Source organism: Spermophilus citellus (assembly GCF_964194105.1).
Source record: "Spermophilus citellus genome assembly, chromosome: 4".
NCBI lineage: Eukaryota > Metazoa > Chordata > Mammalia > Rodentia > Sciuridae > Spermophilus > Spermophilus citellus.
The window spans coordinates 146,927,268-146,999,356 of record NC_138185.1 but is presented as its reverse complement, the minus strand read 5'-3'; the positions used below and the strand labels follow the sequence as shown (position 1 = coordinate 146,999,356).

The 72,089-nt window shown below is 35.4% G+C and overlaps 3 protein-coding genes across 3 annotated transcripts; 1 reads left to right on the top strand and 2 right to left on the bottom strand.

Annotated features, from left to right (window-relative positions):
• Window positions 1-5,263: 5,263 nt before the first annotated feature.
• LOC308647292 (olfactory receptor 4K14-like) lies at window positions 5,264-6,196 on the bottom strand (the record flags this gene model as incomplete). Its single annotated transcript, XM_081291382.1, has 1 exon — window positions 5,264-6,196. The coding sequence occupies one exon, from the start codon at window positions 6,194-6,196 to the stop codon at window positions 5,264-5,266; it is 933 nt and encodes a 310-aa protein (XP_081147508.1).
• Window positions 6,197-38,251: 32,055 nt separating this feature from the next.
• On the top strand, window positions 38,252-39,181 carry LOC308646218 (olfactory receptor 4Q2; the record flags this gene model as incomplete). The annotated part of the gene is made up of 1 exon (XM_081288881.1): window positions 38,252-39,181. One exon carries the CDS (start codon window positions 38,252-38,254, stop codon window positions 39,179-39,181), a length of 930 nt encoding a protein of 309 aa, XP_081145007.1.
• Window positions 39,182-47,414: 8,233 nt separating this feature from the next.
• LOC308646213 (olfactory receptor 4K14) lies at window positions 47,415-48,347 on the bottom strand (the record flags this gene model as incomplete). Its single annotated transcript, XM_081288877.1, has 1 exon — window positions 47,415-48,347. One exon carries the CDS (start codon window positions 48,345-48,347, stop codon window positions 47,415-47,417), a length of 933 nt encoding a protein of 310 aa, XP_081145003.1.
• Between the last annotated feature and the right edge of the window lie 23,742 nt (window positions 48,348-72,089).

Below are 72,089 nucleotides of genomic sequence, written 5' to 3'. Positions count from 1 at the left end.
CGGTAGCTGGTGCAAGAGACCTCAGTTGTCAGCACTGGTGGGAGCGGTAGCCGGGACTTCCGCGCCGCAGGTCCTGAGCCACGTCTGATTCCCTCGGTCTGGCTGTCGTGCTCATGGGAGAGCTGGGAGGGGCCCTTATGGGAGAGCTGGGAGGGGCCCTTAAGGTTTCCCCGATGTGTGGAGAGGGAAGGCTAGGGAATTACACACCTGTAGCCACAGGTTTCAATGAAGTTATCTCCTCCGCCGCAGTCTGATGACGTCAGATCTCTGCCATGGTGGTATCTCTTGCAAATGGCGACATTTCGTTTCCCTTTGCCGGGCGACCAATGCAACGGGTGGGTCCTTACTGTCTCTCCCAAGCCCTGTTTCAAACCTGTGGCCACTACCTATGAAGGCTCGGTAGGCATTTACCTCCGTAGGATGAGAAGGGCTGACCAGTTGTTTCAGCTGGATGGATTAGTGCTGAGTCACAGCTGTTTGTCTGCGGGAAGCAGGCGAACGGGAGCTTGAATTCAGCCGATCGGGGCTCAGTGTGTGTTCTGAGAGGCCCAGACTGTTCGCCCCAGATCCATGTCAGCTCAGCATTGCCTAGTGATCCTGAGCAAACAGATTTAGTTTGTTTACGACTCCCTATGCCTGCACAGCTGAAGAGGTCAGAGACTTGATCTCTCTGCGCCTGCTGCCATGTTCTCATATGTTTGTTGATCAATTGTATTTCTTCTTCTGAGAGGTGTTTGTTCAATTCCTTAGCCTATTTATTGATTGGGTTGTTTGTTTCTTTGGTGTTAATTTTTTTGAGTTCTCCTGGATATTAGTGTTCTGAGGTGTGAGTGGTAAAGATTTTTTTCCCATTCTGTAGGCTTTCTTTTCACCTTATTGATTGTTTCCTTTGCTGAGAAGAAGCCTTTTAGTTTGAATCCATCCCATTTATTGATTCTTGATTTTACTTCTTGTGCTTTAGGAGTCTTGTTCAGGAAGTCAGGTCTTACTCTGACTTGGGCCTACTTTTTCTTTTATTAGCCACAGAGTCTCTGTTCTAGTGCTAAAGTCTTTGATCCACGTTGAGTTGATTTTTGTGCAGGGCAAGAGACAGATGTTTAATTTTATTTTGCTACATGTGGATTTCTAGTTTTCCCAGCATCATTTGTGAGTAGGCTATCTTTTATCCAATGAAGGTTTGGCACCTTTGTCTAGTATGAGATAACCATGTTTATTTAGGTTTGTTTCTTTGTCTTCTATTTTGTACCATTGGTCTACATGTCTATTTTGTTGCCAATACCTTGCCATTTTTATTACTATAGCTCTGTAGTATAGTTTAAGGTCTGGTATTGTGATGCTTTCTTCTTCACTCTATTTGCTAAGGATTGCTTTGCCTATTCTGGGTCTCTGATTTTTCCAAATGAATTTCATGATTATTTTTTTCTAGTTATATGAAGAATGTCATTGGGATTTTAATTGGAATTGCATTAAATCTGTGTAACAGTTTTGGTAGTATGGCCATTTTGACTATATTAATTTTGCCTATCCAAGAGCAAGGAAGATCTTTCCATCTTCTAAGGTCTTCTTCTATTTCTCTCTTCAGTGTTCTGTAGTTTTCTTTGTAGATATCTTTCACCACTTTTGTTAGATTGATTCCCAGGTATTTTTAGAGTATTATAAATGGGGTAGTTTTCCTAAATTCTCTTGAAGTAGATTAATTGCTTATATATAGAAATTATTATGATTTATGGGAATAGAATTTGAATTCTGCTACTTTGCTGAATTCATTTATTAGTTCTAGAAGTTTTCTGGATCTTCTAAATAGAGAATCATGTTGTAGGCAAATAGCGATAGTTTTCTTTTTCTATTTGTTTTTTTTTTTAAAGAGAGAGTGAGAGGGGGGAGAGAGAGAGAGAGAGAGAGAGAGAGAGAGAGAGAGAGAGAGAGAATTTTTTTAATATTTATTTTTTAGTTCTTGGCGGACACAACATCTTTGTTGGTATGTGGTGCTGAGGATCGAACCCGGGCCGCACGCATACCAGGCGAGCGCGCTACCGCTTGAGCCACATCCCCAGCCCTTCTTTTTCTATTTGTATCCCTTTAATATCTTTCATCTATCTAACTGCTCTGAGTAGAGTTTCAAGGACTCTTTTGAATAGAAGAAGGAAACTACCATTTTACTCTGTCTTCTCTCTCTCTCTCTCTCTCACACACACACACACACACACACACACACACACAGATATCACTACCACCTGAGTCATTCTTAGTGGATGGAGGAGGAAGTTAACTGAAGAGCCAATGGTTGGTGATATATATTTTGCTCTATGAAAGTCTTTCAATTCTTTTCTTCAAAATATCGTCAGAAATCAGAGGAAGAGATAAAATGAAGTTGGAAGCAGGAGCTCACACCTGTAGTGCCAACAACTTGAAGTCTGATGCAGCAGGATCATAAGTTTGAAGCCAGCTTAGGCCACTTATCAAGACCTTATCTCAAAATAAAATTAAAAAAGGGGCTGTAGATGTAGCTCAGAACATGACTGGATTCAATCCCTAGTAACACAGGAAAAAAATAATTTCTTCTATGTATGTTTGAAATTTTACTCCCAAAAGATATCCTGAAATTTGAAAGTCTCATTTAAGAATTTAGTATTTAGGAATGACTTATATTATTAAAATGATTCAGGTAACTAATTTGATTTAAAATTTATTTTAATATTCATGTTGAAGAAAAAATTGATATGTTACAGAGAATTAGGAGACGAATTAGCCAATCTTTCAATGATTGCAGTTAAAGAAAAGAAGGGATATTTCAGATTCCCTGAACTTTTCAGAGATTTCTTACTGACCTGGTCCACTAGCCATAAGCAATGTATTTTATTTAGGTGGTTGAATTTTTAAAATTATTGTATCCTAGTGATGTATTTCTAGAAACACAACCTGGTTCCTTTATAGAGTCTTCTCTCATAAGAAAATCCTTCCAAAAAATTCTTAGTAGCAGTTACTGCTGCAAGTGGTTGAGATCAGCAATTAGCCCATAGTTTTTAATACTAGTGGTGAATAAGAGTCACTTGAGGCAGTTTACAGTAAAAAGTAGATTTCTTGGATTGGTTCCTACAATTTAAACTCAAATGTCAATTACAGAGCCATATTACTTGCATTCTGTTTTTAAGATGGAGCCTCACTAAGTTGCTCAGGCTGGCCTCAAACTTGCAATTCTCCTGGTGCATTCAAATTACTTCATTTAAAAGTGAGAAATGAATTTCACAAACACTTCTTCAGATTGTAATTTCCTTTAATTTGCAATATGTGGCTCCCTATGCAAGTTCTATACAAGAGTTCATAATTTTCAGAAAATACATGATTTCTTGCCCTTGAATTTCACTAATACATTCAACAGCCATGTGTATCACTTACACAACTAATTAACCCCAGGGTGTCTGTATATAGACTGACAGTACAATGATTCATATTCATCCTCAAGGATCTGGCCAAAGCAAGGTAGAGATTGGAGCAGAGATTAAAAAATGGAATGTGAGTCACTGGATAGTTGTAAGAGGTATGAAGTACCTCATGTGATTGGATATTTAGGAACTTTGTGTAAGGGTGTTCTTATGCTAAACACATACACATACTCTTTCTCTCGTGTATGTGTGTGTGTTGTGTGTTTTTTTTTTTGTGTGTATGTTCATGTGCATGTGTATAAATTGATAGGATAGAATTCTAGGAAATTTTGGAAGAATAAAGGAGGAAAGGATATTTTTCCTAACTGTAAGGTCTGGGTAGTTTCTCTAAGTGCTCTTAGATCATATCCTATGTATTCCTACTTTAGCAAATTTTATGACTGTGTACCTTCCTTTTTTACTCATTAAAGTAAAAGCTCCGTGATTCTGGGAATGTATGTTCTTAAATACTCTATTTCTAATACTAGCTCAGTGTCTAAAATCTGAATTATAGTAGGTACTTCAGAAATGCTTATTTATTGCATAAAAGAATGCTTACATAGTATTTGTTTTATTTTAATGATAAAAAAATGGCATAGCCATTACAGAGAACAGCATGGAGATTCCTCAATAAACTAAATAGAAATATTTTATGATCTAGCTATCCCACTTTTAGATATATATCCAAAGGTAATGATTATGCCCACTGTATTGTAGGATTATTCACAATAGTTAAGTCATGCAATCAACCTAGGTGCACATCGTGGGCACGAAATGTGGGCAAGAAAATGTGGCATATATGCACAATAGAATATTATTTAGCCCTAAGGAAGAATGAAATCCTGGTATTTGTAGCAAAATAGATGGGGCTGGAGGACACTACATTAAGGAAAATGAAGCAGACACAGAGAGATAAATACTACATGTTCTCTCTCATATGTGGAAGAAAATAAATATTTTTAAAAGGAGATCTGATTATAGAACATAAGATTATCTTTTCAGAATACAGAGACATTTAAAATAAGATGAATCTGTGGGATTCAAACACAAAATTCCTATTAAATGATGCCCCAAATAATACAATCAACTAAGTAAAGGATGCAATGTATATAAAAAACTACTTTGGGTGGCAATATATTAATTTAACAATCCAGTGAATATTAAATATAACATAGTAGCTTGTGATCATACCATAAAATATTGTGCCATAAAACAAGGATTTTCCCATGTTAAAAATAGCTACTGAAATTGCATAACAGTGGCAAACATCTATTTTTTTTAAATAAAAGATTAAAGTGTACTACACACTCACAAAGAAACAAACACTGTTTAAAATTAAAGAGTCTTGAATTGGAGGGTGTTTTCATCCTCTCCAGTTTCTAAAAATCAAGTGAAAGATTCACAGGGCACTCATTATTTAATTCCAGTTTATCTGCCTTATACAAAATGTCTAATGTATTGGATAACTCCTCTATGGTATGTTGGATTATGATTATAAAATTGAAATTCATTTTATATCAACATTTTAAGCAAAATAAGCTAGAAAGATAAATCTGGTTATAACAAAGACAATTAAACATAGAGTTTGTTCCAAATGTAGATGCAAATATATATATATATATACACACACACATACACATACACATATATATGTACATTTGTACATACATGCATTTGTTTTTATATATAAAATAAAGTCATAGAAATAATTTGTGCTTAAATGAATTGTCTATTACATAAAATATTTAAAATTATAAAAGCAAACACAAGGTCAGAATCTTATCTCAGAATCTTTATCTCCTGAATGAGTGGGACCATGTGGTGCTATGGAAAGCAGGAAGTCAGTGAAAAGTCACTTGTTGATTCCACAGTTTCTTCATAGCTGTTTTCATCTCCTCATTTCTCAATGTGTAGAAGAAGGGGTTCAAGAGTGGAGTGAAAACAGTGTAAAATACAGACAGGAATTTGTCCACAGCAAACTCACTGAAGGGCCACAGGTAAATGAAAATGCAGGGCCCAAAGAAGAGTGTGACCACCATGATATGGGCAGAGCAAGTGGATAGAGCTTTGGAGACGCCTCCTGCAGCACGCTGCCGGACACTGAGGAGGATGGCAGTGTAGGAGATCATGACCAGCAGGAAACAGCTGACAGAAATCAAGCCACTGTCTGAGATCATAAGTATACCCAAGACATAGGTGTCCATGCAGGCAAGTTTGATAACCTGAGGAAGGTCACAGTGGAAACTGTCCACCTCATTGGGGCCACAGAAAGGTAAATTCACAGTGAAGGCAATTTGACTGATGGAATGCAGAAATCCAATGACCCAGGAAATGAACACCAGCTTGATGCAAGTCTGCCGGCTCATCATTGTCATGTAATGCAAGGGTTTGCATATGGCCACGTATCTGTCATAAGCCATGGAAACCAGCAGCACCATCTCAGCCCCTCCAGCAAAGTGGAAGAGAAAGATTTGAAACATACATCCTCCAAAGGAAATTATCTTTCTATCACTAAGGAAATCTCTGATCATCTTGGGGGTGGCAAATGAGGCCAGCCACATGTCCACAAAAGACAGATTCCCCAGCAGGAAGTACATAGGGGAGGACTGCAAGTTAGGGGCAGAAATTACAGTGACCACAATGAGGAGGTTACCCAGAATAATGGCTACATACATCCCAGAGAAAAATACAAAGAAAAAATTTTGTAGATATCGTGAAGAGCAAAGTCCAAGCAACACAAATTCTGACACCACCGAATAATTCTGCATGTCCATTATCACAGGTATCAGATTCTCTTCTGAATCTACATAAGGAAAAGAAAATCATGTCATTTGTATCAAGATGGGTGGACTAGAGCACCTTATATAAAGGGGAGGCATTAAAGTCAGTCAGGCATATAAAGAGAAAATTGCATGATGTTAGTAATATTCAGAATTTATAAAAGTGGAATTTATAGAAACAGAGTAAAATAGTATTTACCAGAGATTGGGCTTGGGTGGGTGGTGATAATTGGGGCAAAGGTGGTCAAAAGATTCAGGGTTTGAGATAAATGAGGAATGTGTACAAAAGGTCTACTACATATCATGGTGGTTATAACTAATAGCAATAATAATGGTTGATTATATATTTCAAAGTTTCTGAGTCAGAATTTAAATGGTCTCACAACAAAATAGTGAGTTAATGCATGTTAAATAGTTTAGTTTATATATTACACAATGTATTCATGTATGAAACTATCATTTTGTGTACAGAAATATGTACAACTCTTTTGAATTAAAAAAGGGAGGAAGGAAGAAAAGAAGGGAAAGAGAAGTAGACAGAGAATATGCAAGTTGAAGTGCCTGTTAGGTGCCAGGGAAATGAAAATGACAACTAGGTCTTATCTCAATATAATTTTAATATATAACACAAAATCTAAAAATTCAGTATGGAACATTATAAACAGTTTCATACCAATATGTATATTTGCCCTTTTCAGATTTCAGAGTTTCTTTAAGAGTAGTTAGACACTTTGGAAGACTTTAACATAGGTGAGAACTTTAGGAACATTTTTTTCTTTTCTTTCTTTCCCCTGTTGTCCTTTTCCCATAGAAAGATGGAAGGAATGATGTGCAAAGTTTGAACAAAAACTGTTAGGAGAATTAAGAATATGCATATTTTCAGAGTAGTGCTATGTTTTACCCATCAACGTAGATATCATTGTCTAATGGGTAATTGTATTTAAACATCATGCCTAAAAGTAAAAATGAAAACTAGTTTAAAGATATCATCATGTAAAACACAGAAAATTATATATACATTATCATGTCTCTTCTTCCTCTTTTTCTCTCTCCAGTTATATAAACAAAAGCAAAACAAAATCATGTAAAGCATTTTGGTGGGTGACTCTATGTATATATCTCCCTAAATATGTCTAATTATCTAATCAATATGCCTCTCTCCTGAATCCATAATAATCAAAATTTAAAAGAGAAAGATTTCTTTAATCTATAAAAGCTTATTCTGGATGTAAAAGCCTATCAAAGTTGAAGTATATTAAGTACAGGATAGGTTTTGGATTTTTAATCAATGTGTGTATGCTTGGTAATTTTATGGGAATGTCATTATGTCATTATGTTATATCTGTTTTACAGAATGACATCATAGTCTCAGAAAATGTCTTTGAGGAAACTTTGATCTAAATGATAGTACAGTTACATAAAAATTCTTATTTTTTTAGTTCCCAAAAATAATATGTAATGAAATTTTAATATAAGATACTAATCTATGCCACCTGGGGGATAGCCTCTAAATTATAGACCCCTTATTCTCCCCTTCTTTTCACCAAAAACCCAGATAGGAGATACTTAGCAGATTTTCATATAACAGAAATGTGACAAGGTTCACTTACTGACTATTTCATAAACAGAAAATATGGGCTGCAATCAAGTTCCAGAGAGCAAGAACCAGAGAATGAGTGGAATGGTGAGGGAGAAAGATAAAAGGGAAAAGAATGTAGGTTGATACTATCAAGGTAACGGTAGTCTATTATTAATATATTTCTTTACAAGTGCTGTTCCCTTTGTGATTATAATTATAATGAAAATTTAGCTTTTGTGATTTAAAAGTAAGGAAAACTTTTAAAAAATATATTGTGGAGTATTTTGCTTTAATGTTTCTGATTAAATGCACCAAAAGAAAATCTGGTTCAGAACAATTATTTTTTATTTTCAATTAAAGTTCAGTTCAAGAAACTGCTTTCTAAAGAGCAATAGATTTGAGGTTTCTCTTGTGTTAAAACTTCTTGTTTTTTTTGTATTTTTTGTATTTTGTATTATTTATTACAGTGTGATTTTTCTACTGTAAAATTCAGTCATTTTAAAAGTAAAGGTTAATGAATTTTAGTGATTTTAATGAGTTGTATAATCGTTTTCTGAATGCTTGCTTTGGAATTTTGACAACTTAGCTTCTCTCAGATTTCTAGCAATGGTCAGGTTGTTGTCTTTCCTTCTTAGTTACTTAACTTACAACCTCACTCATTTAGACCAAATCTATATAACATCAACACAGTATTCCATTTCACTTACCTTAGTGTTTAAGTGATGTAAAGGGAAATAAATCAATTAACTTAAGTGTTAACGATATCAGCCCACAAATCTTTATTGTTGTTCTGATTATTTTCTTTTATAAGCTTTGTTTGGGATTAAAAGTCATTGATGAAATTTATTAATTAATTATTTTTCATAAATTATCTCTCAGAGGATTTTAGAATGGCTTTCAATGAAAGGGATGTTTTTCAGGAAATTTCTCACGCACCAAAACATAAAATTTGTGCAATAATTTCATGGGATGTTTTCATTAATAGACACGAGTTTCTGACAAATTCAAAATGGAATTAAGATAAATCTAGTTCTGAAGTTCCAGATGAAATAGGATAGGATGCATAGGTCTCAGTAATAATTTTTCATAAGAAATAAATTAGACCTTAATTTTCCTCACTAAGAGGAAGATACTGTATAAAAATCTTTTAAAAAGAGCATTGAATTGAATTCTTCTCGAGCAATTTTCTAAAAATTACGGAACTAGTTTTCATATGAGGCTTTTTTTTTGGTATAAAACTGAAGAACATAATCTGAAAAAATAGTTCTGTAAGACTTCTACAGGGAAACAAAGTAAATAACATACGTAAAATACTCTAATAATGTGAAATGAGGTAGTAATAGAATCTTAAAATCTAAATGAATTGGCATTTATTAAATCTGCTTTAATTCTCTCAATTAGGAATCATCTCAACCAGACTTTTAAAAAATAATGAGGACCGAAATTCCTTTTGTTCCCCTTGAACTTTCTTAAATGCATTGCATGAGAACACTTATTTGCAATACTTTTTATTGTAATTTCATGCTATACTCCTTTAGACTAGAATTTTGCATTTGAAGCTAAAACACTGGACACAATGCACATCATCACAAATTAAGAATACTTAGCAAGTTTGGTTATTGTATCCTGACACTAGTATGTTCTAGTATGTGTCACATTCCATGGAGCTTTAATGTTTTTAGCATTCCTTTCCTTATGTGCCCATAAAATATTTAATATATAAATGTAAAATATAATGGAATATAATTTATATGTTTATAAAAATTGAGTGAATTGAAAATTGAAATGATTAAATGGAAGACTCAGGAAATAAATACAAAAGAGTTCCTACTTGCTCTTAAGTTTAAGATGTTATAATATTCAGTAAGGGTAATGGTTGCAAAGTTCTCTAACTAAACTAAAAAACACTGAATCGTGCACTAAAAATGAGTAAACTTTATGATATACAAATTATAACTAAATAATGCTCTTTTAAAAAATGAATGTTAAATGTAAGAAAATAAAGTATTAATTTCCAGTAACTATGACTTAAGAAGTCCTTTATAAAGTTATTAACTTAATGTTAAATTTATAATAAAAAACTGAGGTTAATTTTCTATATAAAACAGTATTTTTAAATTAAAATGCAAGTAAGTAGTGTGGTAAAAATTCAACAATGATAAATTTTTATTTTATTTAACAAGGTATAATGACTCACTCCAATGACATAATAAAAAGATAATAAATGAGTGTTTATTTGAATGATACCTTAGACACGTGTTCACATTTATGTTAAAGTCTCTTTACTAACCTGGAGGCAAGATGGTCAGCGCTGAAACTGAAGATTACCCCATTTATTTCACATCTAGTGTAGATACTTAAACGGAGCTTCTGAAAACACATATATTTTCATTCTAGATTCTGTTTGATTTTAAATTTTCCCTGTGTCCTAAAAATAATTTGGGGAGAGCACCATTTTAAGAAGCTAGAAAAACTCCAGACTTCAGCTTTCTTTGGATTTAAGATATAAATGTTTACATACATATATATTTCTTCCCCCACCAAATTAAGAATACCTTAATGATGGATCATTCATGGTCAATTGTCATAACAGAGGCTGGGGAATAAATCACGTTAGGGTGGGAAATTTGTGGTAATGAATCTCATTCATTTCCCCAGAGGCACAGGAATAAAATTTTAAACTTCTGCCTTATTATATGAACATACTTGCAGTATTTTAGTAATTCAAGAATAATAATACATGTCATTAGTAATTTAATGAACCAAAAAATATGTATTTCCTTTAATCAAATAGATTCTGAAAATTTGCCTGTCCTGCACATTGTTTTATGTAGTTTTGATCAAGTATAACACTGATGAAGGCATTCCTACTAGGAGAATCAGATTTGAATGTGACATAATATTTGTCATCTCTAGAATTATATTGTCAGGTATCATACAATCTCCTGGTTCTGGGCTACTCTGGACATCTGCTACAATTGATAAGCTGCTTACTTATCAATCATTGATGTTAATGCAGGCTTTTCCCACCAATGAATCTTTGTGGATGGCAAATATCCCAGAATGTTCTGCTGAACCATCACCACATTTACAACCATTTGCATCACACTCACTTCCCTATTGCATGAGTAAGCACCACCAAATTCATAAGGGATTTCACCACCAAGATACCCTCTAAGTGAACCAAGAAGTCTCACATTCTACACTGACATTGTCTTTCACTTCAAATGAGTCACAAAGTCTTTCTAAGTTTGGTTAGATGAACTTAAATAAAACATACATATGATGATTATTAAATAAAGATTACAGAAACAGGTTACCAACTTCAGTGTAATTTGTTTCTAAAATGTGGTGATCATGTGAGTACAGATATAAAACATAAAGAATTACAGAGAAGTTTTTAATAGCCATCTGAAGAGAATGCTTGATTTGGAGGTAGGGAAAAACACTAATGTATTGTTAATTTTATGTGTTAACTTAGAGGATGCTTTTGACTGACACATTAAAACTTCACCTTGAGTGAAGTATCCTGCCCTCCATAATGCAGGTGAAGGCCAAGATGAAACAAAAGACCAGTGTTCCCAAGAAGGAGGGGTCCACCATCAGATCACCTTCAGATGTCATCTATGCCATCTGTTGTCCTGGGTTTCCATTGCCCATACTGCCAATTCTGGACTTGCCAGGTTACTTTTCTCTCTTCTTCTCTGTCTCTGTCTGTCTCTCTGTCTCTGTCTCTGTCTCTCTCTATCTCTCTGTGTATGTGTGTGTGCATGTATGTGGGCCTGTGGGTATTTACTGCATCATGTGCCTTAATCATCTGATAGACTGTACAATACCAAGGCCTACAAGCCAAAATAGAAATACATTTTTAAAAATCCAGCCAAAATTCCAGTGCAACTATCTTAGCCCTGATGATAAAGAACTGATATTCTTAATGCACAAAAGCATTTAGGACTGAATAAATAAAATCTGAACAGAAAAACGAGCAAACATAAAAAATGATTTTTAGAAATAAAAGAAATAATAGGGCAACATAAATTGCAAAGTTTACCTCATTAAATATCAAACAAAATTCAACAAGGGATAGTTTATTTCACATGTCAAATTTAGGGTAAATGCATCAAACTTTTGTTTAGGTATGATTAAAAATAATTTAGTAAAAGTCCCAATAAATATTTAAGGAATATCACATATCTATTGAGTGTTTCCTCTCTTCTAGCACTATGCTGTTTATTTTTTTTCAATTAATATTCATAAAAATCTAATAAAATAAGCATACTAAGTCCCCTTTATGTGTTCAAATTTTCCATAGCAAAGTTAAAATTCTAAGCCAGGCATTTGGACTCCAGAATCCATATTCCCAAACTAATGAATGCTTCTTCCTCTTTGTAAGATGGAGCATAAATTGTTAAGACTTTTTTGATAGCTATTTGGAAAAGATATATCTTTTTGCTTGAAAATGCACTTCCTTCTTTCTTTCTTTCTTTCTTTCTTTCTTTCTTTCTTTCTTTCTTTCTTTCTTTCTTTCTTTCTTTCTTTCTTTTTCTTTCTACCAGGGATTGAACTGAGAGGTGCTTAAGCATGGAGCCTTATCCCCAGCCTGTTATTTATTTATTTATATTTTGAAACAGGGACTCCTTAAGTTGTTGTTGAGATTGGCTTTATTTCTTCTTTATTTTTTATTTTTTTGCCTTTGTACATGTACTTTTTTTTGCATTACAATTCTTATTACACATGTATACCACACTATTTTTCATATCTCTGTTTGTATATAAAGTATATTGACACCCAATTTGAGTCTTCATACATGTACTTTGGATAATGATGTCCAACACATCCCACCACCCTTGCTAATCCCCTGCCCCCTCCCTTTCCCTCCTACCCCTCTTTCCTATTTAGAATTCATTGAATCCTCACATACTCCCCCCAACCCCATTATGGGTCAGCCTCCTTATATCAGAGAAAATATTTGGCATTTGTTTTTTGGGGATTGGCTAACTTCATTTATTATTATCTTCTCCAACACCATCCATTTACCTGCAAATGCCATGATTTTATTCTACTTTATTGCTGAGTAATATTCCATTGTGTATATATGCCACATTTTTTTAAATCCATTCATCCACTGAAGGGCATCTAAGTTGGCTCCACAGTTTAGCTATTGTGAACTGTGCTGTTATAAGCATTGATGTAGCCGTGTCCCTGTAGTATGCTCTTTTTAAGTCCTTTGGGTAGAGTCTGAGGAGAGAGATAGCTGGGTCAAATGGTGGTTCCATTCCCAGATTTCCAAGGAATCTCCATACTGTTTTCCATATTGGCTGCACCAATTTGCAGTCCCACCAGCAATGTATAAGTGTACCTTTTTCCCTACATCCTCACCAACACTTATTGTTGTTTGTCTTCATAATAGCTGCCATTCTGACTGGAGTGAGATGAAATCTTAGAGTAGTTTTGATTTGCATTTCTCTGATTGTTAGAGATGATGAGCATTTTTTTCATATGTTTGTTGATTGATTGTATATCCTCTTCTGAGAAGTGTTTGTTCAGGTCTTTGGCCCTTTTGTTGATTGGGTTATTTGTTTTTTGGGTGCTTAGCTTTTTGAGTTCTTTATATACACTAGAGATTAGTGCTCTATTAAACATAGTTCTTGAAACACTGGCCAGAGCAATTAGACAGACAAAAGAAATTAAAGAGAGATGTATAGGAAAAGAAGAACTTAAATTAGCACTATGTACTGACGATATGATTCTATACCTAGAAGACCCCAAAAAAAACTCCACCAGAAAACTTCTAGAACTAGTAAATGAATTCAACAAAGTAGCAGGATATAAAATCAACACTCATAAATCAAAGGCATTTCTGTGTATCAATGACAAAACCTCAGAAAAGGAAATGAAGAAAACCATCCATTTTCAATAGCCTCAAAAAAAAAAAAATACTTGGGAATCAACTTAATGAAAGAGGTGAAAGATCTATGTAATGAAAATTATAGAACCCTAAATAAAGAAATAAAAGAAAACCTTAGAAAATGGAAAGATCTACCTTGCTCTTGGATAGGCAGAATCAATATTATCAAAATGACCATACTATCAAAAGCACTATACAGATTTAATGCAATTCTGATCAAAATTCCAATGGCATTCCTCATAGAAATGAAAAAGCAATCATGAAATTCATCTGGAAAAATAAGAGCCGCAGAATAGCTAAAGCAATCCTTAGCAGGAAGAGTGAAGCAGGTGGCATCACTATACCAGACCTTAAACTACAGTACAGAGCAGTAGTAACAAAAACAGCATGGTATTGGCACTAAAACGGACTGGTAGACCAATGCTACAGAATAGAGCACACAGAGACTAACCCACAAAGTTACAATTATCTTATATTAGACAAAGGTGCCAAAAACATGCACTGGAGAAAAGATATCATCTTCAACAAATAGTGTTGGGAAAATTGGAAATCCACACGCAACAAAATGAAATTAAACCTCTATCTTTCACCATGCTCAAAACTTAACTCAAAATGGATCAAGGACCTAGAAATACAACCAGAGACTCTGCATCTAATAGAAGAAAAAGTATGCCATAATTTTCATCATGTGGGATTAGGCCCCAACTTCCTTAATAAGACTCCTATAGCATAAGAATTAAAACTAGGAATCAACAAATGGGATGAAATCAAATGAAAAAGTTTTTTCTCAGCAAAAGAAACAATCTGCAAGGTGAACAGAGATCCTACATCCTGGGAGCAAATTTTTACCCCTCATATATGAGACTGGCTTTAAACTTTCAATCTTCCTGTCTCAGCCTCCTTAGCCACTGTGATCACATGCAGGAGCCACCACACCAGGCTATCCTTAGATCTGGGTGCCATTATTTCTCTGATAAAGATGTGTATTATGAAGTTACTGAGCAGTACATAAAATTTTTAAGTAATTTAAATTTGCTAGAGTGGTTAAAAATCAATTGGAAGTTCATGGGTGTGAGAGAAGATAATAAGAAATGAAAAATAATGTTATCAAAAATTTTTCAATGTTTGAGGAAGGGTTTGGAGTATTTTCTTAAGAGACATAAAGAAAAAAAGAATAACAACAAGCTATAAATATAGCACAAATCCTTAGAATGCAGCAGTGAATTAAATACACTAGAATCTCTTCCCTCATGTTGCTTACATGATAGTAGAAAAAAAGAAATCCAAATAAATGAGTCTTTTATGATAAATGCTTGGGGCACAACAATCAAGCAGGGCAAAGTGTATTAGGAGTGTAACAAGAATAATTACAGATTGATATTTAATTTTTCTTTTAAACAAATTATTATTTTAATTTTGCAATTTTATGGGTTACATTGTGATAATTCAATAGAGAGATACAATGTATAAAGATCAACTATAGTTAAATTTTCCATCTCTTTAAGCATAAAAAATTAATTAAAATGTAATGTTATATATATGTGTGTGAATATATATACATATATATATATTATATGATCTCATGTGATATTTTGATACACATATACAAAAAATAGGCCTCATCAAGAAGTAAGTTTTGATCAAGCACTCCAAGTAGAAATAGAATCCACTGTGTCTATACTAGGGGAAGGAAAAAAAGAACTGGCACTATGTTCAGGTGAGTGATGCCTGAAATGTTCAAAGATCTTATGTGGCTGAAGGTGGGCAAACAAGTGGACAGAAGTTGGAGATGAAGTCTAATAAGTAATGAGGTGGGCACAGAAAATGCAAGCCCTATAAGAGAATCAGTACTTTGTCTTCTCAGGTGAAATGGGGTGGATTTGGGGAGTTTTGAGTAGAAGAGTACTAACAGTAGATGTGATTTAGAAGAACAGGTTTGAAAGCTTTGCTGGAAAAGGGCAGGGTGGAAGACAGGAAACTAGATTGGTAGCAAGTTGACTAATTCAGGCTGGCTGTTACAACAGCTGGCACTAGAGGGGAACACTGCAGGTGAAATGTAGTGGTCAGACTCTAAAAGTATTTTGATAGTGGAGACAATAGGATTTCCTGATCATTATGGGTGTTATGGTTTGATCGTGAGGTGTCACCCAGAAAAGCTCATGTTATAAAATGAGGAATACTCACAGATAAAATGAATAGATCATAACAGATGTGACTTAATTGGTGGATTAATCTATTTAATGGATTTATAATTTGAATGGATTACAGGGTGGTAACTCAGGTATGGGTGAAGGAAGTGGGTCACTGGGGCTTTGCCCTTGGAAATTATATATTTTGTTTCCGGCTTCTCTCTCTCTCTCTCTCTCTCTCTCTCTCTCTCTCTCCTCTCTCTCTTTCTCTCTCTGTCTCTCCCTCCCTCCTCTCTCTCTCTCTCTCTCTTTGTCCCCCCACTCTCCTCCCCTTGTTGATAAAAAGTGCTTTGGTCACAGTGACAAAAAAAAAACTAACAGAGAATTCTAGATTGTTCATACAACTTTAGGAATTGTTATTGTGCAGCAGATTTTTCTCAGTATCCTGTCTTAGCTCTTCAGCATTTTCTCATCTCTTTGGATTAGTGGGTTTATAAGCAAGGAGAAATAACATATTTCTTTGGTAGCAAAAGTGTAGATTCCATTCAGTAACTTTTACTTGAAAAAAAATCTGTTTGGTAATAACATGCTATTAAAATTTGATTGGTAATATTACCACAATGAAATTTTATATGGAAACCTTAGATGTTAAATCAAAGTCAGACTTAAAGTATATCAAACTGTATTCTAGTCAATTACTTAATTATTTCACACAGTCACACATACAATGAGAACATTTTGTATATTTATGACATATGGAGTAGGAATGCCTCCTGAAATCTAGAATTCTGTTACATTTCTAGGTTTTCACATTGGATGCAAATATGGACAATGTAAATAGATATGATAAATGTTTGTTTAAAGAGATATGCTGACCCCATTTGAATATTTGTACTATTAATTTCTTGCTTTTTCCTATGCTGCCTATAGCCTTCTATGAAATATAAATAGAGATAGATAAATAGTAATAGGAGACTTTCATTTTGGTTTTAACTATTTTCAGTTCTAAGTATAACATAGGCTGAGAGTTTCTGTTGTTATATTTAATCAAATTGTGGAATTTTTCCTCTATTTTTTGTTTAGTTTTTTAAATTTTAAAATTGAAAGGGGTCATTAAAGTTTCAGCTTGTTTGGTGGTATCAGTTTGATGGTTCTAGGTGATTTATTCATTCTGTTAGTGTGATGAATTATGGTGGTAGGTTTTTAAATGTTTAGTCAACTCAGGTATGCTATATTTTATATATTTGGTTTGTTACATTTTTCCTTCTATGTTCAAGTAGTTTTACTATCTTGTTAGATTTTCATTTCCTTGTTAAATTGAATAAACTGAATACCAGATTTATTCTGCACAAATACAACTCTTTGTGAAGTGTGTCTTTTCTCTCTGAGAGATTTTATGTTGTGTCATTCTCAAAAGAGTTTGTGAAATTTCTTTGTGTTAAGGAGACAATTGTAAATTATGATTTTAATTTTTAATAAATACACAATGAATACAATTTTTATTTCCTTCTTTGTTAGTAGTGTGAATTGTGCTTTCAAGTCATTTGCTTTTCTCAGAGATCTTAAATATTTGTAAGACTTGTTAAAGGAGTTAAATATTTATTATATAAAAGGGAATATTTTGAAGGCCTAAAGGAAAGGATTTTAAAGTTTTTACCATGAAGACATGATAAATGTTGAAAGAGATATGCTGACACTGTTTGAAATACTACACAATTTTACATTTATCAAAATGTCCCCCAAGAAATGTACAATTTTTATGCTTCAGTTGAAAAATAAATAAAGAGTGAGAGAAGTTGCTCTGTAATAGAGTGTATGCTCAGCATATATGAGGTCCTAGGGTCTATCCCCAGGCCAAAATAAATAAATAAAATTACATAAACCTAATTTAAATTTAAGAAAATAGCATTCAAGTAGTAACCATGTGAGAAGTTGTTGCACATTGTTAGAAATCAGAAAAATGCAAATCAAGTCTACAATCTGTATTGCTTTGTGTTAAAGAAAACAGCTGCAATTAAAAGTCTAGGCACAGTGGTGCATGCCCATGATCTCAGTGACTCGGGAGGCTAAGGCAAGAGGAATGCAAACTCAAAAGTTAACCTGGGCAACTTAATGAGATCCTTGTTCAAAATAAAATTAAAGGGTGTGTGTGGTGGGGTGGAGCTCATTGGCAGAGTGCATGTGTAGTATGTATGGTCCTTGGTTATATCCCTACAATTGCAAAAGAACAAAACCAAAAAAGGTAAAAAGCAAACAAATGTCCTGAGACTAGAAAAGCCTGCCAAGGATGTGGAGCAACTGGAACTCTTATACATCTTTGGTGGGTGTGTTGGACAGCTTTTCATCATGTTGATAAAAACACCTGACAAAAATATCTTAAAAGAGGAAATGTTTATTTTGTTCTCATGTGTTGGGGCCTGTTAATGAATTATGGGATTGTTTGAGTTATCTCAAGACAGGGGGTTGCTTTTCTGAGAACATTTGGTGAAATTCAATTGATTCAAGACCATTCAGTTTTTACTGACACCCTGCCCTTAAGGGCATCTAGGTTGGTTCCACAGTTTAGCTATTATGAATTGTGCTGCTATAAATATTGATGTGGCTGTGTCCCTGTAGTGTGCTGTTTTTAAGTCCTTTGAGTATAGATTGAGGAGTGGGATAGCTGGGTCAAATGGTGGTTCCATTTCCAGTTTTCTAAGACAGCCCTATGTTCAAACATGGCAGTCCAGAGGTAGAGGAGGTGGGCATAACCTGCTAAGCCCCAAGAAGTTGTATTTTTCATCTTCATCCTGTTTCTCTCAAGATGTTCTTCACACTGAACCCTATGGGGTTCCTGCCCATATAAGTAAAGTGTGTGGGCTTCATTTGTTTGTTAGATCCAGCTTTGACCAGAATTGGTCATCCACTGTGACCCTGCTTTTCACTGATAAATGAGTCTTTGTCTTATTTCCATAATTTCTTTTTTCAGTAAACAAACTTTAATTTTTTAAAAATTTTAATTTGTCATATATGACACAGGAATGCCTTACAATTCATATTACACATATAGAGCACATTTTTTTTTCATATCTCTGGTTATATACAAAGTATCTTCATACTATTCTTATCTTCATACATGTACTTTGGATAATGATGTCCACCTCATTCCACCATTATTTCTAACCCGAAGCCCCCTCTTTCTCCTCCTACCCCTTTGGCCTATCTACAGTTATATCTATTCTCCCATGCTTCCCCTCCCCACCCCACTATAAATCAGCCTCCTTATATCAGATAAAACATTCAGCATTTGGTTTTATGGAATTGGCTCACTTCATGTAGCATTATATTCTCCAACCCCATCCATTTACCTGTAAATGCCATGATTTTATTTTCTTTTATTGCTGAGTAATATTCCATTGTGTATATGTACCACATTTTTTTTAATACATTCATCTACTGAAGGGCATCTAGGTTGAGTCCACTGTTTAGTTATTCTGAATTGTGCTGCTATTAACATTGATGTGGTTGTTTCCCTGTAGTATGCTCTTTTTAAGTCCTTTGGGTATAGACAAGGAGTGGAATAGCTGGTCAAATGGTGGTTCCATTCCCAGTTTTCTAAGGAATCTCAATACTGCTTTCCAGATTAGTTGCTCCAATTTGTAATCCACCAGCAATATATGAGTGTACTTTTCCCCCCACTTCCTTGCCAACATTTATTGTTGTTTGTATGCATAATAGCTGCCAATCTGACTAGATTGAGATGAAATCTTAGAGTAGTTTTGATTTGCATTTCTCTAATGCAGGAGATGATTAACATTTTTTTTCATATATTTGTTGATTGATTGTATATCATCTTCTGAAAAGTGTCTATTCAGGCTTTTGGCCCATTTATTGATTGGGTGATATATATATATATATATATATATATATATATATATATATATATATATATATACACATACATATTTTTGGTGTTTAGCTTTTTGAGTTCTTTATATACCCTAGAGATTAGTGGTCTTTCTGATGTGTGAGGGTTAAAAATTTGCTCCCAAGATATAGACTCTCTATTTACCTCACTGATTGTTTCTTTTGTGGATAAGAAACTTTTTAGTTTGAATCCATCGAACTTATTGATTCTTGATTTTAATTCTTGCTCTATAGGAGTCTTATTAAGAAAATTGGAGCCTAATCTGACATGATGGAGATTAGGGACTATTTTTTTCTCTATTAGACACAGGGTTTCTGGTTTGATTCCTAGGTACTTGATTTACTTTGAGTTGATTTTTGTGCATGGTGAGAGATAGGGTTTAATTTCATTTAAACAAATATTTTTGGAAACTTAAACTGTGATACAGAAATACATTTCAACTGATTTAAGTCCAAAACCAATAAAGAGAGAAATTATGGCACCAAAGTTTCCCCTCTTCTATCACACTAGGACAGATTCTATTCAATACATAGTTTTCATTTCTCTAGGCTTTGTTACACAGAAATTTGTGCAGGTTTTCAACATTAGAAGTCTTAATTTGTTAGGGGAAAGGAAAAAAGCAAAATAAATATCAGACCTCAAGCTAACAAAGATTATCAATCCACTGGGATACTGCTCCAAAACAAAAGCTATCTTGATTATAGGTCCTCACAACACAGCAAGTCAAAACATTAGGTATTGTGCTCATTACAGAATCAAACAGCTCAAATTGATTGAAAGCTTCCTCAATAAAACATTTGATCAACACTGTGCTTGAGATATGAGTCAAAACAGTATTCCAACCACTTGTTTTCAAACCAAGTAGATTTTATGTTTAGAAACAATGAAAAACATTTTCTGTTGATAATTATGGAAGGAACAAAGTATCACTGCATCAATATAGAAATTATAAAGAAAATATTGTGAGTTTAGTAAATCCAAAATTTAGTCAATTTTGCTGTTTTCTCAGTTGCTTAAATTCAAGTATTTACAAAATAGCTAAAAGATCACAACTCTTGAAAGCCTATATTACCGGTCATTTCCCACTGAATATTTTTATAATTTTAATGTTTTTTTAAATCTATTCATACATTCAGCTACATGGTAATACCTGAATAACCTGGGCAGTTTTCATTCTGGTCAGTCATTCAGTGTGTCCTGTGAATGCCATGGCAAAAGGAAGATGATATAGGAACAGATGAAGTCAGAACACGTACATGTGTGACTTAATTAAGTCTGTGAATCACTGATTCTGCTTTGAACCAAAGTTTACAATACACTATTAAAGGAAATTAGTGGAAATGTTTACTAAAAGTAAAAGTTACTGTAAATGATCTGAGCTGACCGGATTTAATGAATCCAGGACAACCTATATGTTAAATTTTCCCACTTATCTACTTTTCTACCACTACTTAGCAAGTTAGTAAAGGCATGGTATTCCATTAGAAGCTAATCTCATTTATAAAAGAACACAGCATTGCATGGGGTATACAGTTCAGTCAGTACACTCTAATCTCAATCTATAACTCTATGCCTCCTCCCTGCTAGTCAATATTGGAGATGCTCAAAATTCTTTTGTGAGAGACATTTAATTTTTGTCACTGATATTTCAAAAGGGCCTATGACAATAAAATGAAGGCCAAGTTAATATGTCTTTAAAAGAAAATTAAGCCCAGAGACTTCCTCATTTCCCCACCTGGGGTATAAGATTAGTATATAAACCCACAGTGTAAGTGTATTGCTTCATTTGTGGGGCTGGAGGGAAGACACCAGGTTGAGGGAAGAAATCAAAGGACTACAAATGCAGAAACAATTATTAAAAGAGTAAACAATTATTAAAAGAGTAATTGGAATAATTTTCTTAAGGATTTGTCTTGTGAAATAAAAATTTAATTACTGTTGCAAAAAACATCTGTATGAAGTAAAAACTGGTTTTAATAACCTTAGTAGAGAATATTCTAGAATATGGAGATAACTGGATGTAAAATGCTGTCAGCAATTTAATAGAACATTCCCAGATGGTGAGGGTGAGGCCAACACCTAATGAGGACAAAAACCTGGTATGTGGGAAATTTTGGATGATACCTGCAGAAATACTACACAGTGAATAAACCAAATTGAATTATTTTTGCAAGTGTTGAAAAGTTTCATCCTTTGCAGTAATACAACTTTTTCACAACTTTTCATGTAGAACTGGTCCATAACTTCTGGGTCAATCTCACCCATCAGAATATCCAGGGTTTAATCTGGCTGACTTGTTACCAGACTCTCTGGGAAATCCAGAGTATAAAAGTACCAACAGCAGAATTTATACGTTCCATACAATATGCTGCTCCATTTGGGAAGATTGCATTAAGAAATTCTATTTCTTCTTGGAAATTCCAGTGTGGGTATCCTTAATGAGAAGGCTTCATGAAAGTTTTACAAGAATAAAAGAATCTTTGAATTGAGTCAAATCCACTGTAATCCCTAGCAAGCTTCAACAGGGGAACCAGTGCTTTCAGCAAGAGGGTGGTACTACATGTCTTCAAAATGAAACCTCTGTTGGAGACAAGCATGTTATTCTCACTGAGTACATAAGCTTCTGGCTTGTCAGTTTTTGTCACACTTAGGATTGAACATTTTACATCCTTCAAAATACATTCCACTCTGATTCTTGGGTTAGTGTGAAGATTCCCAGATCCTTGGTTTGCTGCCAGGAGAAACAAACCTCCAGCAGCTTCTTGATCTCTTTGAAAAATGTGCAGCTTCTGACACCGTTAGAGTGAGAGCAACCAACAACCACAGAAAGTCAACTAAATCAAATCTCTTCTCCTGCTGCTGCTGCTGCTGCTGCTGCTGCTGCTGCTGCTGCTGCTGCCACTGCTGCAGATTATACAGCAGTTACTAAATTTCAGGTTCTAAAATTTAGGTGCCTTTTTTTTGCTATAACTTTATATTAATTTTTTAAAAAAGGATTAATAAAATTTTTCTAGCTTTGTGTGTGTGTGTGTGTGTGTGTGTGTGTGTGTATGCATGTGTGAGCAAAAGTTAAATGTGACTCTGCTGGAAAGAGTCGCAGACACAGTTCCGAAATGGCAGATACACTTCAGTCATTGTAGTACACTACTTTTCTATTACAAAGAGTGGAGCAAGTGCTAACTAATGTTGCCTGCCATACCATGTAAGACTTATTTCTATAATTTCTAATTAATTTTCTCAATCTGGCTCACAGCCTTCATCAGTTAACAGTCCATCCACTGTGCTTGCCATGGTGGACCGTACTAATGGTTTCAGAAGTTTCAGTCCATGGTCCCTTGACTTCATTGATATGGTTTAAGATGAAGCAACATATGGCAGAAGGTTGAAGCAGAGGAAAGTTTCTCAGGACATAGCAGTCAGAAAGCTGAGAGGGAGAGGGGGAAGGGGCCCTGGGGAAGATGAACCCTTCTAGGGCATGCCCCCAAAGATCTGCTTACTCCAGTCATTCTTCATAGGCCTACAGTTACCATCCTGAAAAGTAGTTATTTCAAATTATTAATCCATCAAATGGATCAATCTACTTATTTGATTACTGCTCTCACAACATTTCAGTTATGAACATTCTTGTATTAACACCTCATTTGCAAACCATAATATTCTCCTCTGGCCTCTAAAATCTCTTGTTCATTTCACAATCCCAAATGGATTTAGGCTATTTTCAAGAGTCACTATCATCTTAACAGTTCCAGGACTGCCCCAAAGTCCGAGTCCAAAGTCTTATCTGAGATTTTAGGTAACTCTTGTCTGTGATACCCTATGATGATCAAGAATAAATTACATATACCCCAAATACAATGGTACAGAGTTATTATACCCATTCCAAAATGGAGGAATGAGGCACAGAATGAAGGGGAAACATCACCAGACCTAAATCCATCCAGGCAAACATTTCATGTAGTTCCATTTCTGTCATATTGATCACATGTTGGTGAAATATGATCTTCAAAGAGCTTGGACAGCCCTGCCCATTTGGTCTTGGTGGTTGAATCACAAATGGACTCTCTTTTAGCTTGCTTCTTTCCACTGCCAGCACTTTTTCTTGGCAGACAGTCCAGATTATTGACATCTCTTCATTCCTGAGGTCTCCATCCCACCTTTGTCTTTCCTTCACAGATTTTCATATCACCCTTTCAGTGGTGGACCCTGCTACACTTTGATTGGCCTCACAGGTTTCCTTTGAAATCTTGGTGGAAGCCTCTATGACCGCTCAACTTCAGCATCCTACACACTTGTGGAACCAGTTCCATATGGATGATTCCAAGATCTACCACCAGCTTGAGCAGCAGTTGGAAATCCTGGAATCACAGCTTTGGCAGAGGCCTTTGAATGCCTGGGTGACTTTCTAGTTTCCTTTGTGTGATCAGGATAACTCCACAGTCTTCCAAAAAGGAATTTTTACTTTACCCTTGTGCCTACTGTGCATGGTCTCACCAATTCTTGAGACACCCTCAATGTATCTTTATTATTGTCTACTTAGCATAACTTGAGTGGCAATAATTTCATCAAAACAGTATCTTCCTTGGCCCCAGTTTTACACACACTTTTCAGCCTGAACTGCAAGTTTTTAAAATTCTTTTGCTTTGCTTTATATTTCTTATTCTTACAGTGAATCTGCTTAAATGCCAAAAGCAATTCCCATGCCATTGCCTGAATTCTGTGCTGCCTTGAAATTTCCTCCATCAGATTAATTAGTCTATCACCTTTCAACATGGCATCACACAAAGTCTAAGGACATGGAAAAAGATAGACAACTTCTTTGCCAGAATATGATAAGCATGGCCTCTTGTAAATTCTCAATATAGTCCCCTCTTCCCTTTAAAACCTTATAACCACAATATTTATTTTCCACATTCCTATTGGAATTCTTGTCTTCTGGGTTCCCACCAGAATTACCCATCAAGGTGTTTATAACATTGTAAATATTAACCATTCTGTTTCTACAAACTTTCCCTAACTCTGCCCACAAAAATTTTCCAAAGACTTCTAAATCACTTAATAAGGTTATTTACAGCAATGACCCTCCTCCCAATACTAATTTTTGTGCTAGTCAGTTTTTCATTGTTGTGACCCAAATACCTGACAAGAACGACTTAGAGGAGAAAAAGTTTATTTTCGGTTCATGATTTCAGAGGTTAGTCCATGATCAGCTGATACAATTGCTTTGGACCTGAGGTAAGGCAGAGAATTATAACAAAACAGCATGGTGGAGGGAAGCAGCTCAGGATATAGCAACCAGGAAACAGAGTAGGAGAGTGGAAGGGTCCACAGGAAAGATGAATCCTTGCAGGGCATAACCCTGGTTACCACCCAGAACAGTAGTTCTTTCAAATTATTAATGCATAAATGGATTAATCCACTGATTAGAATATAGTTCTTATGATCTGATAATTTCACCTCTTAATATTTCTACATTAACACAAGAAGTTTTTGGGGGACACCTCTTACCCCATCCACAGTAGTGATAATATAATATAGTGCAAATACATTGGAAATCCTTAGGCAGTTTCATGCCTATCCCATCATCCAGTAATTCAATCCAAGTCATATGTCTAAGAGGAATTAGTGATTATGTCCATAAGAAATGTGCAAAACTATTGATGGCAGCTCTGAAAACACCACAAGTATACAACCAGAGGTGAAAGGATTTAAAAAATGTAGACTAGTACTTAGTGGGATACAATATTACATTGAAAAAAATAAAATTATTATAAGAATGAATCTCACATGTATTTATTGAAAATTTAAAGTACAATCATCACAAAATGGTATGTATTATTTAACTGTATTTCTGGAACAGGCAAAACTAACATGATGATAGAGCAATTTCATCTACCTATCACATTATTTTGTGTTTTCACAAATTCTACTTCTCTCTACCTATGTAAAATTTATGTAAGCTCTATGTGTTGAATTTAGCTGTGTGAACACTGGCGAATATATATATATATATATATATATATATATATATATATATATATATATATATATACACATTTACCATGGCTCATGCCTGTAATTCCAAAGGCTCCAAACACTGAGGCAGGAGGATTATGAATTCAAAGCCAGCCTCAGCAACAGCAAGGCACTAAGCAACTGAGACCCTGTCTCTAAATTAAATTTAAAAAAAGGGTAGGTGATGTGGCTTAGAGATTGAGTGACCCTGACTTCAATCCCTAGTACTAAAAAAGCCAGATCCATTTACCAGTACACATGAGAATTTGATGTTGGCACATCTTGAATAAACACTATTTTGCAGAGGTTTTCATGTATATGTTAGACCTCTTAGAAAGCATTAACATAAAATTATAAAAGGTAGAGATAAACAAGATATCATTGTTCCTGCAATATTCTTTGACAAAGAGTATCCTGAAATCATAATATTTGATAAAACAAGAAATCTTTTGTTTGTCCAAAATTAAAATTTTGGGTGATATGTGTATTGAAGATACATTTATATCTGAGAGGAAAAGAAATTTTAGTTGAGGAACATAAACGGGTTTCAGGTTTTTGACTTGTTAAAAAGTATGAAATTTGTTGATCAATGTAAATATAACCATCTTGATACAATAGTCTAAAAGAAGCCTTTTAAATAATTCTTAAAGAAGAAAAGTTAATTAATTTTGGAATTATCAGAAAAATGCAATAGTTTGATTTTCAAAGAAGAAAAATAAAACAAAGGAAAAACAGATAAGAAAAATATTTTCCTTTACATGAATTGTGGGTTAATGCAAGTTGATATTTATCTTAATTTATAAAGGTCATTTTTTACCTTTTTTTATTTATTGGATGTTCACAACATTACAAAGCTCTTGACAAATCATATTTCATACATTAGAATCAAGTGGGTTATGAACTCCCATTTTTACCCCAAATACAGATTGCAGAATCACATCGGTTACACATCACATTTTTACATACTGCCATATTAGTGACTGTTGTATTCTGCTACCTTTCCTATCCTCTACTATCCCCCCTCCCCTCCCCTCCCATCTTCTCTCTCTACCCCATCTACTGTAATTCATTTCCCTCCATGTTTGTTATCCCATTCCCCTCATAACCTCTTATATATAATTTTGTATAACAATGAGGGTCTCCCTCCATTTCCATGTAATTTCCTTTTTTTTTCTCCCTTTCCCTCCTGCCTCATGTCTCTGTTTAATGTTAAACTTTTCTTCCTGCTCTTCCTCCCTGTTCTGTTCTTAGTTGCTCTCATTATATCAAAGAAGACATTTGGTATTTGTTTTTTAGGGATTGGCTAGCTTCACTAAGCATAATCTGCTCTAGTGCCATCCATTTCCCTGCAAATTCCGTGATTTTGTCATTTTTTAGTGCTGCGTAATACTCCATGGTGTATAAATGCCACATTTTTTTTTATCCATTCATCTATTGAAGGGCATCTGGGTTGATTCCACAGTCTAGCAATTGTGAATTGTGCTGCTATGAACATCGATGTGGCAGTATCCCTGTAGTACGCTCTTTTAAGGTTTTCAGGAAATAGTCCGAGAAGGGCAATAGCTGGGTCAAATGGTGGTTCCATTCCCAGCTTTCCCAGGAATCTCCATACTGCTTTCCAAATTGGCCGCACCAGTTTGCAGTCCCACCAGCAGTGTACAAGAGTACCCTTTTCCCCACATCCTCGCCAGCACTCGTTGTTTGACTTCGTCATGGCTGCCAATCTTACTGGGGTGAGGTGGTATCTTAGGGTGGTTTTGATTTGCATTTCCTTGACTGCTAGAGATGGTGAGCATTTTTTCATGTACTTGTTGATTGATTGTATGTCCTCCTCTGTGAAGTGTTTGTTCATGTCCTTGGCCCATTTGTTGATTGGGTTGTTTGTTTTCTTATTGTCTAATTTTTTGAGTTCTTTGTATACTCTGGATATTAGGGCTCTATCTGAAGTGTGAGGAGTAAAAATTTGTTCCCATGATGTGGGCTCCCTATTTACCTCTCTTATTGTTTCTCTTGCTGAGAAAAAACTTTTCAGTTTAAGAAAGTCCCATTTGTTGATTCTTGTTATTAAGTCTTGTGCTATGGGTGTCCTGTTAAGGAATTTTGAGCCCGTCCCCACAATCTGTAGATCGGAGCCAACTTTTTCTTCTATCAGACGGAGAGTCTCTGATTTGATATTTAGCTCCTTTATCCACTTTGAGTTGACTTTTGTGCATGGCGAGAGGAGGGGATTCAGTTTCATTTTGTTGCATATGGATTTCCAGTTTTCCCAACACCATTTGTTGAAGATGCTATCCTTTCTCCATTGCATGTTTTTAGCTCCTTTATCAAATATAAGATAGTTGTAGCTTTGTGGATTAGTCTCTGTGTCCTCTATTCTGTACCATTGGTCTACCCGCCTGTTCTGGTACCAGTACCATGCTGTTTTTATTACTATTGCTCTGTAATATAGTTTGAAATCTGGTATTGCTATACCACCTGATTCACACTTCCTGCTTAGAATTGTTTTTGCTATTCTGGGTCTTTTATTTTTCCATATGAATTTCATGATTGCTTTACCTATTTCTACAAGAAATGCCATTGGGATTTTGATTGGCATTGCATTGAACCTATAGAGAACTTTTGGTAATATCGCCATTTTGATGATGTTAGTTCTGCCTATCCATGAACAAGGTATATTTTTCCATTTTCTAAGATCCTCTTCTATTTCTTTCTTTAGGGTTCTGTAGTTTTCATTGTATAGTTCTTTCACCTCTTTTGTTAGGTTGATTCCCAAGTATTTTATTTTTTTTGAGGATATTGTGAATGGAGTGTTTTTCCTCATTTCCATTTCAGAAGTTTTGTCGCTGATATACAGAAATGCCTTTGATTTATGTGTGTTGATTTTATGTCCTGCCACTTTGCTGAATTCATTTATTAGTTCTAGTAGTTTCTTTGTAGACCCTTTTGGGTCTTCTAGGTATAGAATCATGTCATCTGCAAATAGTGATAATTTAAGTTCTTCTTTTCCTATTTTTATGCTTTTAATTTCTTTCATCTGTCTAATTGCTCTGGCCAGTGTTTCGAGAACTATATTGAATAGAAGTGGTGATAGGGGGCATCCCTGTCTTGTTCCAGATTTTAGAGGGAATGCCTTCAATTTTTCTCCATTCAGAATGATGCTAGCCTGAGGCTTAGCATAGATAGCTTTTACAATGTCGAGGTAAGTTCCTGTTATCCCTAGTTTTTCTAATGTTTTGAACATAAAGGGATGCTGTACTTTGTCAAATGCTTTTTCTGCATCTATCGAGATGATCATATGGTTCTTATCTTTAAGTCTATTAATGTGGTGAATAACATTTATTGATTTCCGTATATTGAACCATCCTTGCATCCCAGGGATGAATCCTACTTGATCATGGTGCACAATTTTTTTGATGTGCCTTTGTATCCGATTCGCCAGAATTTTATTGAGGATTTTTGCATCTAGGTTCATTAGAGATATTGGTCTGTAGTTTTCTTTCTTTGAGGTGTCTTTGTCTGGTTTCGGAATCAGGGTGATGTTGGCCTCATAGAATGAATTTGGAAGAGCTCCCTCTTTTTCTATTTCCTGAAATAATTTGAAAAGTATTGGTATTAATTCTTCTTTAAATGTTTTGTAGAACTCCGCTGTATACCCATCCGGTCCTGGGCTTTTCTTGGTTGGAAGTCTTTTGATTGCTTCTTCTATTTCATCTATTGATATTGGTCTGTTTAAGTTGTGAGTTTCCTCCTGACTCAGTCTGGGCAAATCATATGACTTAAGGAATTTATCGATGTCTTCACTATCTTCTATTTTATTGGAATATAGGTTTTCAAAATAATTTCTAATTGTCTTCTGTATTTCTGAAGCGTCTGTTGTAATATTGCCTTTTTCATCCCGTATGTTAGTAATTTGAGTTCTCTCTCTTCTTCTCTTCGTTAGTATGGCTAGGGGTCTGTCGATCTTATTTATTTTTCAAAGAACCAACTTTTTGTTTTGTTAATTTTTTCAATAGTTTCTTTTGTTTCAATTTCATTGATTTCTGCTCTGATTTTAATTAAGTCTTGCCTTCTGCTACATTTGCTATTGTTTTGCTCTTCCTTTTCTAGGGCTTTGAGATGAAGTGTGAGCTCATTTATTTGTTGGTTTTTCCTTTTTTTGAGGAATGACCTCCAGGCGATGAATTTCCCTCTCAAAACTGCTTTCATTGTGTCCCATAGATTCCGATATGTTGTGTCTGTATTTTCATTTATCTCTAAGAATTTTTTGATTTCCTCCTTTATGTCTTCTGTAACCCATTGATCATTCAGTAACGTATTGTTCATTGTCCATGTGATGTAGGATTTTTCCTTCCTTCTTTTATCATTGATTTCCAGTTTCATTCCATTATGATCTGATAAAGTGCGTGGTATTATCTCAACCCCTTTATATTTACTGAGGGTTGCCCTATGGCATAATATATGATCTATTTTTGAGAAGGTTCCACGAGCTGCTGAGAAAAAAGTATATCCACTTGATGATGGTTGATATATTCTATATATATGTCAGTGAAGTCTAGGTTATTGATTGTGATATTGAGGTCAATAGTTTCTTTATTCAACTTTTGTTTGGAGGATCTGTCCAATGGTGAGAGAGGTGTGTTAAAGTCACCCATGATTATTGTGTTGTGGTCTATTCGATTCTTGAACTTGAGGAGAGTTTGTTTTATGAACATCGCAGCGCCATTATTTGGTGCATAAATATTGATAATTGTTATGTCTTGTTGGTCAATGTTTCCTTTTAACAGTATATAATGTCCTTCTTTATCCCTTTTGATTAACTTAGTCTTGAAGTCGATTTTATTCGTATCTGAAGCTTAATTTTGCTGGATACAGAATTCTTGGTTGGCATCCATTGTCTTTCAGTGTTTGAAATACGTTGTTCCAGGATCTTCTTGCTTTCAGCGTCTGTGATGAAAAATCCGTTGTCAACCTTATTGGTTTACCCCTAAATGTAATCTGCCTCTTTTCTCTTGTAGCTTTTAATATTATCTCTTTGTTCTGTATATTGGATATCTTCATAACAATGTGTCTTGGCGTTGGTCTACTGTGATTTTGTGTGCTCGGTGTCCTGTACGCATCTACAATTTTTATATCTGTTTCCTTTTTTATTTCTGGGAAGTTTTTTGTAATTATTTCCTTCAGCATGTTACTCATTCCCTTGGCATGAATCTCTGTGCCTTCCTCTATCCCGATGACTCGTAAGTTTGATTTTTTAAAATTATCCCAAATCTCTTGGATGTTTTTCTCGTGATTTTTTACCAGTCTATCTGAGTCGGCTAGACTCTTTTCAAGATGATATATTTTGTCTTCATTATCTGACGTTCTGGCTTCTACTTGCTCCACTCTGTTAGTGATACTCTTGATTGAGTTTTTAATTTGGTTTATCGTTTCCTTCATTTCTAGAATTATTGTTTGATTTTTTTTATAATCTCTATCTCCTGATAAAGATGCTTAACTTCTTCTTTTATCTGTTTATGTAATTCCTTTTCAATGTGCTCTTTAAGGTTCCTTTCCATCTGTCTAAGGTGTTCCTTGAGTTCTTTATATGGCCATTTTTCTGATGACTCCAGGTCCTCCTGAATATTTAGGCTGTCTTTCATTGTTTGTACTCCTTTTCTTCCTTGCTTTTTTATGCTCATGATACTTCTTGTTCTGTTTGACTGCTGAGTTACTGTTTACTCTTATAAATTTATTTGATGCTTGGGAGGAGAGGTATTAGAAGGGAAGGGAAGAAGTGACTAAATAGAGTGAGTGTAGGCAGGTGGAATTCAAGAGAGGGGGAATAAGAAAATTGAAAAGAAATGAAAAGACAAAAGAAAAGAAAGTGAAAAGAAAGAAAGAAAAAACGAAAAAATAAAAATTTTAAAACAAACAAAAAAATTATAATGATAATAGAAAAATGGAAATTGGAGTTTAAAAAAATAATAATAATAGAATAAAAAAATTAAAAAAATTGAAACCATTAATAAGAAAGTTAAAGAACAACAACAACATCAACTACAAAAAGTGAGAATAAAAAAAATACTAATAATAATCATTAAAAAAATAGTAATAATAATAAATGCAGTCATAGAGCTCGACTAACTTCTCTTCCAGTAGGTGGAGCTATGCCCACTGGGCCAGGCTTCTCCTCGTGATAGGCCAATCACTGTGCCTCAGCTCTTCTTCCCAGATTGTGCGAGTCTCCAGTCCTGAGTGTCTAGGTCCTTCTCTTGTGGTTCCTCAATCCAGGCCCCACTCACCTGTGAAGCTTACCACATTACTGGCTACACACCGGGTCTGCTGCTCCTGGGAGCCCTGTTTTCACGGATGCCTGGGCACACCCTTTCCGTTTGCCTCCCTCGGACCCTAAGTTTGTAGGGCTTGGGGCTGAGGACCCCCAGCAAATTTGTTTGCCCTTAGGTAGCAACTCCCCTGGTAGCTGGTGCAAGGGACCTCTGTTGTCAGCCCTGGTGGGAGCGATAGCCGTGGTTCTGCTCCGCTAGTCCCACGTCACTCCTGATTCCCTGGGTCTGGCTATGGTGCTCAGTTGGCTTTTACCTCTGTGAGATCAGGTGGGCCGACTAGTTATTTCAGCAGGATCGTTAGTGCTGAGTCACGAGAAGCAGGAGATCCGGGGCTTAAATGCAGCAAATTCGTGCTCAGTGTGTGTTTTCTGAGGGGCCCAAAGTGTACGCCCTAGCTCCACGTCAGCTCAGCATTGCCTAGTAATCCTGAGCAAATAGGCTTTAGATAATTTACAGCTCCCTATGCCCTCGCAGTTGAAGAGGTCAGAGACTTGATCCCTCTGCGTCTGCCGTCATGTTAGACCTCCTCAATGATATTCATGTTACCCTTACAGTTTCCTGGCATAAGCAAGATCTTGGGGTTATACAAACTGCTGCTTCTGTTTCCAGTCCAGTTTTCTAGAACTGAAATCCTGCTGCCTTCGCCTCCACCTCTGGTCCACGCTCTTTGGCGCCGCGCTTGTCTGCGACCTTAGCAGCGCCGCCGCGGAGGGCCCAAGTGGCTGCCACCACGGAGGGCCAAGCGGCTGGCGCCGCGGAGGGCCCAAGCGGCTGCCGCCGCGCCTGACCCCTCGTAGAGGGATGCTGAATGACCCCAGAGCAGGCTATGCCCCAAGGTGCAGCAGGGAACAGGTGACCGAAGCACTTGAGGCCGTGGTCCAGCCTTCGGAGGACAGGGTTCGGCACGCAGCCCAGTTCCAGCCTCTAGATGCAGCTGCTGTACAATGTAGACAGAGCCATCAAGACAGCAAGCAGAAAGCAAATGGCGGCTCCCGCAGAGTGGATTTTCGGCCCCGAAACCATAGCCCCGCCAACAATCCCAATCCACTAACTCTTCCTGTATAGAAAATATTCAAAAAAAAAAAAAAAAGGGCAGGGCGTAATGAGCTTTCTTTGCCTCAGGTACTTACAATCCACTGCTGATTACCCATTCAGCTTCTCTGCCGGGAGCGAAGTGAAAGAGGAAGCAGATGGGCGCAAAGCACGGTTTTGAGCAGGAAAGCGTCCGGGAGCCAAGCGTCTCTTTTTCAATCTCTTTGTTTTTTCTGCTGCTTGGCCGGGTGGTCCACTACAGATTAATGGTGAAAGGAGCTCTAACAAGCTGGGCGAAGTCTCTATTAAAGCCGTTGTTCTGAGCACCAGGCTCAGCACTTCAGCTACCCCCTTACGCAGCGGCCATCTTCAAAAAAATCATTTTTTACCTTTTTAATATTTAACAAAAACACATTTGTATTGGTAATTGAGGTGATTTTAAATCTCCTGGTATAAGGAGTAAAATGTATGTAACCATAGGTATAGCGAGATGAGAACATTATTCCATTTCATAAATCCCTTTAATAGATGTGTTTTTTTTTCTTAAAAGTTAAAAAATTCTAAGCTATGCATATTTGAGAAATCAACATGTGAAGTGGTCAATTCAGAGCCAATGACAACTAAGAAACTTTAGACATTTTTGACTGGAATTTCAAAGCCATAGACAAAATATTTGGTTGTATAGGCCATTTTCTGATATAATTAACATAGACTATTAAATGAAAGAAACAAGTAATTAGCAGACTTGTTTGCCATGAAAGAGACCAAACAATTAAAAATAAGACATGTCTTTCATATTAGCCATGAACTCTCCTGTCTACAAAATAGTAATACAAGTGTTTCCAAATCCAAAACAGATTAATTGCAGAAATAAAATTACAAAGTTAGTTATGTCCGCAGTCAGAAGGATGTGACTGTTAAGAAGCAATTATTTCTAATATTTCCAATTGTTATCATTTAGATATGAGGTGTCCCCCAGAAAGGTCATGTGTGAGACAATGTTAGAATGTTCAGAGGTGAAGCGATTAGATTATGAGGTCTGACCTAATCAATGAATTAATCCACTGATATGAATTGACTGGGCAGCCACTGTAGGTAGGTAGGGTGTGGTGCAGGAAGTAGGTCACTGGGGACATGTCTTTGGGGTTTATCTTTTGTTCCTGGTAAACAGAGCTCTCTGTTTTCTGGTTGCCGTGTCCACACTGCTTCACTCTGGGACTCTGTTCTACCATGCTGTTCTGCCTCACTTCAGACTTGGAGATATGGATTTGGCTGACCATGGACACAACTTCTGAAACCATGAGCCAAAATACATTAAATTGTCAGATCTTCCGGTCACACTGATGAAAAAGCTAACTGAAATACTGATTAAGTTTGAAAACCTAATCTTTGGTTACATAATAGGATTAATGAAAATGATATTTATGGTCACCAAAGTTTTCTAAGAAATTTTCTATAATAAATTTAAATATATTGCAATATATCTGGTCTCTTTATCATGTTCTTATTTTCTTAATACTTTTATTTTATTTATTTATGTAGTGCTTAGGAATCAAATCCAGTGACCCATGCATATGAGGCAAGTGCTGTACCACTGAGCCACAACCCTAGTCCATGTTCTTAAATTTTTATTGCTTTAGATCTTTGAAGTTACCTACTTTTTAAGTAGACAGTCAGCTTTCACATATATATCTATGCATGGAAACATGAATATATTGTTTGGAAGCTAATGTCTTTTTTTGTCTATTCTTTATAGTAAAATTTGTACACTAATTAAAGATTCTAACTTGCTTACTACATAGAATTTTAATTGCTAAGGGAATTCACTAACATCATACAAGGTTTTCCCAGGGTCATTAATTGATACATTTCTCATGTTTTCTTATTCAGCTTCAAAATAAAAGGGACATATCTCTTTTTTTGGTAGAACTGGATCATAACAAGGAAGACTGACCAAAGTAAGAGCAAGTGAAAAAAAACCTTGAACAGTCTCAGTTTTTTCCAGTCTCAACTTCAAAAATAAGATAGAGAGGTATGGAGAAAAGAAGTTGAGGATATTTTTATGTGATGTTTTCTTAAATAAAATATATTTTCCAATTTCAAAAGTAAGACACACTTATTGCAGAACACTTGTTAATATTAAAAAGCTATTAGAAATCATAAGAGGCTCTGTCATTCCACCATGCAAAGTAAATTGTTTAAATGCTTTGAATGCATCTCAAGGTATTTTTCTACTGAAATTAATTTTTTTCCCATTTGTTCAAAAAATCTATTTTCTTAAACATTCATATCTTATTTTGGCTCTTGAAACTTTCCTTACTGATTATAAGAACATCAATGTAATCTTTTATATTAAGAACATACATGCATCTGCATTTCCCCAGTTCAGCTTTTGCCTCTGGCATTTGTGTTTTTGAGATGATAAAGGGAGTTTGCTCATCTTCATCAAATAAAATTTACTTTCTTCTGTGATTTCTGCTTTATAATGATCCTTTAAAAAGTTTCACTAATAATATAAAATACAATGAGCCACATATACTCACTTGTATATTTATTTAGACATTTTATTTTTTGAACTATTATTTAAATGCTTAAAACATTGGAATTTATTTTTCTGTATGTCTCTAGTAGCTAACCAGTCCTTCTCCAAAGAACCTTCCAATGATTTGAAAATCACTTTATCATTAACAGCACCTTTTAAATAATTGCCTTTGTTCTGAACTCTCTGGGTTTCTTCCATCTATTTATCATTATTGTTTATGGAAAGTAAAGAACCACACCAATTACTGCAGGTTTATGGTACATTTTAATATCAAATCTATCTGGCTGTTTCTCTTCTCTAAAATTTTTCTAGAGATTCTTTAAGCATATATTGAAAGGACTGGTAGGAAAAAGGATGAGGGATATGTTCCTGTCTCCCTGGTGAAGTGAGTTTGTCAGAATTTCAAATGTGATTTTAAATATATTTCCAGTCCAGCTCATTTGTAGTAAATTTACTGATCAATACTTACTACCTTGGTTTCAATGCTGCTATAACTCAAAATATTTTGTGTGGTAGATGATCTGTCTATGTGGTAGATTGTGAGCCAGTATAATTAGTGACTATCACAAACCTTGTTATTTATTAATTTTTAAAAATATATAAAACAGGCAATTCTCTGATTTGAAATCCTTAATAACTAAATACTAGTTATGTATGGATTCAAATCTGATTTAACCTCATTACCTTTTATAGGCTTTTTTCTTTTTAATTAACATGAAATAATTGTACATATTTGTGTGGTATGGTGTGGAAGGTAAATTTTATAAGCCAATAGTGATAAGTAGTGTTGATAGTTTAATGAATTTATGGTTCCCTTAAATTTGTATAAAACTTATACATATATGCATTATTTTTCATTAAAATGCTATTATCTATATACACTATATTCACATTTTAAAGTTAATATTGTATCTTACACATATTTTCATTTTTAAATTATTACACTGTTGATGGACTTCTGGAGTGCTTTCTAATATTGATTATTTAAGCAATGCTATTATTGATCATTTTTATTTGAAAATTTATGCTATAAATCCTAGAAGTTGAGTCTCTTTCAAGATGTTGTAAAACTTTTACATCTAAAATAAAGTACCAAGTTCTCCCCCAAATGTGCCCATGTTCGAACAGTAATATGTAAGGATTCTCAAATCCCCATTTTACATACTCAAGGTTGTGATTAAAACTTTGTAACAATTCCCTTTGTTATTGGATTGTGAATGTCTGAATTCCTAAATCTCTAAATGTCAAAATTCCATATTGTTGGCCAGTGTAAATAGGGACTTACTTCCTTATTCATTTATCTTTTTGATTCTATAATATGTAAGATATTTCTATAGTTTTAGTGTGCCCATAACATGTGAGTACAAGACTAAAAATCTATCTTTTACAAAAAGAAGGTAAGTAATTTGGCTTAAAATTTGTTATACTGAAAACTGGTCTTCATGTTCTTATCATTAGTAGTCACTTTCAGAATTAGCATTTAATGTCACCTGTGGTCTTTTCCAAAAGCATATAATATTGCATATGCAATCATGTATCAGTTGTAAAATCAAACTGAGTTTTAAAATAAGAATAAGTTTTAAGAATATATGGATTGCCAAAATTAACAGTGTTTGCTTTTGGCATTGTAAGAAAAGTATTTTCTTCATACTTTTAATTTTTATAAATTATATTAAAAAACATTCATTATTTTGATAGTTAGATAAAAAATTATACATATGAAACTGAATAAAGTGAAAATTTGTTGAAAAACAAATCTATTATTTAAAACTTGCTTTATAACAACCTGAGATTATTTGATGTCATACCTAAACTATGACATTGTTCTTAGGACAAGTTCCAAAATTTTAATTAAGTGAAATTTTTACCTATAATTTAAGTAAATTCTTAATAAGTAATAGTTAAATTGCACAAAGAGAGAAAATCCAAATATATATGGTTTTCACATAAAATTAAATAATGTCATAAACCTTGAAGATATGTATTACTACATGAATTCTCAAAAAGCTTATATATTTATCAGAAATATGGTTGAGTTCATTGTGAAATTAGAAATTATCCAGGACTAAGAAGAAAATTCAGATTGTCAGAATAAACTTCCATGTTTTATCATTAGTTTTAATGTACTTTCTTAAATAGTTTAGTTTTCCATATATATACAATTTATTGCATTTTAAATATAGTCTTGTCTTCTTTTTCTTCATTATATAACCATTTTTCTTAGTTTAATAACTATTTTTATAAATATAATTTTACCAAAATAGTTTTCAAAGTTGTCATTTTACTTCATATATTCCTTCATATTTTAAGGTTTTAGTGTAAAATTATATAATATTTTTATTTGCATAATTGCCTTTATTGACATTTTATTTAAGCTAACATTTATAATAACTTTTATTCTTGTTGACTTGCCTAAATGGAAAGTATCCTGTTCATAAATTTCGAGATGTAAAATATGTATGCTAAAACAAAGAAAATTCTCTAATATCTAAATTTTGATTTACTATGTGTCTCTTTAGAAATAAGATTTTTGTATTTGATGTGACATATCTATTTTGAATGCTGCTAATGTTCTGTCTTTCAATATTTTTTTATCTAGGTAAAACCAAGTCAAATGGATGAAAACCAAACAGAAGGTGTGAAAGAGTTTGCTCTGGCAGGATTCTCAGAAAATTCATCTATTGAGGCAGGGCTATTTTTATTATTCCTTTTCTTTTATGTGTCCACATGGGTAGGCAATGTCCTCATCATGGTGACAGTGGCCTCTGATAACTACCTAAATTCATCGCCTATGTACTTCCTTCTTGGTAACCTCTCATTCCTTGATCTGTGCTATTCAACAGTAACAACCCCTAAGCTTCTGGCTGACTTCCTTGATAATAAAAAGCTCATTCCCTACAACCAGTGCATTGTGCAACTCTTCTTCCTGCATTTTGTAGGGGCAGCTGAAATGTTCCTGCTCACAGTGATGGCTTATGATCGCTATGTAGCAATCTGTCGCCCTCTGCACTATACTACAGTCATGAGTCGGGGTCTGTGCTGCATGTTGGTGGCTGCCTCATGGATGGGAGGATTTGTGCACTCCACTGTCCAGACCATCCTCACCATCCGTTTACCCTTTTGTGGGCCAAACCAGGTGGATAACTTCTTCTGTGATGTCCCCCCTGTCATCAAACTTGCATGTGCAGACACCTTTGTCATTGAACTTCTCATGGTATCTAACAGTGGGTTGATATCAACCAGCTCCTTTGTGGTGCTGATTTGTTCCTACACCACTATCCTGGTTAAGATTCGCTCCAAGGAAGGAAGGAGAAAAGCTCTCTCCACCTGTGCATCCCACCTCATGGTGGTAACACTCTTTTTTGGACCCTGTATTTTCATCTACGCCCGCCCTTTCTCCACTTTCTCCGTGGACAAGATGGTATCTGTACTCTACAATGTCATTACCCCCATGCTAAACCCCCTCATCTACACACTTCGGAACAAAGAGGTCAAGTCCGCCATGCGAAAGCTGTGGGATAGGAGTAGACTTTGGAAAAAATAGGAGACATGAGACACTGAAGTGAGTTTTTGATAGCAGAGACTATGAGAATACTACTTTTTGACTAATGAATCAGGAGGCAGAAGCCTCTATGTTTAATTGTCTTCCATTAAGTCACAATGCCACTGCTTCTGGCTTTATATCTAAACTGTGCAAGATTGCTGAATTGTTCTGTATTCTGCTTTCTTTTCTTAACTGAAGCAAATATAGTTTGTGTTTTCTTATTGATTTGTGTTTTTAAATTTTATCTCTTCATCTGATAAAATTTCATTCCATGATCTCTTTGTGCTTAGTTTGTCAATACAAACTGCCACAAACTATTCTTTCTGAGCTCTCAATAGCTTCTTATTTGCTTAGCTACAGACTTTACTTTCTTTGCAGTTTCAAATTATTCTCATTACATTCAATTCAATGAGAAACTTGTGTTTCTTATTCTCACTAAATATTTTAAAAGATAAATGTTTGATGAGTTAATGATTTACATTTATGAATGGAATATATTTGTTAGTTAACGGGATATATTTGTCAGTTTTGTCAGCTCACCACACCACTGATATCTAGAAGGGAAAGTGAGGGAGCAAACATCTAATAATTGTGGGTTCAAATACTCCTCTTTTAATTCTCAGCCAAGTGAATCTGGATGAATCAGCTAGAACATGGGAGCCCTAATTTCCTCTTCTCTTCCATGACTGGAAAGACCAACTTCTCAATGCTGTTATGAAAATTAAAAAAGCACAGGATGTGAGTGGGTCTGAGTTGGTATGTGGCTCATAGCAGTGTTCAACAAATATTTATTCATTAAAATTGATTTTTTTTCAATATGAAAAAAGTATAAATGATGAAACTTTGAACTGGTGAATTTACCTTAATGTAGCAACAGTTTGATGCATTGTCACTAGTTTGTGGAGGACACTGTAAAGTGTATAGGAAAGAGTATATGGTACTTTCACCTTTGTCAATTGTTGGGCACAGTTTATATCACTATCACCCCTTGAATCCTTAGAGTTACATTAAGTCATAGACCTGTTTTACTGCATAATGAGTCTTTATATTCAAAGAAAGGAAAACTAAATTAATATTCAAGTTTAGAACAAACAATACAAATAAAAATATAAATCTAAAATACGAATAAACTGAAATATTTTCATTTTAACACCATTTTTAGTCAGGGGATGATAAAAGCAAATTCAGCAACTAGTTTTGTCACAAATAGAGATAGAAGATAAGAGCATTTGGTAATCATTAAAGATTGTAATTTTATCTTTATTCTCGTTATATTTCTAAAATTGTTACCATAGCTAAAGTAAAATGAATAAAATAGAGACCAAAAATGTGTTGAATTAGTGTAGAAGGCTTTATATCTACTGTCATCCATGTGATGTTGACTAGGGAAGAATATTTCAAAGTTCTAACCTTTTCCCATACTTGGAAACATAACTTGTAAACTTTTTTGAGGCATTGGGAACTCTGAGTAAACAGGAGTTGATGACATTATTATAAAAAGCAACTCAAAGTCAATACCTGACACCAACCAAAACTCATATGGATATACCACTATTATTATGATAGAATTCCATAAAATATCTCAATGTTGAGCAGATAATTAAGTAATTTAATTCATAATATACACAACTATGAATACTGACTCTGTCTATGGGAAGGTGAGTATGGAATCAGATGGGTCTATATTTGAATTTGGTTGGTACTTTAATAATTCCACCAGTGGCATGACTCCCTAGATGCCAAGCTGTGCAGCCAGCCTCCTGGTCCCTGCCAAGAAGTGGCAATGGAATGATGAATCAGTGGAGCAGCTGAGTGGTGGCCTCAGTAAGTTGAGGTACAGTTGGCAGGCATAGCCTATGGCCATGTGGAGCTCTCCTGGTAGGCATGGGTGAGGATAGCACTGAGGTGAGCTCAGGATAGCCAAGTCATGCCAACCTGTCATCCTTCATAGGCCAGGCCTGGGCGCTGTTCTGATGCCTGCTGCAGAAGCCTGCTCCAAGCAGCATCCATCCAATGACTTCAACATCCCCCTTCCTGATCTGCCATGAGGAAAACGAAAATGGAGGAAATTGAATGAAGTTGTGACTCAAGAATTGACCAATAGTGTTAGTACCATTTCCAAGCTCTAATTAACATAAGTTTGGACCAATAGCAATGAACCAAGTGCTATATAAAGCACTAGACTAGCACACTTGGTGGGGGAAACCTGCTACCACGTTCCTTCTTGCACTGCAAGAATTCTGTTCCTGTTCTTCAATAAATCCTACTGTTATACTCACTCATCCAGGTCAGCAGAGTTCATTCTTTGGAACTTAGGAGATAAAAACCCAGGAAGAAGAATAAATTAACAGTGAACTGCTAGAGTCTGCTACCACATTGGAGGGCATAGCCCACCAATGAGAGCTGCAATACTCTGCAGAGATCTGCCCGTAATGCAGTGAGACACTTCCTTGGATATGGTCCCCAGGTTATTCTCAATGGAAGGGGAGATACCTGGAGAGCCAATGGTTGAAAGTATATAGTTTTACTCTATGAAAGTCTTTCTAAAATTTTCTTCAAGTGTCATCTGAAATCAAAGAAGAGATAAAAATGAAGCCTGGAGCTGTGATTTGAACCTATAGCCTCAGTGACTTGGGAGGCTGAGGCAGGAGTATCCCAAAATCAAGACCAAGTTGGACAAATTAACATGGCCTTAAGAAATTTAGTGAGACCTGTCTTAAAATAAAAAATCAAAGAAAGAGATGGAGGGGGTGCTGAAGATGTAACTTGAGGAAAATTGATATTGTTCTACATGTTTGTACCATCTTTATCATCAAAATGAAACAGATACTATTTATATATATAATTATTCAATAAATAAATGCATCCCAGGGTTCAATCTTTAGTAGAAAAAAATTATTCTACATAGAAATAAAATTTTACTTCCAAAAAATATCCTGAAATGTTGAGGTTTTATTTGAGAACTGAATATGTAGAAATTACTTACAATAGTAGAATGCTTCAGTTAAATAATTTGATTTAAAATTTATTTTAATATTCATGTTGAAGAGAAACATTGATATGTCACAGAGAATTAGAAGAAGAATCAGTTGATCTCTCAATGATTGCAGTTAAAAAGAAGAAGGAATATGTCAGATTCCTTGAACTTCTCAGAAATTTCTTATTGACCTTGTCTTTTAGCCATAAACAATATATTTTAGGAGGTTGCATTGTTAGAATTAGTATATCCTAGTGATATACTTCTGGTAACACATCCTGCTCCCTTAATAGAGCATTTTCTCATAAGAAAATCTTTCTAAACAGTATTTTGTGCAAGTGGTTGACATTAGCAAATATCCAATAATTTTTAATGCTAGTAGTGATTAAGAGTGAGTTGACGCAGCTTACAGTGAAAAGCAGACTTCTGAGATTAATACCTACAATTAAAATTCCTACAATTTAAATCCTAATGTCAATTACAGAGCCATATTATTTGCATTTTATGTTTGAGTGTGGGGTATCATTGTTGCCAGGCTGGCCTCAGACTTGCAATATTTCTGCTTCAGACTCCCAAGTAGCTGGGATTACAGGTAAGCCACACTGAGGCTGGCTTGCTTGCTTTTTAAAAAAAGCCTACACTGTATCACGCATTTAAATTACCTCATTAAAAAATGGGAAATGAGCCAGGTGTGGTGGCCCATGCGACTCGGGAGGCTGAGGCAGGAGAATCTCAAGTTTGAAGCTAGCCTCATCAAATTAGTGAGAACTTATCCCAAAATAAAAAATAAAATAAAAAGGGCTGCAGTGGTTAAGACCCCTGAGTTGAATGGGAAATGAATTTCACAAACACTTCCACAGATAGTAACTCCTTTAATTTGCAATTTGTGGCTTCCTCTGAACTGACAATGAGAAGTTCCATACCAGAGCCCATAATTTTCACAAAACAGAAACTGATGGTTTCTTGTACTTGAGTTTCACTAACACATCCAACAGCCATGCACATCAGCTTACACAACTAACTAAACCCCGAGATGTCCGCACCTAGACTGACAGTGCAATGATTCATATTCATCCTCAGGAATGAATATGAATTGGTCAAAGAAAGATGGAAACTGGAGTAGAGATTAGAAATGGAGTATGAGTCACTGGATAGTTCTAAGAGGTTTGAAACCTCATGTGATCATATATTAAGGAACTTTCTATGTGAGTGTTCCTGTGCTGAAAACACACACATGCACGCACACACACACACACACACACACACACACACACAATTTCCCTTTCCCTAACTATAAACCTAGGTTGTTTCCTTTAATGGGCTTTTACAACATGTCCTATGTATATTTTGTTCCTGTCTACTTGCCTTCATTCCATTAAACTGAAAGATTTGAGAGTCTGGGAATATATGTTCTTAAATATTCTACCTCCAAAACTAGTTCAGTGTCTAAAATATGAATATAGTACATGTTCAAAAAATATTTATTTATTTAATAACCATATGTATAAATAGCATCTGTTTCATTTTGATGATAAAGATGGTAGAAACATGTAGAACAATATTAATTTTCCTCAATAAACTAAAAAATGAGCTATCATATGATCCAGCTATTATACTTCTTTGTATATCTCCAAATGTAACTAAATCAGTTTAACAAGGAAATAACCTCATGCCATAAGTATCTGACTACTCACAATAGCCAAGATACAGAATTAATCGAGGTACACCTCAATGGAAAAATGGATAAACAAAATATGGTATATGTGCAAAATGAAATATTATTCAACCATAAAGAATAATGAAAAGCTGCTCTTGGAGGCAAAATGGATAAGACAGGAGGACATTATGTTAAGGAAAAGCCAAATTCCATAAAGAAGTATAACCTGTTCTTTCTCACATGCAAAATTTTAAAAACTGTCAACCTGATTATGAAATAGTGATTACTAGAAAGTAGAAAGAGCGAATAAAGGACCAGACACTGTGGCACAAACCTATAATACCAGCAACTCAAAAGGTTAAGACAGGAGGATCATGAGTTCAAAGCTAGTTTCAACAAGTTAGCATGGCCCTAAGCAACTTAGTGAGACCAGTTCTCAGAAAAAAAAAGCATTGGATGTGGGGAAAAAAGGTGAATAGAGGGATGCTGGATTTGATTCATATATGCTGATGCATGTATTGAAATGTTAAATTTCACACAGAGCACCATTAACATGTACAATTTCTTTGTTTTTTGTTTTTTAATTGCTTTTATTTTTTAAATACATGACAGCAGAATGGATCACATTCTTATTATACATAAAGAACACAATTTTTCATATCTCTGTTTTTATATAAAGTATTTTCACACCAATTCATGTCTTCATACATGTACTTTAAATAATGATGTCCATCACATTCCACCACCTTTGCTAATACCCTATCTAGAGTTAGTCTATTTTTCCCATGCGCCCTCTTCCTACCCCACTATAAGTCAGTCACATTATATCAGAGATAGCATTCACCATTTGTTTTTTGGGGATTGGCTAACTTCACTTAGCATTATCTTCTCCAACTGCACCTATTTACATGCAAATGCCATATTTTTAAACTTTTATTGCTGAATAATATTCCATTGTATATGTATGCCACATTTTTTTTATATTTTTTATTGGTTGTTCAAAACATTACAAAGCTCATGATATATCATCTTTCATACATTTGACTCAATTGGGTTATGAACTCCCATTTTTACCCCAAATACAAATTGCAGAATCACATTGGTTATACACTCACATTTTTACATAATGGCATATTAGCGACTGTTGTATTCTGCTACCTTTCCTATCCCCTTATGCCACATTTTTTAATCCATTCATCTACTGAAGGACATTTAGGTTGGTTCCACAGTTTAGCTATTGTGAATTGTGCTGCTATAAACATTGATGTGGCTATGTGCAATTATTTTATATAAGACGAAGGCACCAAAAACATGCATTGAAGAAAAGATAGCCTCTTCAATAAATGGTGCTGGGAAAACTGGAAATCTATATGCAACAAAATGAAATTAAAATCCTCTCTCTCACCATGCACAAAACTCAACTCAAAGTGGATCAAGAACCTAGGAAGACAACCAGAGACTCTGCGTCTAATAGAAGAAAAAGTAGACCCTAATCTTCATCATGTGGGATTAGGCCCTAACTTCCTTAATAAGACTCCTATAGTGCAAGAATTAAAACCAAGAATCAATAAGTGGGATGGAGTCATACTAACATGTAAAATTAATCTTACTAAAAAATCAAATAAAAATACCTCTATGATCTATTACTGTCAATAGTCAGTATTATATCAATAACTAAGGCAAACATTGACATCCTCTTAAGCTCTTTAAATGTTCATATACATAAGCGGAACTGATTATAAAAATTAATTATGTGGGCTGGGGATGTGGCTCAAGCAGTAGAGTGCTCGCCTGGCATGCGTGCAGCCCAGGTTCGATCCTCAGCACCACATACAAAACAAAGATGTTGTGTCCGCTAAGAACCAAAAAAAAAAAATAAATAAATATTAAAAAATTCTCTCTTTCTCTTAAAAAATTAATTATGTGCAAAGTCTTTAAAATAGAAATACAGTATTGTTATAATAGCAGGTAAAGGATATAATCTTAAGACAAAATTGGAATTCTTGTATGGTCTATTATATTTATGCACATGTGTAGAGTTGCAGTAATAAGGGATGTCAGAAAATATCCACAGCATGTTTCTCTGATTGAAGACTAAGTTCAACAATTTTGGAAGTTTCATCTGGTTATTTAATTTATTCAATTTCTAATCCTTTCCTTTAGTTTGATGTTTCCAAGTCAACCTGTGAGAAAATTGCTTGAATTTCTGAAGGTTAATTTATTTAAAGTCAAATTCAACTGTTGTTTAATGATAGTCTTTGTAGTATTCAGGAACAAGTCCAAAATAAAGGGGGTGAGGGGAACAAGACAATAAGAAAGAAGGAGGGAGGGAGGGAGGGAGGGAGGGAGGGAGAGAGAGAGAGAGAGAGAGAGAGAGAAATAGGGAGATTAAGAGGAAGAGGGAGATTAAGAGGAAGAGGGAGAGAAAAGAAAAGAGGAAAAAAGGGGGGATTCTATCAAGGTGGAAGAAAAATCAGTGGAGTATATGAAGGGGATTGAGTGGGAGGGAAAGGGGATGGGATAAGGGAGGAACTTTCCTATGTACATGTATGAATACGCTACAGTGAATCTTACCATCATGTACATCCAAAAGACACTAATTTTAAAAGAAAACCTATAAGTAAATAGCAGAAAGATCAGTAGAGAAAAGAAAACAAGGGAAGGGAAGAGGAGAGAGAGAAGAGGAAGTAATGGGAATTGAATTTGAGAAAATCATATTCCATGATTTTATAAGTGTGACAAAATGAATCCTAATGTTATGTATAACTAAAAAGGGCCAATAAAAAAATAAAAACAAAAATTCAGCATAAGATCTGAATTTGTGGAATCCAAGAACATACTTCCTATTAAATGATGGCCCAAAGGGTAGGATCATCTCAGTAAAAGATGTAGTGCTTATTGAGAATCAACTTTAAGTGTAATGTATTAATTTAATAACGGTATGCATATTAACTGTAACATAATAGAAATAATTTAGCCATAAAAATAAATTTTAATAAAATATTCATTTTCCCAGTTACAACTAACTACTGAAATTGCCTATCAGTTGCAAGCATTTTTTTAAAAAATAAAAGCATTAAGCATAATATACACAAGGAAAAATATGATTTTTAAAATTGATAGTATCTTGAATTAGTGAACTATTTTGTCCTCTCAAGCTTATCAAAATCAGTATACAAATGCAGTGGGCATTTATTATTTAAACCCAGTCTACCCTCTGAGTGCCAAATATATCATGTTTTGAATATTTCCCATTGCTATAATAGGCTATGACTATGAAATGAAAATTAATTTTGTATCAACATTTTAAGCAAAATAACTAGTAACATAAATCATGTTTTAACAGAGAAAGGTAATCATAGAGTTAACTTTAAAATGTATATGGGTGACAATTATGCATCATCTACATAGGCATTCATATATATATGAAAATATGTATATAAATGATATAAATAATTTTGTTGCAGTAAATCACCTTTTACAGAACATATTATAATTATGTAAACACAGGTCAGAAAGAAATCTTTGCTAAGAATCATATTTAAGAATCTATATCTCCTGAATAAGTGGAAGCATGAGAGACCATGGAAAGCAGGAAGTCAGTGAAAATTCACAACTTGGTTCCACAGTTTCTTCATAGCTGTTTTCATCTCCTCATTTCTCAATGTGTAGATAAGGGGGTTCAAGAGTGGAGTGAAAATAGTGTAAAACACAGACAAGAGCTTGTCCACAGAAAACCTACTAAAGGGCCACAGGTAAATGAAAATGCAGGGCCCAAAGAAAAGTGTGACCACCATGATATGGGCCGAGCAAGTGGACAGAGCTTTGGTGACACCTCCTGCAGCACGCTGCCGGACACTGAGGAGGATGGCAGTGTAGGAGATCATGACCAGCAGGAAACAGCTGACGGAAATCAAGCCACTGTCTGAGATCATAAGTATACCCAAGACATAGGTGTCCATGCAGGCAAGTTTGATCACCAGAGGAAGGTCACAGAAGAAGCTGTCCACCTCATTGGGGCCGCAGTAAGGTAAATTCACAGTAAAGGCTACTTGACTGATGGAATGCAGAAATCCAATGACCCAGGAAATGAGCACGAGCTTGATGCAAGTCTGCCGGCTCATCATTGTCATGTAATGCAAGGGTTTGCATATGGCCACGTATCTGTCATAGGCCATGGAAACCAGCAGCACCATCTCAGCCCCTCCAGTAAAGTGCAAGAGAAAGATTTGAAACATACATCCTCCAAAGGAGATTATCTTTCTATCACTAAGGAAATCTCTGATCATCTTGGGGGTGGCAAATGAGGACAGCCACATATCCAAGAAGGACAGATTCCCTAGCAGGAAGTACATAGGTGAGGACTGCAAGTTGGGGGCAGAAATTACAGTGACCACAATGAGGAGGTTACCCAGAATAATGGCTACATACATCCCAGAGAAAAATACAAATAAAAATTTTTGTAGATATTGTGAAGAACAGAGTCCATGCAATACAAATTCTGACACCACCGAATAATTTTTAATTTCCATTGTCCCAGATATCAGATTCTGTCCTGCATCAACACAAAGAAATGGTAATGATGTCATTTATGTCAGGTTGGAAGAACCTAGAGCACATTATGAGAAGGGGAGTCCTCACTCACAGAAAGACAAATATTGCATGATCTTAATAATATGTGGAATCTAGAAAAGTGGAATTCATAAAAACAGAGTATAATGTAGTTATCAGATGGTGGGAGGTGAGAGAATATAGGCAAAGTTGGTAAAAAGGCAAAAAGTTGTAGTTACACAAGATAATCTATTTAACATCATAGCTAGCAACAGTATATTGTATACTTCAATGTTGTGGAGACAGCAGATTTTAAATGTTCTAACTACAAAAAAATGGCAATTTTTTAGAGAATGCATGTAAAATAGCTTGACTTAGCCATCCCACAACATATATGAAAATATATATATTTGTACATCATAAATATATATAATTTGTACACCATAAATATATATAATTTTATCAATTAAAATATAAGCAAAGGCAGGAAGATAGAATGGTAGAAAAATCAGGAAGGCAGGCAAATAGGATGAAGGAAAGAAGAAAGGAACGAAAGTAGAAAAGAATGAAGGAAGGAAGGGAAGAGAGGTGTTAAGTGAAAGTGCTATCAACTGTCAGGCACATGAAAGTGATCAGCTAGGGGTTGTTTCAATATAAGTTTCATATGTAACAGATAATTTAACAATAGATGGAATTTTATAAACAAGTCCATACCAACATGTACATCTGCCTCTTTCAGACTTTAGTGTTTCCATGGGGGTAGTTGTACATTCTAGAAGACTTCAGCATAGGTGAGAGCTGTTGAAACATTTTTCCCCCTCCCTTTGGAGCCTTTGTCCATGGGAGATGTAGAAGTAATCTAGTGCAGAGAATGAACCAATAATCCTTAAGAGGATTTCCTGGTTTTTTATTTACCCACCAGGGTACATACCATTGTCCATGGGCAATTCTTTTTAAACATCAGACCTAAAAATTGAAGTTGCAACTTAGTTTAAAATTATTATTATGTCAAACATAGAAAATTGCACACACACCTCCTCCCCATTGATGTCCACAAAAACAAAAACAAAAACAAAACAAAACAAAAAAAACAAGGAAAAAAATTTGGTGGGTGTCTGTATATATACCCAAATACCAATCAATGTATCTCTGTCCTGAGTCAGGAGAAGCAGTGGATGACAAATTTAAGAGAACAAGTATTATTTAAGCTAGAAAACCAGGTTCTGAATGTAAAGTGTATTAAGGTGTTGCTTATAAACACAGGATAGTCTCAGATCTTAAAACTAGATTATCTTTATTTGTATTTATCTTTTTTTTTGTTTTAATGTGGTGCTGAGGATCAAACCCAGGGTCTCACACATGCGAGGCAAGCTCTCTACCACTGAGCCACAAGCCCAGCCCTTAAAACTAGATTATGTTTGTTCTTTAGATATTTTATGTTAACAGCACTATTGTGTTGTATGTGTTACAGAATGGCATGTATCATATTCTCAGAGAACATCTTTGAGGAAAGAGATCTAATAATAGCATAGTTACATGAGGATTTTAATTTATTTTAATTTTCATTCTTTTAAATTAAAATGTAATATAGTTTTAGTCTAAAGTGTTAACTAATGCCTTGTGGACACCATGAACATAATCACAACTGAACAACATTTGCAGGTTTGGCTGTTAGCCTGACAGCCATCCTAGTGTGTATCACACATGCCATAGATCAGTACCTCTACTTGTATTCTTTACCTTTTTTGTACCTATGAAAGTTTTCACATGTAATTTAAAAATATAATTTAATTTAGTGTTTCTTTTAAATGAAGATTAAGTGGATAGTTAAAATAATCAAGTGGAAAACTAAGGAGATTAATATAAAGATCTCTTACTTGCTTTTGAGTCAACTGTATTCTAAAATCAACCATTGAATTGTACTCTAAAAATGAATTAACTTTATGATACATAAATTATAATTCAATAATGTTCTAATGAGATGGATATTAAAAATATAAAATAGACTCAAATAGAGTTCTTTTTTTTAAAGAGAGAGTGAGAGACAGAGAGAGAGAGAGAGAGAGAGAGAGAGAGAGAGAGAGAGAGAGAATTTTTTTAATCTTTATTTTTTAATTTTCGGCGGGCACAACATCTTCGTTTGTATGTGGTGCTGAGAATCGAACCCGGGCCGCACGCATGCCAGGCGAGTGCGCTACCACTTGAGCCACATCCCCAGCCCTCAAATAGAGTTCTAATTTCGGAGAACTCTTTATAATTTAACAATTCTAAAATTGTTAAATGAGTATTAAGTTTATTATCAGAAAACAGTAGGTTAATTTTGCATAAAAATAATAGCATTTTAAAATTTAAATACAAGGAACCACAGAACCACAGATAGAAAAACACATCTTACAATGATAAAATTTAATTTTAAGTAACAAATTATTATGATGCACTCAAGTGACAAAGTATAAGATAATAGAATAAATGAGTCTCTATTAGACTCATATCTTAAAATGTGTTCATATCCATGTCAAAAGCTCTTTACTTACCTAGAGGTAAGGTGCTCAATGCTGAAATTGCAGGTCACCAAATTTGTATATCACACCTTCTATACATGCTTGAATTGAGCTTTTGAAACCACTTACAATTTTATTACAGATGTTATTTATTTGCATCTTTCTCCTGCCTCCTAAAAGATAATTTGAGGAGAGCATCATTTTAAGAAGACAGAAAACTCCAGACTTCAGCTTTCTTTGGATTTAAGATATAATACATATATATCCTCTGCCCCACAGAATTAAGAACACTTTAATGATGGGACACTCGTGATCAACTCCCATAATGGAGGCTGGGGAATAAATCATCCTAGAGTGGAAATTTGTGGTAATAAATCTCATTCTTTTCCCCAGGTAACACAAGAAGGAAATTTCAAAGATCTGCCCTATTAAATGAGCATGATTGAAATTATTTTAATAATTTAATCAGAAAAATACATGTCCTTATCTAGTTAATAGACTAAAATTTTTTCCTTTATATAATCAAATTAAATACAGAGATTCTGAAAATACACTGAAAATTTATGTATTTATATATTCTGCACATGATTTTATATAGTTTTTAATCAAGCATAATACTGAAGAAAATTTATTCATACTAGGAGTCAGATTTGAATGTGACAGAATATTTGTCATCTCTGGATTTATATTGTCAGGTATCATACAGTCTCCTGGTTATGGGTTACTCTGGACATCTGCCATAATTGATAGGCTGCTTACTTATCAATATTATTGATGTAATGCAGGCTTCTCCCACCAATGGATCTTTGCTGATTACAAATATCCCAGAATGTTCTGCTGAACCATTACCACATTTACAACCATTCATGTGACACTCACTGTATGCACAACCAGATTTATAAGGGATTCACTACCAAGACAGCCTCTGAGTGAACCAAGAAGTCTCATGTTCTATATTGACATCAGATAATCGTCTTTCACTTAAAATTAGCCACAAAATTTTTGTAAGTTTGGTTTCCCTCTTTAAAACACACTGATGGTAATTATTAAATAAAGATTACAGAAACAGGCTACCAGCTTCAATGTAATTTGTTTCTGAAGTATGGTTATCATGTCGGTACAAATACATAATATAAAGAATTACATAGAAATTTGTAACAGCCAGATGAAGATAATGCTTGATTTGGAGGAAGGGAAGGACACTAAAAATGTTGTTAATTTTATGTGTCAACTTAGAGGGTGCTTTTGAATGATACATTTAAATTGCACTTTGAGTAAAGTAGACTGCCCTCCATAATGAAGGCTAGGATTAAAAAAAAGACCAGTGTTCCCAAGCAGGAGGGGTCCTCCCCTTTAGACATCATCCTTGCCGCCCACTCTCCTGGGTCTCCATGGCTGACACTGCAGATTCTGGACTTGCAAGTATGTGTCTCTGTTTTTCTGTCTCTTTATATATATGTATCTGTGTTGATTTTCTCTGAAGAATCCTAATAAATTAAATATAAAGTCAACAGTAGAAGCATTCAAAAAGTGAACAGGTATAAAAGTGCTTTTAAAAATCTTTGTGTCTGCAAAAGAAACACAATAATATTAAACTCCACCTGGTTAACTATATTTACCATCTTGTGATACCCAGACTCACCACATAGTCATGCTAATTTTAACTCCTTATCCAGCACATGCACCACACATCTGACAAACCGTGTAGTCCTGAGCCCTTGATCTGCCAAAATGGAAGTTTTTCTAATCCACAGAACTTTGAGTGGATTAGAGAAAAAAAATGAAAATAATTGATCTTTTTTATACAGAAAGACATTTAAAAAATGAAAAAGTATATATAAAAAAACCCTGAAGAGATACATAAAAACATGAGAAAATAACATTTTAAAAATAAAAGAAATTATATAGCAATACATAATAAAGGTTGGTTCAATGATATCAAACAAAAATTAACCAGAAATTACTTTCTTCACATACCAAGTTTAGAATAAATACATCAAACATTAGTTCAGATATGATAATAAAAGTAGTAAAAATTAAAAAAAGAGAAAATAATAAATAATCAGTATATTGCCTTCTCTTCCTAGGTAAAATGGTGAGGATTTGGAGAATTTTGAGTAGAGAGGTGTTAATACTGATCAGGATTTTGGAGAAAAACTGAATGCTGTGCTGGAAAAGGTCAGGGTGGATAGGAGTCTAGACTTGTAGCAAGTTGACTAATTCAGGCCAGCTGTTACAACAGCCCACACTTGAAGGGAACATGGGAAGCAAAAGTCGTGGTCAGATTCTAAATGTGTTTCAACATTAGAGGCAATAGGATTTCCTGAAGATCATTATCGAATACAAATATAATAGACCAATCATGCCCGATTCCAGATGTTTTAGCCTACAAAGCTAAACAGATGAAGTTGCCATTAAGTAACATGGCTAAAAATGGTATGTGTAGACATTTTGGAAGAAAGATAAAGAGGATAATTTTAGACCTATTGAATTGAAATTCTGATTCTGAGTCAAACTGGGGAGACTGAATAACTCCTGGATATATGAGTTCAGAGTTCAGGAGAGAAGGTATTATGGTTTGAATCTAGAATGTCTTCCTAAGGTTCATGTGTAGAAGACTTGGACACCAATATAGCAATTGGCAGGGGTGGATAATGAGGGCTCTGACCTCAGCAGTCAATGAATCCATTGCTAGCAGAAGGGACTGCTGAGAAATGTTGATAGTTGCAGGTGGTGGGGCATAATTGGAAGGAGGTCACTAGAGGAATGCCCTAGAAGGGCATTTCTAGTCTCTATCCTGCCCCCCCCCCCATTCTCCTTCGGCCTCCTGGCTGTGAGATAAGCATCTTTTCTCCATGATGTTCTGCCTTAAAGCAATGCAGGCAGCTCATCATGGACTCAAACTCTTAAAACATGAGCCAAAATAAATCCTTGCTCCTAATAAGTTATTTATATCAGGTGCTTTAGTCACAACAGTGAAATACTAACCCAAAAGTCTAGACTGTATATATAAATTTGAAAATAATTACTGTGTAGCCTATTTTGCCAGTATCCTGGTCTCATCTCCTCAGCATATAACATTTATATACAAGCTAAAATGCAAAAAGTTACCACTCTTGATTGAAAGCTGTTTGGCTAATCCTGTTGTACTTTACACTTTGGGTAGGAAGAGAAGAGTGAGGGATTTAATGTCTTAGAAAGCAACCTCCAGGCAATACTAATAAATACTACAGCACCCTCTATGCACACAGGCTAGGCTAATTCCTAGGTGCATGTTGTATGTGGTTTCCAGACTTCCAGAAAGGGAATGAATCTCAGTTGCTGGCAGTGCTATGCTGCTGGGTAACACATGGGTTGTTGCATTCTCTTCCTCTTTGGTCTCACTTTATCTATCAGGAAAGTACAGGTTTTTTCTGAGATCACTTCTGCCAGTGAAACTATTTGTACTCAAATTCTTATATCAGAGATCTCTAAGTAAACACAAATTAAGGGAGTTAACACTAGTAGTGACCCTATGGAAACATGCTCAAATTGGGATGTTAAAATTGAATCACTCACAGGCCCGATGGCAAGAGGCCCCTGTTGTTGGTGGTAAGATGACGATAACCTTGCACACAGGGCAACATCTCAGTTAGCAAGACTCTGGCCTGGGATTGTTTAGGTTGAGATAGATGTCTAGAATTTGAGAGAGGTGAGATTATGTTACTTTATAAGAATAGTGAGCAGGCTGATTATAAATTAGGACCCAAAGCACTGGCAGAAGTAAAGAGCAGGCAGAGGTCATTCAGCTATCAAGTCAGGCCATGGTGAGAAAAATGAAAGGTCCATGGTAGTGCATAAGCAATGTGCACAATGCTCACAGTTACTGGCTGTGCTAAAAGTCTAGAACAAACACCCATTATGAGAGTGGAGGAATTGTAAAAAAGCCTGAATTCACAACTGTGGAAACTCATCTAAAGTCAGGGTCCAAGTAAAGAAAATGTTAGAATCTGGTTTCTAATATGAGAATATTTTCCTTTGAATCTTTTGGTCATTAATATGGAAAAAGGCTCCCTCACATTGCCTGTTGAAAAGGGAAGGCATCAACTAAGGTGTGTGCCTTGCAATATAATACACATCCATCTCAAGATCATGCCTCACTGTTACTAGAAAATAACTAGTTACATAATCCTAGACTAAGGAAATATCGAGCCTACTTCTGGAAGAAGGGGAAATTCCATGAAAGGAACTTCATGAAGTGGCTACTAAGCACTTCAGAAATCAAGAAAACTGATTTAGTAATGGATGAGGAAGCACAAGACAATGGATGAGGAAGAACAAGACTTATTTCACTTATTCTGGGCCATCCTTCTGCCCAAATGTCAAAGGCATTAAAGTCTTAATACATAAATTAGACAATGGAGATTATTTACATGGAAATAATTTATGTATTAAGACTTTAATGCCTTTGACATTTGGGCAGAAGGATGGCCCAGAATAAGTGAAATAAGTGCTAGAACTGCTTTTTTTTATTGTTGGTCGTTCAAAACATTACATAGTTCTTAATATATCATATTTCACAATTTGATTCAAATGGGTTATGAACTCCCATTTTTACCCCGTATACAAATTGCTGTATCACATCAGTTACACTTCCATTGATTTACATATTGCCATTCTAGTGTCTGATGTATTCTGCTGCCTTTCCTATCCTCTACTATCCCCCCTCCCCTTCCCTCCCCTCCCCTCTTCTCTCTCTACCCCCTCTACTGTAAATCATTTCTTCCACTTGTATTATTCTTCTCTTACCCCTCATTTCCTCTTATATGTAATTTTGTATAACCCTGAGGATCACCTTCCATTTCCATGCAATTTCCCTTCTCTCTCCCTTTCCCTCCCACCTCTCATCCCTGTTTAATGTTAATCTTCTTCTCAAGCTCTTCATCCCTACCCTGTCCTTGGTTACTTCCCTTATATCAAAGAATTCATTTGGCATTTGTTTTTTAAGGATTGGCTAGCTTCGCTTAGCATAATCTGCTCTAATGCCATCCATTTCCCTCCAAATTCTATGATTTTGTCATTTCTTAATGCAGAGTAATACTCCATTGTGTATAAATGCCACATTTTTTTTTATCCATTCATCTATTGAAGGGCATCTAGGTTGGTTCCACAATCTTGCTATTGTGAATTGTGCTGCTATGAACATCGATGTAGCAGTGTCCCTGTAGCATGCTCTTATTAGGTCTTTAGGGAATAGACCGAGAAGGGGAATAGCTGGGTCAAATGGTGGTTCCATTCCCAGCTTTCCAAGAAATCTCCATACTGCTTTCCAAATTGGCTGCACCAATTTGCAGTCCCACCAACAATGAACAAGTGTACCCTTTTCCCCGCATCCTCTCCAGCACTTGTTGTTGTTGGACTTCATAATGGCTGCCAATCTTACTGGAGTGAGATGGTATCTTAGGGTGGTTTTGATTTGCATTTCTCTGACTGCTAGCGATGGTGAGCATTTTTTCATGTACTTATTGATTGATTGTATGTCCTCCTCTGAGAAGTGTCTGTTCAGGTCCTTGGCCCATTTGTTGATTGGGTTATTCGTTATCTTGTTGTCTAATTTTTTGAGTTCTTTGTATACTCTGGATATTAGGGCTCTATCTGAAGTGTGTGGAGTAAAGATTTGTTCCCAGGATGTAGGCTCCCTGTTTACCTCTCTTATTGTTTCTTTTGCTGAGAAAAAACTTTTTAGTTTGAGTAAGTCCCATTTGTTGATTCTAGTTGTTAACTCTTGCGCTATGGGTGTCCTATTGATTCAGTTTCATTTTGATGCAAATGGATTTCCAATTTTCCCAGCACCATTTGTTGAAGATATTATCCTTCCTCCATTGCATGCTTTTAGCCCCTTTATCAAATATAAGATAGTTGTAGTTTTGTGGATTGGTTACTGTGCCCTCTATTCTGTACCATTGGTCCACCTGCCTGTTTTGGTACCAGTACCATGCTGTTTTTGTTACTATTGCTCTGTAGTATAGTTTGAAGTCTGGTATCGCTATACCGCCTGATTCACACTTTCTGCTTAGCATTGTTTTTGCTATTCTGGGTCTTTTATTATTCCATATAAATTTCATGATTGTTTTATCTATTTCTACAGGAAATGCTGTTGGGATTTTGATTGGCATTGCATTGAACTTATAGAGGACTTTTGGTAATATCGCCATTTTGATGATGTTAGTTCTGCCTATCCATGAACAGGGTATATTTTTCCATCTTCTAAGGTCTTCTTCTATATCTCTCTTTAGGGTTCTGTAGTTTTCATTGTATAAGTCTTTCACCTCTTTTGTTAGGTTGATTCCCAAGTATTTTATTTTTTGGGGGGATATTGTGAATGGAGTAGTTGTCCTCATTTCCGTTTCAGAGGATTTGTTGCTGATATGCAGGAATGCATTTGATTTATGCATGTTGATTTTATATCCTGCCACTTTGCTGAATTCATTTATTAGCTCTAATAGTTTCTTTGTAGACCCTTTTGGGTCTGCTAGGTATAGAATCATGTCATCTGCAAATAGTGATAATTTAAGTTCTTCTTTTCCTATTTTTATGCCTTTAATTTCTTTCGTCTGTCTAATTGCTCTGGCCAGTGTTTCGAGGACTATGTTGAACAGAAGTGGTGAGAGAGGGCATCCCTGTCTTGTTCCAGATTTTAGAGGGAATGCCTTCAATTTTTCTCCATTCAGAATGATGCTGGCCTGTGGCTTCTCATAGATTGCTTTTACAATGTTGAGGTATGATCCTGTTATCCCTAATTTTTCTAGAGTTTTGAACATAAAGGGATGCTGTACTTTGTCTAATGCTTTTTCTGCATCTATCGAGATGATCATATGGTTCTTATTTTTAAGTCTATTGATGTGGTGAATAACATTTATTTATTTCCATATATCGAACCAGCCTTGCATCCCAGGGATGAATCCTACTTGATCATGGTGTATAATTTTTTTGATATGTTTTTGAATCCGATTCGCCAGAATTTTATTGAGGATTTTTGCATCTAGGTTTATTAGAGATATTGGTCTGTAGTTTTCTTTCTTTGAAGTGTCTTTGTCTGGTTTAGGCATCAGGGTGATGTTGGCCTCGTAGAATGTATTTGGAAGTTCTCCCTCTTTTTCTATTTCCTAAAATAGCTTGAAAAGTATTGGTGTTAGTTCCTCTTTAAAGGTTTTGTAAAACCCTGCTGTATACCCATCCGGTCCTGGGCTTTTCTTAGTTGGTAGTCTTTTGATGGTTTCTTCTATTTCCTCTATTGTTATTGGTGTGTTTAGGTTGTCTATATCCTCCTGACTCAATCTGGGCAGATCATATGACTTAAGAAATTTATCGATGCCTTCACTATCTTCTGTTTTATTGGAGTATAAGGATTCAAAATAATTTCTGATTATCTTCTGTATTTCTGAAGTGTCTGTTGTGATATTGCCTTTTTCATCCCGTATGCTAGTAATTTGAGTTCTCTCTCTTCTTCTCTTCGTTAGCATGGCTAAGGGTCTGTCGATTTTATTTATTTTTTCAAAGAACCAACTTTTAGTTTTGTCAATTTTTTCAATTGTTTCTTTTGTTTCGATTTCATTTATTTCAGCTCTGATTTTAATTATTTCTTGTCTTCTACTTCTTTTGCTGTTGTTTTGCTTGAGATGAATTATGAGATCATTTATTTGTTGGTTTTTTTCTTTTTTTAAGGAATGAACTCCAAGCAATGAATTTTCCTCTTAGAACTGCTTTCAATGTGTCCCATAGATTCCGATATGTTGTGTCTGTGTTTTCATTTAACTCTAAGATGTTTTTAATTTCCTCCTTGATGTCTTCTAAAACCCATTGATCATTCAGTAACCTATTGTTCATTCTCCAAGTGATGCATGATTTTCCCTTCCTTCTTTTATCATTGATTTTCAGTTTCATTCCATTATGATCAGATAAGATGCATGGTATTATCTCTACTCCTTTATATTGTCTAAGAGTTGCCCTGTGACATAATATATGATCTATTTTTGAGAAGGATCCATGTGCTGCTGAGAAAAAAGTGTAACTGCTTGATGTTGGGTGGTATATTCTATATATGTCAATTAAGTCTAGGTTATTAATTGTGTTATTGAGTTCTATAGTTTCCTTATTTAACTTTTCTTTGGAAGATCTGTCCAGTGGTGAGAGAGGTGTGTTGAAGTCTCCCATAATTATTGTATGGTGGTCTATTTGACTCTTGAACTTGAGAAGAGTTTGCTCGATGAACATAGCTGCACCATTGTTTGGGGCATATATATTTATGATTGTTATGTCTTGTTGGTATATGTTTCCCTTGAGCAGTATGTAGTGTCCCTCTTTATCCCTTTTGATTAACTTTGGCTTGAAATCTATTTTATTAGATATGAGTATGGACACTCCTGCTTGTTTCCGCAGTCCATATGAGTGATATGATTTTTCCCAACCTTTCACCTTCAGTCTATGTATATCTTTTCCTATCAAATGTGTCTCCTGTAGGCAGCATATTGTTGCGTCTTGTTTTGTGATCCAGTCAACTAGCCTGTGTCTCTTAATCGGTGAGTTTAAGCCATTAACATTTAGGGTTATTATTGAGATATGGTTTGTTCTTCCAGCCATATTTGTTTATTAATGTTAATAAACCTGATTTGTTTTCCTCTTTGATTACTTTCCCCCCTTTACTGTTCTACCTCCCACTGTTGGTTTTCATTGTTATTTTCCATTTCATCTTCCTGTAATGTTTTGCCAAGGATTTTTTGAAGAGATGGTTTTCTAGCTGCAAATTCTTTTAACTTTTGTTTATCATGGAAGGTTTTAATTTCATCTTCCATCCTGAAGCTTAATTTCGCCGGATACACGATTCTTGGTTGGAACCCATTTTCTTTCAGTGTTTGAAATATGTTTTTCCAGGATCTTCTAGCTTTCAGAGTCTGTGTTGAGAGATCAGCTGTTATCCTGATTGGTTTACCCCTAAATGTAATCTGCTTCCTTTCTCTTGTAGCTTTTAAAGTTCTCTCTTTATTCTGTATGTTTGGCATCTTCATTATAATGTGTCTAGGTGTGGATCTCTTATGATTTTGCACATTCGGCGTCCTGTAGGCTTCTAGGATTTGGGATTCTGTCTCATTCTTCAAGTCTGGGAAGTTTTCTCGTATTATTTCATTGAATAGATTGTTTATTCCTTTGGTATGGACCTCCATGCCTTCCTGTATCCCAATGACTCTTAAGTTTGGTCTCTTTATGTTATCCCATATCTCTTGGATGTTCTGCTCATGGTTTCTTAACTGTCTTGCTGAGCTGTCTATGTTCTTTTCAAGTTGAAATACTTTGTCTTCATTGTCTGATGTTCTATCTTCTAAGTGTTCTACTCTGCTGGTAGTATTCTCAATTGAGTTTTTAAGTTGGTTTATTGCTTCCTGCCTTTCTAGGATTTCTGTTTGTTTATTTTTTATAACTTCTAACTCCCTGTATAGTTGGTCTTTTGCTTCCTGGATTTGTTTATGTAGTTCCTTGTCAAAGTGATCTTTCATTGTCTGATTTTGCTGTCTCATGTCTTCCTTGAGACTCCAGATCATCTGAAGCATGTATATCCTGAACTCTTTATCTGACACTCCATCTGTTGCAGCTATTACCTCTTCTACAGTTGAGTTGACCTGCATTGCTTGTGGTCCTTTCTTTCCTTGTCTTTTCATACTGCTCGCGTTTCTTTCTGCTTGGTGAAACTGTTGTGTTTTTGAAATTTTCCCTCTATTTATTTATATTGCTCTTGTATAGTTGAAAAATCTCCCTTGCAGGGCAGGTAGTGGCTGTGATCCTCCTCCAATTGGGGTGATCTGTCTACCATGCTGGCGGGCCGCTAGGTCTGCTCTGCTGGTCGGTTGCAGGTCTGCCTACACTGCAGGCGCGTGGGGCAGCTTTGTCACTCCGCAGGTTGCTGGGCCTGACCTGCTGGTGGGTCGCAGGTCCGCCTACCTTGCAGGTGCAGGGGGAGGGGGCGGCTCCGCCCCTCAGCAGGCCGCTGGGCCTGATCTGCCGGTGGTCACAGATCCGTCTACCTTCCAGGCACGGGGGGAGGGGGCGGACCTGCCCCTCAGCAGGCCACTGGACCTTTTCTGCTGGTGGGTCGCAGGTCCGCCTACCCTGCAGGCGCGTGGGGCAGCTCTGTCACTCCGCAGGTTGCTGGGTCTGACCTTCTGGTGGGTCACAGGTCTGCCTACCTTCGCTAGAACTGCTTTACAGATGTTTAATGAAGGATCCAAAGATCTAAGAGAGCTTGCCACAATCAAAGGATATATTTTATAAATCCAGTGACTCCACCCACTAACCATATTTTAAAGGAAGGTTCAGAGGCAATCTTTCATTCAATCTTCAAATAATAGACTCCTTATTGTTAAGAACAACAACAGGAGGCTGAAATTAAGAGCCCCTGTTGTAGTGTGTAACCATGAGAGGCAATCATCATAATTCAACAGTGTGCAACAAGACAAAGCTCTTGACTGGTAGGTGTCTATTTTGATAACTAGATAGGCAAGATCTATAGGTAGTCAGTACAGGTATTGACTTACATAACTATTATGGCAAGAAATTATAGAGGTGAAATGATTGTATTATGAGAGCACTAACTTAATCAGTACATTAATCCCTTCATAGGGATTAACTGGGTGGTAACTGTAGGCAGATAGGGTTTTGATGGAAGAGATGAGTCACTGGGAGCATGCCTTTGGGGTTGATATTTTGTCCACAGATAGAAGAGCTTTCTCTATCTCTCTCTCCCTCTCTCTGCTTCTTTATTGTCATGTTTGGGGGTACTTTTCTTCTCCACATTATTTCACCCTGATGTTCTATCTTACCTCAGGCCCACAGCAATGGAGTTGGCCATCTGTATACTGAGAACTCTGAAATTGGAAACCCTAAATAAACTTTTCCTCCTCTAAAATTGTTCTTATCAGATTTTTGGTCACAGCGGTGAAAAAGTTGACTTTATTACATTCACAAGATTGTGAAATCAGCATTACTATCTATCACCAGAATTTTTCTCACCCCCAAAAGAAACCCTGTGACCATGAGCAGTCACTCTACATTTTCCCACTTTACTCAGTCCCTGAAAACCACTTGATCTACTCGTTGTCTCTGTGGGATTCTTTGTTCAGGATGTTATTTAATGGAATCATACAAGATGTGGTCTTTTGTCTGGCTTCTTTCACTTAGCATAATATTTTACAGGTGCAATCATGGTGGGCCACATACCAGTACTCCATTCTTTTTATGGCTGCATAATGTTTCATTACATATATACCACAGTTGTTCATCCATTCATCAGTTACTGCATATGTGGATTGTTTATGAATTTTTACTATTATGTATAATGCTGCTATTTTTATGATTGGGAAATGAAGTGTCCCACAAATGCTTCTGTGTTAGTGCAAGAATATTCAGAAGTGAAATGATTCAATTATGAGAGGTATAACCTAATCAGTCCATCCTAGTTTGAATGTACTAGATGATAACCATAGACAGGTAGGGTGTACCTGGAGAAGATTGGTCACTGAAGTTATGCTCTGGAAGGGTTCATCCTTCCTGCAGTTCCTTCCCCTTTCTTTCCTTGTTTCCCTGCCACAATGAGGGGGTGTGCTTCCTTCTGGAATGACTTTTTTTTTTTTTTGTGCTGGGGATTGAACCCAGAGCCTTGTGCATGAAAAGCAATCACTTTATCAACTGAGCTATATCCCCAGCCCCTGCCATGCCTTTTTACCATGATGTTCTGCCTCACCTTGGTCTGAGAGCAATGGACTTGACTAACTAGGAACTAAACCTCTGAAACTGTGAGCCAAATAAATTTGTCCTCCTTTATGTTGCTATTGTCAGATAGTTTGGTCACAGTGACGAAAGTGTGACTAGAGGGTATTTAAAATTCTCTAGAGTATATACATATAAGGGTAGAATTTCAGGGTCACATAGCAACTTCATTTAAATTGAGAGGACCTGCACAAAATTTTCCAAGTCAGCTGAATTCTGCTACATTCCTAACAGCAGTGTAAGAGGATTCTGATTTCCCTACATTTTTACCACATTATTTTCCATAGTTTTGTTATAGACATCCTAGTTGGGTGCAAGATGGTATTTCATTGGAGTTTTGCTTTTTTCACAATGATTATTGATGTGGAGTGTCCTTTCATGTGCTTATTAACCACTTGTGTATATTCTTTGGGGAAATGTCTATTCAGATTCTTTTTTAAAATACATGTACTTAGAGTAATGATGTCCATCTCATTTCACCATCTTTCCTACCCACATTCCCCTTCATTCCTCTCCCTCCCCTTTGTCCTATCTAAAGTTTGTTCATTCTTCCCATGCTCCCTCCATCCCCATTATGGATCACCATCCTCCTATCAGAGAAAACACTCAGTATTTGGTTTTTCAGGATTGGCTTACTTCACTTAGCATAATATTCTCCAACTCCATCTATTTTCTTGAAAATGCCATGATTTTATTCTCTTTTAATTCTGAGTAATGTTCTATTGAGTATATATACAAATTTTCCTATCCATTCCTCTACTGAAGGGCATCTGGGTTGGTTCTACAGTTTAGCTATTGTGAATTGTGCTGCTAAAAACATTGATGTGGCTGTGTCCCTGTAGTATGCTGTTTTTAAGTCCTTTGGGTATACACCGAGGAGTGGGATAGCTGGGTCAAATGGTGGTTCCACTTCAAGTTTTCCAAGGAATCTTCATACTGCTTTGCATCTTGGCTGCACCAATTTGCAGTACCACCAGCAATGTATGAATGTGCCTCCCCCACTCCATCCTCCCCAATACTTATGGTGTTTTTATTCTTAATAGCTGCTACTCTGACTGGAGTGAGATGAAATTTTAGAGGAGTTTTGATTTGCATTTCTCTAATTGCTAGAGATGTGAACATTTTTTCATATATTTGTTGATTGCTTATATATCATCATATATATATATATATATATATATATATATATATATATATATATATATATATATATATATATAAAGCAATCAAGTGTCTGCTCAGTTCCTTGGCCCATTTATTGATTGGGCTATTTGTTTTTTTGGTGTTAAGATTTTTGAGTTATTTATATATGCTAGAAATTAGTGCTGCATCTGCCACAGTCTGGCTGGGCACAATTCAGGAGCCACTTGTCAAAAGAAACAAACTTTATTTTTAGAACACACACACTGCACCACACAGCTCTTCAGGAAAAACCCTCAGAGCCCAACTGCCACCACTGGCTTCCCACAAGCCTCTCCACCTCCCCCACTCCTCCTGCTCTTGAGACTGATTGGCTGGGTCTCATGGGCAGAGCCAAAAAAAGTCCCCCAATGAGCAGCTCTGTAGTCTGAAAGGGCGGGGAAACAGCCCAATGAGCATTACCGCAGAGGAGCCAATCAGTTGGCAGCTAGAAGTTTGCTGGGGCCGCTGTGAGCCAATCATCAGCTGGCAGCTGGAAGTTTGCTGGCAGCTGGAAGTTTGCTGGGGCCCCTTCAGCTGTGGCTCTCAACATGCATCTGATGTGCGTGTGGTAAAAACTTTGCTCCCATTCTGTAGGCTCTCTATTCGGCTCACTGATTGTTTCATTTGCTCAGAAGAAGCTTTTTAATTTGAATCCATCCCATTTATTGATTCTTGATTTTATTTCTTGCACAATATGAGTCTTATTAAGGAAGTCAGGGCCTAATCTGACATGATAGAGATTTGGTTGTAAGTTTTCTGTCGAAGGAACCGCTGAGCTAGAGCCAGCCCTTAATTTGGGCCTACTTTTTTTTATCTATTAGGGACAGGGTCTCTGGTTTAATTCCTAGGTCTTTGAACCACTTTGAGTTGAGTTTTGTGCATGGTGAGAGATAGGGGTTTAATTTCTTTTTTCTGCATATGGATTTCTAGTTTTCCCAGCACCATTTGTTGAAGAAGCTATCCTTTCTCCAATATATGATTTTGGCTTCTTTGTCTAATAAGAAATAACTGTATTTATGTGGGTGTTTGTCTCTGTGTCCTCTATTCTGTACCACCGGTCTAGAAATCTATTTTGGTACCAATACTATGACATTTTTTGTTACTATTGCTCTGTATTATTAGGTCTGGTATTGTGATGTGACCTATTTCACTTTTCTTGCTAAGAATTGCTTTAGCTATTCTGGGTCTCTTATTTTTCCAGGTGAATTTTATGACTACTTTCTATTTCTATGAGGAATGTCCTTGGGATTTTGATTAAAATTGCATTAAATCTGTATAGCGATTTTGGTAGTATGGTAATTATGACAATATTAATTCTTCCTATGCAAGAACAAGGGAGATATTTTCATCTTCTTAGGTCTTCTGTGACTTCTTTCTTTGGTGTTCTGTAGTTTTCATTATAGAGATCTTTCACCTCTTGCGTTAAGTTGATCAAAAGTTTTTTTTTTTTTTGAGGCTGTTGTAAATGGGGTAGTTTTTCTTGTTTCTCTTTCAGAGAATTTGTCACTGATGTACAGAAATACCTTTGATTTTATATCCTACTACTTTGCTGAATTAATTTATTAGTTCTAGAAATTTTCTGGTGGAATGTTTGGGTCTTCTAGGTATAGAATCATATGTTTGGCAAATAGTGCTCATTTGAGTTCTTTTTTTTCCTATCTGTATCCCTTTAATTTCTTTCATCTAATTGCTCTGGCTAGAGTTTCAAGAACTATGTTAGATAGAAGTGGTAAAAGAGGGGCTGGGGATGTGGCTCAAGCGGTAGCGCGCTCGCCTGGCATGCGTGCGACCTGGGTTCGATCCTCAGCACCACATACCAACAAAGATGTTGTGTCCGCCGAGAACTAAAAAATAAATATTAAAAATTCTCTCTCTCTCTCTCTCTCTCTCTCTCTCTCTCTCTCTCTCTCTCCCCTCTCTCACTCTCTCTTTAGAAGTGGTAAAAGAGGGCATCCCTGTCTTTTTCCAGTTTTTTTGGGAATGCTTTCAATTTTTCTACATTTAGAACGATGGTGGCCTGAGGCTTAGTCTACATAGCTTTTAAAATGTTGAGATATGTCCCTGTTATCTCTAGTGTTTTGAATATGAAGGGGTGCTGTATTTGCAGAATGCCTTTTCTGCATCTATTGAGATGACCACATGATTCTTATCGTTAAGTCTATTAATGTGATGAATTACATGTATTGATTTCTATATGTTGAACCAATCTTTCATCCCTGGGGTGAATTCCACTTGATCATGGTGCACTATCTTTTTGATATGTTTTTGTATTCAATTTGCCAGAATTTTATTTAGAATTTTTCATCTTTGTTCATTAGAGATATTGGTCTGAAGTTTTCTTTCTTTGAGGTATCTTACTCTGGTTTCTAGAGATGGTGAACATTTTTTCATATATTTGTTGATTGATTATATATCATCATATTAGCTAATGTTTGAAGTTTTCTTTCTTTGAGGTGTCTTACTCTGGTTTTGGAATCAGTGTGATATTGGCCTCATAGAATTAGTTTGGAAGTGTTCTTTCTTTTTCTATTTTTATGAAATAATTTGAGGAGTATTTGTATTAGTTTTTTAAAATTCTTGTTGAACTCAGCTTTGTATCCCTCTGTTCCTGGACTTTTCTTAATTGGTAGGCTTTTGATGGCATCTTCTATTTTATTGCATGAAATTGATCTTGTGTGTATCATCCTGATTCAGTTTGGACAAATTATATGACTCTAAAAATTTGTCGATGCCTTTGATATTTTCTAATTCATTGTAGTACAATTTTCAAAATAATTTCTAGTTACCTTCTGTATTTCTATAGTTTCTTTTGTGATATTTACTTTTTCATCACAGATGTTGGTAATTTGAGTTTTCTCTCTCCTTTCTCTTCATTAGCATGGCTAAGGGTTTACAATCTTATTTATTTTTTTAAAAAAAAATCTAAAAATTTTGTCAATTTTTTTTCAATTGTTTCTTTTTTCCCCCAATTTTATTGATTTCAGCTCTGATTTTAATTATTCTCTGTCTTTTACTGCTTTTGGGGTTGATTTGTTGTTTTTTTCCTAGGGTTTTGAGGTGTAATGTTAAGTCATTTATTTTTTGACTTTTTTCTTCTTTTAAGAAATGAACTCCATGCAATGAACTTTCCTCTTAGTACTGCTTTCATAGTGTCCCAGAGATTTCAAAATGTTATGTCCATGTTCTCATTTACCTCCAAGAATTTTTAAATCTTGTCTTTGATGTCTTTTGTAATCCATTGTTCATTCAGTAGCATTTTGTTTAGTCTCCAGGTGTTGGAGTAATTTTTATTTCTTCTCATTGATTTCTAATTTCATTCCATTATGATCTTATAGAGTGCTCTTTTTTTTTTTTTTGTATTTGCTAAGAGTTTTTTTGTGCCATAGTATATGGCCTATTTTAGAGAAGGATCCATGTGCTGCTGAGGAGAAAGTGTATTCACTCATTGATGAATGAAATATTCTATATATGTCAGTTAAGTCTAAATTACTGATTATACTATTGAGTTCTATAATTTCTTTGTTTAGCTTTTGTTTGAAACATCTATCCAGTGGTAAAATGGGTGTAATAAAGTCAGCCAGAATTATTGCTGTGGTCTATTTGACTTTTAAACTTGAGGAGAGTTTGTTTGATGAATGTAGATGTTCCATTCTTTGGGGTATACTATTTGTGATTGTTATGTCTTGTTGGTGTAAGGTTCCCTTAAGCAGTATGAAATGTCCTTCTTTATTCCTTTCATTTAACTTTGGCTTGAAGTCTACTTTCTTTTCTATAAGGATGAAACCCCCTGCTTGTTTCTGAACTCAATGTGAGTGGTATGTTTTTTCCCCAACCTTTCACTCTCAGTCTGTGGATGTCTTTTTTCCTATGAGATGAGTCTCTCAAAGGCAGCATATTGTTGGGTCTTCTTTTTAAAATCAAATCTGCCGGTCCATGTCTTTTGTTTTTTAAGCTTAGGCCATTAACATTCAGGGTTATTATTGAGACATAATTTATATTCCCAATCATTTTTGATTATTTTTGGTATTTAACTTGACTTAGTTTTTCCTTTGATTTTTTTTACTTTATTGGAATATGTCCCTCTGCTGATTTTTATTGTTGTTTTTCATTTCCTCCTCATGGAAAATCTTGCCAAGGATGTTCTGGAGTGCAGGCATTCTAGTTATAAATTCTTTTAACTTTTGTTTATCAGGTAAGGTTTTTATTTAACCATAAAAATCAAAGGCTTAGTTTTGCTGGATATAAGATTATTGGTTGGCATCCATTTTCTTTCAGATCTTGATATATGTTGTTCCAGGATCTCCTGGCTTTGTGGTTCTGGATTGAAAAATCTGCTGAGATATGAATTGGTATCCCCCTATATGTGATCTGATTCCTCTCTCTTGCAGCCTTTAAGATTATCTCCCTTTTTTTGTATGCTAGACATTTTCATTGTAATGTGCCTTTGTGTGGATCTGTTGTGATTTTCTATGTTTGGCATCCTATAAGACTCTTATATTTGACTTTCCACTTTATTCTTTATGTTTGGAAAATTTTCTAGTATTATTTCATTTAATAGATCGTTCAATTCTTTTGTTTGGAACACTATGCCTTTCTCTAACCCAGTAATCCTTAAATTTGGTCTTTTTATGTTATCCCATAATTTCTGAATGCTCTGCTCATGGTTTCTTACCATTGTCACTGTGTTGTCAACATTCTTTTTAAGATTATATATTTTGTCTTCATTGTCTGAGATCCTGTTTTCAAGAGATCTCATCTATTGGTGATCATTTCTATTAAATTTTTAATTTGGCTTATTTTTTTTTTCATTTCAAGGATTTCTTTTTTATTTGTTTTGTTTTTTAGAACCTCTATCTCCCTATTGAAGTAATCTTTTGCTTCCTGTATTTGCTTATGTATCTCTTTATTGAACTGATCTCCTCCTGCCTATATTTGCTCTCTTATAACACCCTTTAATTCACAGATAATTTTAATTATGTACATCTTGAACTCCTTCGCTGTAATTTCTTCTGTTGTGCTGGCTATGGATTCTAATAATGTAGTATCTTGATTTGTTTGGGACTCTTTTTCCCCTTGTTTTTCATGTGGTTTGTGTGTTTTAACTTTTAGCACTGTGGATCCAAGGCATTATTGTTTTTACCCTATAGGCTTGTAGTGCCCCTGCAGGGTTCCAATATCTCTCCTTTGAGGGGGAGAACAACGTAAACAGATCTCAATACAAACAATATACAACCTTAAACCAAATAGCTGATATAAAAACAAAAAAGATTAGTAGTTTCTTGATGTTCATATGAGGGTATAAAAATAGCTATCAATTTATATAGAATTTCTTTGTGGGGTATTAAAATTATACTGTAATTAGTGGCAGAGTCACATAAGCTTGTGCTTCTTCTAAAGATTAATTTTATGCTTTGAAAGCACTGTATGATAGTGAATAAATCTTGATTAAGCATTTATACTAAAAAAAGAGAATTTTTTAATCATTTCTTTGCAGATGCCTTATTTACCCTTATGTAGATTTATCTACTCACTCCCTAGATTCCTTCAGTGGAAGCTATTATCAAACTAAAAATAAGTTTTCCCCTTTACCCCATGTAATTTCAATGGAATAAACAGTGTTCAAATTGTTCTACACAGGGTAATTGTCTTAAAGACAAAGAAGCACCTGGAAACTTTTGAATAAGATTTTTTCTTGCTAAAACAAGATCATAGAGTTCTCACTCTATCCCTATTGCCTGTTTTCATAATGGTTTACAATAGAAAATAACCAAATTGAATGCACCTAAGTCTAAATATTTCTTATCTCACTTAAAGCGAGTACCTAGGCTGTGAAACCCAATTTTATTAGATCATCTCATGCCTGATCATCATGAGGAATAGATTTGTCAAGATAGCTTGATTTGTAATTTTCTTTACATAATGTTTATTTGGTCCAGACATGGAGACTTTTTAAGAGATTAAATAAATAAATATTCTGCTTGATAAGAGACCTATTTTCTATGAGAAAATTTGTGCTATTTTTTGGCTTAGAAGCTTTAGGTAATTGAGAAATGTACCTTTAATGGACTACTAATTTTGAATAAAAGAATTAGATATAGTTCTGAATAGAAGCAATGAGAAAACTTGACTAGGTCTTTGCCAGTGTTAATTAGTTGAGATAAGATCGAACTGAATTACAATTGACTTTAAATTAAAAAATTGATATTTGAAGAGGAGATGACATACATTGCAAAGAAGGCCAGGGAAAGCAAAGACAGCATTTGGAGTGGTAAAACAACAAGCTAAGGAAGATCAATAACTGCTGTTAGTCACCAGAAACTAGGAGAAGGGCATGGAACAGATTCCTAGAAGGAATCACTGTGATTTGACACCTTTCTTTTGTACTTTTCTTCACTTGAAATTCAGAAAATAAATTCTGCTGTTTTGAGCATATATATATGTATATATGTATATATACACACATATATGTATATGTATATATATTTACAGTTTTTCCACAATATACAGAAATGGCAAATTCAATTATTACCTACAGTATACACAGTAGTTTGTAAAATAGTCTACAATTCATGATGATAATCAAAGAGCCTGGGGTGAGGTGTAGGGTGAGATGTTGAGGGGGTAGAAATTGGGGATATAGCATTATTAGATCTTAGAAAGTGTGAAAGAGAAATTAGTTGCACGAGAAGAGAGAGGAAGTGATTTTGGTGAGACCAAAAAAGTGAGAACACAATAAAATAAAACAAATATTAAGAAAAATAAAAAAATGTAAAAATAGGAGATAAAAGAATATACAACACAACTGTAATATACTTTCAGACATCACCATCCTTGGTAGCCTAATCCATGAAAAGTACTTGGTTTCACACATGCTGGGGATTTGAGAGTGGGAGAAGAGAGAGAGAAAAAAAATCTCAAAGGAAGGTACAGGATTATTTTTGTTGGAGATCAGTATCTTCCTGCTTCCCTTCTTTCCAATAGATGGGGTTGTCTGTTGTTTGCTTGTATCTCCACCCTGATGATGCTGAAGTTTACCAGGGTGGCAGAGTTGGTCTTGGGTGCAGGACTCCTGGAAGTGGGTCATAGCACCTGAAAGTCACTGATGGAAAACTTCACCTCAAGAATCTCTTTTGGGGCTCGCTCATGTCATGTGGGTGCCTGATCTTATCTCCTTATATCACTTGTAGACCTCATAATTCCTAGTCTCTAATTTAGTCTCTAAACTGAATCTCACTCACCCCCTACCTTTCTACATCCTAATCAGAAACCTTTTTCTCTGGAGGTCTTGTGGGCAGTGCTTTGGGGACTGCACACTTCTCACGGAGAGCTGTTTTTGTATTGGGCAGTCACTGTGCCAGGTTGGTGGCTGCTGGTGAGGAGGGGAGTTGGGAATAATTGATACCTGCCTAGCTAGTGTTCCAACTTTGGAGTTTCCCCAACTAAAGATGGCAATGAAGGTTTCTCAAAATGGAGGCAGCTACTTTTAGCAATGGGGTATTGTCAGATAGGGTGGGGCCTGACAGTGGCGTTGGGTAACATGTTCAGAGATGCAGCTCTGTGGTGTGTGGTGTTGTGGCTGATGGCTGTCTCCAGACCCTATGTCATGTCCCCAGATGCAGGCAGGCTACCACGTGTAGAGGATTATAGCAGTGGCTGCAGAGTCCCAAAATGGAGACAACCGGGGGAGTCGCTCATTGGTGGATGGGAGTCCACACAGTAGTGGTGGCTGGAGTTTCTGTGCCTGGGCTGTGGATGGGATTCCCACGTGGGTGGGTGGACAGGAGTCTTGCATTGGTGCTGATGCTGGTGGTCCTCCTATTCAGATTCTCTGTCAATATTTTTGTAAGGTTTCTTCTTCTAATATTAAGTTGTGGGAGTCATTTTTATATATCTTGAAAGCCAGCCCCTTTCATCAGGTAAATGATCTGCTAACATGTTGTTTTTTTTTTTTTGTTTGAGTTGCCTTTTTACATTCTCGATACTGTAAAGTAGGCCCCAAATTTTGATTATTGGATTTGTTAAATATCTTTTCTCTAATTGCATGTGCTTTGGATATCATTTCTAAGAAACCATTGCCTCATTTAAGGTTAGAATGATGTCTGTGTAAGTTTTCTTCAAAGAATTTTAAGCTTTAGCACTTGCCTTTAGGTCTTTAATCCATTTTATAATTATCTTTGAATATGTGTGAATTAATGTCAGCTTCATTCTTTTGCATGTGGTTATCTGGTTGTTTATTGTAAATAT